The sequence below is a fragment of the Halichoeres trimaculatus genome, unplaced genomic scaffold, assembly GCF_033239565.1.
Source record: "Halichoeres trimaculatus isolate MK-OKI-2021-1 unplaced genomic scaffold, fHalTri1.1 fHalTri1_scaffold_20, whole genome shotgun sequence".
Taxonomy (NCBI): Eukaryota; Metazoa; Chordata; class Actinopteri; order Labriformes; family Labridae; genus Halichoeres; species Halichoeres trimaculatus.
The window spans coordinates 22,251,381-22,309,263 of NW_027437198.1; the positions used below are offsets into that span (position 1 = coordinate 22,251,381).

The window sequence follows — 57,883 nt, forward strand, 5'->3', positions numbered from 1 at the left end:
TGTTTGTTTGTTTGTTTATTTATTTATTTATTTATGTATTTATTCATTTCCTTATTTATTTTGTTCAATTATTAATTTATTTATTTTTCTGTCTATTTTTTGTTTTTTCTAGTAATTAATTAATTTATTTATTTTCTTGGCACACACCTTTTTTTTATTAGAGAAAAATCCAGCTTCAAAAGGTTTTTCCAGAAAAAAAAATCTGGGAATATCTCCATCCCCCTATCGACCAATGAATAACAGTTATAATTCTGGATACATTCACAGCCATTGAAAAAGGTGAATATAAGCTATGATATGACAGAAAGTCTTGTTATAGAAACTGAATACTTAATCAAATAGTCAAACTTTTTAAATGTAGATTTTATGGTTTATAAAGTTTACATATCAGAGAAGAAAATGTTGAAAACTGAGTTTCTTAAAGTGAAAGAGTTTCAGCTCTGCCTCGGATTTTCCGACTGAAGTCAGTCTTTACTGACTTCAGTCTTTTCCTGCTACGTCACTGTGCGCGTAGAAACGTCCTCCCTCCCTCTCTCTCTCTGCTCGGGGGTTATAAGGAGAGGTGTGTGACTGTGTGAGCCAGTAACTGCGCTCTGAATGAGACTCCAGTATGACTGAAGAGCAGCCGGGTCTCGTCTATCTAATCACCGGGGGATGCGGGTTCCTCGGCAGGCACCTTGTGCGGATTTTACTGGAGAAGGAGGACAAGGTGGTGGAGATCCGGGTATTTGATAAACACGTGGACTCGAGTTTAAATGAGCTCAGCACAGGTAAGGTGATCTAACGGATCGTGGCGTTGTTTTCTTTTGAACCGAAGTTTGTGTTTGTGCGTAAAACCAAAAGTCGTTTCGGCGCAAACTCTGTACAAGATCATCTGCTTCTTTTAGATGCAAGACTTTGTTAGTGGGTTTTAGCAGAAACTCTTCTGCATGTTTGTGGTTTCTTGTCAGTGTTTCATTTGCATAAATTCTTCATATCTCTCTGCTGTGGTGCAGTTATTTGTCTAACCTCTGTGTTGAGAGACAGATCCTGTTTTACAGCAAACTAAAGCACTAAAAGGGAGAAGAGTCACTACATGTAAAACAGAAAAAAGTGCATTTGGCTCAGCTGTGTGTGTGTACATACAGCACACTGGCACAGCCTCACTCATCTATCCCTGACATGCCATAAGGTCAGCCTGCAGAGAGACAGCTGGGCTGTGGATCCGGAAAGGTTCCCCCCTTACATATCCTGTGTCAGGATAAAGATGTCACCTGTCGTTGTGTCATTTGCCTGTGAGGGAAAGATTTTCATTCAACAAATGAAGAACCGCAAGCGTTGGTTCCTCACTGGTGTCAGGAAAACACCCAGGCATGATCCCACCTTGATCCCACAGTGGAAAAAAAAAAGCTTTGTTCAGCTTTCATTATTTATTGTTGGACAGGGCGGCTATTGATGCAGTGCTCTCTGGGAGATCAGTAACTGTAACACAAGGGCCCCATGTCAGCAAAACACACAAAGGGCCTCACAGCTCCGGGGAAATGAGATGGTGTGTGGGTTTTTTTTAATGTGGTGTTAATTAGTGCTGAATGAATGAGTGGTAACTGAACTGTGTGATTAAAAATCTGCCAGCTTGGTGAAATAACAGAGAGGGGGGATGTTGACCCCAGGAGGAGGGCGTAGATTGCATCAGGATCTGAGCTCAATGTTCAAAAGTCCAGTTCAATCCCACGCCAGTCGACAAATTCTTCCCTCGTTATCAGCCAGTCAAGGACAGAGCGTTAAATCAAAGATAACCCACAGGTGCACGGCCTTCGAAAAACATCATTAAAACAGAGAAAATCAGAGCATCAGGGTTAGAGGTGTAGAAAAATATCAAAACGGAAAAAAAAATCGCAATACATTGACCTCTGATACAGTATTTTTGTATAAATAAGAATTTATATTTTAGCAAAGTTGGAAGTGTAATACAACTTAACTTTTTATGCTGTATCAGATTTTTTACACAGCAAAAACTAAGATCTCATCAAGTTATTTTGTCTCATTTTAAGTAAAAAAAAATGACTTTTAGTGCTCAATATGAGCCACATTTTTTCTTCAATTCACATATAAGAAATAATATATGAAATGAACCATATGTAATGATTTGGTTATAGAAAAAAGAAGAAAACAAAACTGGACAAAGAAACAAACAATCGCATAAGGTGATGTGCAGGAGGGCCAAAAAAAAAAAAAAAAAAAAACGCCCTAGAGACAAGAATGAATATGCAAATTTATTTCAGCAATTCAAACAAATAAAATACAGTTAAACAGGGGAAAAATCAAAAGTGGGACAGATGAAAATAGGAAAATAAGAAAAAGTTTGCGATGGTGAACTGAGTAATTGATCTAATGAAAACTGTGTGGTTTGTTTCTTGAAAGACTTTAAACTGGTGGTGCGAGAAAGTAGCCCTGAAGAATACTGGATGCAGATTATTGACTGACATTCAACTTGTCAATCCAGAAAAAATGTCTTGTTTTAAGTTGTTTAAAGACAAAAATGAGATCTGAATTCCTCTAACAAATAAAAAATCTGCCAATGAAACAAGAGACATTTGCCTAAAAATTTGCTTCAAAATTATACAAAAATGTCTTAAAACAAGTAACTTTTCTCTTGTTTCATTGGCAGAGTATTTGAGATTGCATTTTTGTCTTTAAATAACTTGAAATAAGACATTTTTCTGGACTGGTCAGGTGAATGTGGCTCATATTAAGTCTAAAACGACATTTTGTACTGAAAATAAGACAAAAACACTTGATAAGATTTCAGTTTTTTCCACGGTAGTTTAAGAGACAAACTTAATGCACTCAAAAAAAAAGTTTTGCCTTAAGTTGTTCTTCAGTTTTGAGTAATATTGTGTGATTTACATAAATATCATCCCTAGTTTTTCTTATTTAACTGTGTAGAATTAGGGATGGGTACCTTTCACATCTGAAACGATGTGGTACCGATACCCGGTACCTGGCAATTGGTACCGGAACTCAACAGTACCCAATTTTTGGTACTTTTTTGAGTTTATGTGATAAAAATATTAGTTTCTTTAATAATAAAGTTGGATTTTTTTTCCAATTAAACATCTTTTTTCTCATTATATAAACTTGAAATGCTGTGTTCATGTCCAGCATGGAAAATTGCGTACTCTTCCACTCCCTCAGTCATAAGGATGCATTTAGGCACCTAAGCATGGTACCTTTTGGTTTTACGTGAATTTATACTTGATACTTTTGACAGGTACCTTATCCGGTATGTAGAATATTGCAATATATCACCATAGTGTGACGTCATGATATCGTGATATTATCGTATTGTGATGTGTATCGTACTGTGAAGTTCTTGCCAATACTAACCCCTGATCAGGGTAAAGAGACCAACACCCAAACCCTGAGGGAACAGGTTTTCTGGAAAGATTGTTCACACTATGACGCACATCAAACAAGGTTTCAGTGTTTTGTAATCTTGTGATACTCGTGTTGGTGTTACCTGTTTATCCACTCGCCTGGGTTCCAGAGATATCCTGACCCTCATCACACTCGCCTCCTCTGCTCCTCCCTCAGAGTCAGCGAAGGTGGTGGTCATCCAGGGGGACATCACGGACTACAGCAGCGTGTTGGAGGCCTGCCGGGGGGTGGATGTCGTCATCCACTCGGCGAGCTTGGTGGATGTTTGGCACAGGGTTCCAGAGGCTGTCATCTACTCCGTGAACGTCACCGGTAAGAGTGATAACACACAGAAAACAGAGACCATACTACTCCCTTCCTGAAAATGACAACTGAGGTAACAAACTGCAGGGAGTCGTTCGGTGGAGGCGTGTTGCCGAAATGTCAGGGGATGATTTAGTTTAGTGACTCAATTAATTTAGAGAAACCACAAAAACTGGAAACCCACGCCTCCTGCAGCTTCACAGGAATTTTGAGGACCTCAGAGACTCACAAGGGCGGTCATTGTCCCACATCCCGTGAGAGCGTCGTCTACGTGACTGGATCCTAAAACCTCCATTCAAGGAGAGAATAGGTTTCTGATGTGATTGTAGTTTGCTTTATCAGAGCCTGAAAAGGATTGTGGGAACAATCAGCTGCCTTCATCCGAAGCTGAAACAAAACAGGTCGTCATGGTCTGACTTAAAACCGTCTGCTATTATGTCACAAGCAATGGGTGAGAGTGGTTTGGGTTGAGTCAGAGAGCAAGAATGAAACACGCTGTGTTTGTTTTTGAGTGCATTATATAACGAAAGGTGTTCATGCTTTCGTGAACGTGCATCCCATGATGCATTTGGTGCTAGATGTGCTCAATCTGCTTCTTAAAGTCAGCCGTGCGCGGATCATTTCGCGCTCAGCTGATATCGTTCTGTGAAGCTTCAGCAGAAGGTCTGAGGAGTTTCTTCCAGCAGGCGTGTGGTGAATCACTCAGCTGGAATCAGATACGGTCACAGGAACAAAAGTAACTCTATCGCGTCTGAAAGTCTCCTGACGTCTACTGATGTTGATGCTTTTGAGTGAGTAACGTTAAACAGTCCACAAATGAGCCGTCTGTGTGTGTTTATGAGATCTCCTGACGCCTGGTTTGTCTGGATGAAACAGTCTGCAGTGATCCAGTGAAAAACAAACCTGACTCCTCTGTGAGCTGTTTTCAGGCGCCTAGTGTCACCAAACGTCACCTCAGTTCGCATTCATCCCCCTGCATGAGGCCGAGGACCAGAGGGAGTGATTTACTCTGACCTCGGTTTCTCTGGAGGCTGGGCGGTTTGGTTTCGATTTTCCAAGTATTTAAAATATTCAAGAACATCATGAACTGATTGTTCTTGAAGGGTTTACATCCCCTTGTGAGTTTGTGTTTCAGATTAGTGCTAACCCCTTCTTCCTCACTCTGAGACACAACACTGAGTCATTAAGAAGCGCACGTGCAGGATATCTGCAGTAAAGCTGGACTGTATCTCTCTCCTGTCCTCACTGATTCTGGATTTCTTCCCTGAGGCCTGAGCGCATACCTGAGATTTTACCCCCCTCCTCTCTCTAATAAGCAGCCTGAGATACTCAGGCATGTCAAGGAAGAGAGACTGGGACCTTCAGCACTGTTATTATCTGTGTTAGATGGTGAATTCTTCTACGTGGTGAAAGATTTTTAGCTATGCTTCTGGAGATTTCCAGCCAGTTGGCTCGTCACCCTCACATTGAAATTTGGTGCTCCCATTCCCAGATCCTTCCACAAAAACAAAGATTAATTCCAAGATGCTTTATTTTTTGACATTTAAAATGCTTTTATTTTCACATCATGGTTGTGCTTAAGTTTATCTATCTCAAACATTTGCAGATTGCAAGTAGAAAACAGCCACATACTTTGTTGCCCAAGAGCAGCCACACCAATCCAAATACACATATATACCCAAATGCAAATTTCTAATCAGCCAATCACATGGAAGCAACTCACTGCATTTAGGCATGTAGACATGGTCAAGATGAGAAAGGTGATTTAAGTGACTTTGAACGTGCCATGGTTGTTGGTCTGAGTATTTCACAAACTGCTGATCTACTGGGATTTTAACCCACAACCATCTCTAGGGTTTACAGAGAATGGTCCCAAAAAGAGAAAATATCCAGTGAGCAGCAGTTCTGTGGGACAAAATGCCTTGTTGATGCCAGAGGTCAGAGGAGAATGGACAGACTGGTTGGAGCTGATAGAAAGGCAACAGTAACTCAAATAACCACTGGTTACAACCAAGGTCTGCAGAAGAGCATCTCTGAACACACAACACGTCCAACCTTGAGGCAGATGGGCTACAGCAGCAGAATACCACACCGGGTGACCCTCCTGTCAGCGAAGAACAGGAAACTGAGGCTACAATTCACACAGCAACACCAAAACTGGACAATAGAGGATTGGAAAAACGTTGCCTGGTCTGATGAGTCTGGATTTCTGCTCCACATTCAGATGGTAGGGTCAGAATTTGGCCTCAACAACATGAAAGCATGGATCCATCCTGCCTTGTATCAACGGTTCAGGCTGCTGCTGCTGGTGTAATGATGTGGGGGATATTTTCTTGGCTCACTTTGGGCCCCTTAGTACCAACTGAGCATGGTTTAAAGTCCACAGCCTACCTGAGTATTGTTGCTGACCATGTCCATCCCTTTATGAGCACAGTGTACTCATCTTCTGATGGCTACTTCCAGCAGGATAACGGTCCATGTCATAAAGCTGGAATCATCTCAGACTGGTTTCTTCAACATGACAATGAGTTCCCTGTACTCAAATGTCCTCCACAGTCCCCAGATCTCAATCCAATAGAGCACCTTTGGGATGTGGTGGAACGGGAGATTCTCATCATGGATGTTCAGACGACAAATCTGCAGCAACTGTGTGATGCTATCATGTCAATATGGACCAAACTCTCTGAGGAATGTTTCCAGGACCTTGTTGAATCTATGCCATGAAGGATTAAGGCAGTTCTGAAGGCAAAAGGGGGTCTACCCATTACTAGTAGGATGTACCTAATAAAGTGGCCAATGAGTGTATGTAAACATACATTCAATGTTTGAGAAGGGACAGGAGAAAGCTAAAGCTTATATGAACCAGCCCCTACTTACTGCAGCACATCAATGTATTTTAACAGAAAATAACTCTTACACAGAGTAAATACAACTTACAAGCAAAACAAAACAGAAGCAAAAGAAATTAACCCCCACAAATTCCTAAGAATCAGTTGACACCTCTTGATGTGTTTGACACATCAACTTTACTATTTAACCTTTTGCCTTTGTTGAGCAAAAATATAAATGCAGGAAATGCAGCAAAGGGTCAGAGACCTGAAAAACCCACTTCCACATTTTCTGTCTGCACGCCTTCACCAGGAAGTCAAACACATGTCAGGAAGCAGAGGCTGCATGCAGAATGTCATTAAATACAGCTGTGGTTTGTGGTGTTTACAGACTAACAGAGGCCTGAATAAGAAGTGCTCCTTCCTTCAAACTCCAAACTAACTTCTTTTTCCGTGTTTAGCTAAAGCCTCACTCAGCCTTCACTTCTGTGGTCCAGCGAGCGAGTTAACATGCAAAGAAGAAACAATCCAGGAAGCACTTTCATGTGCCTCTTTTTATCTTCGGCCAAACACGGCCAGATGTAGATTTACAGCTCGTGTACCTCGTACTTACCTCCTTCACTCCCTAAGAGACCGAATCTAAACTTTGAGCCGCTTCAGATCTTAAACAACACTAAAAAGTCTTAAAGCTCTACTTTGGAATGATAATGTTTAAATCTGATGCACTTCCAGTTTCATGGGTGAAGTTTTCTTTATTCTCAGCTCAATACAACACACAATGGACTCATGCGTCTCTTCTTGAGGAATTTCCTGTTGTCTTCTTTGGGTATTTAGTGTCCTCATGCATCTGATTGTTATTTGGGGATGACGTTTTTATGGCATGTGGTGCTTGACTCTCTGTAAACAAGCTTAAGGAACATAAATTTGTTTGGAGAAGGATGAGATTGAATCAGACTTTTCTTCTGTTTTTCAGGAACGGAGAACGTGATCAACGCCTGCGTGGAGTGTGGCATCAAGTCGCTGCTCTACACCAGCAGCATGGAGGTGATCGGTCCCAACATCAAAGGAGATCACTTCGTCAGGTAAACTCACGGTGTTCAGTTTTATTCTGCTGTGAAAACCTCAGTGTCTCTCCTCCCATTCCAAGGATGAATGTTGACTCATTTATTACATTTCCGTGGTCTCAATCCTCGGGGCACGCTTTGTTTCTCTTGAATGCACATTCGTTGTAAAGCCAGAGCCTGCACAGAGGAGATAGGAGTGGGTGGAGACGCAGCATCCAGAGTTAAGGGGCTGATCTAATCTAAGGTGGTTTTCACTTTCTTTAGAGGGAAAAGTCTGGAATGGAAAATACACGTCGCAGGCGTTTAAAACTGTCACACTGACGTGATGTTTTCCCTCTTTGTGTCTGCCCCTGGCCTCTTAACTCCACACACGTCACATGTCATATTATGTTAGTCTGCAGGGGTGAAGAATAAAACCTTTAACTTCATTTTTCTTGTTGCAAATACTGAATGTTTCCAGACGCCTGCTTTGTGAAGCACTCAAACACTTTGGAGCGAGGATGCACGGAAACAACAACAAAACAATTGTGCAAAAAGGAAAACAGATTATAAAGGAGGGCCGGGGCTGTGAGTCAGAGAGCGTGATTCAGTACACACTTGTTTTGTATTTGTCTCATCGGGTTTATGTTGCAAAGGTTCAGGGCGTGTGGCTGTAAACACTTCAGAGCGGTTTAAAGGTATGAGGAGGAAGGAGGTACAGCTTTTCCAGTTTGGATGACAGTCTCAGAGTGTTTACATGTGGAAATACCTAACCCTTGGAGACCTGTCTGAATATTTGTACATTTTTACACATTAATGTGCCATTTTTTTTGGAGTATTTTCATTTGCTTTACATCAATATAACACTTAGCTTACATCCCAAGTTTTATTCATATATTTTTTTTTTATTTTATCTTTATTTGGAAAGGGGGATTAATACAAAAGTATTACACCATCATTGCAGGTAAAATCAATGGAGAGTTTATAGTCCTAAATAGAATGTTTTCGAATGTCCACTCATCCGGGATATATTAAATATTACATTTCAACCGAAAGTTGAGACGTAACAAAAACAAAAAAGAATAGATATAAATATTAAGCCCCGTTTCCACCAAGCGGTTCGGCTCGGTTCTGCTAGGCACGCATTATATAGCGTACAATCCCGGGACAGAAAGACGCCTAAATAACCGAGACAAGCCGCCCCAGACTCAACCGATCCGATGTCGGAAGGTGGAGCTACAACACTGCAGACCGTTGATTGGTCGAAAGAATCGTCACTTACCGCGTGACAGCCGCTGCATTTCTCCTGACGGCACACTGACTTCTCTGAAACAAAGCTTAATTACACTTTGTATGTTAGAGCCACATGATAATCACATAGAAGATGAAATGCTGAATGTTTTCCATCGTTGCTCTCTGTTTACTGTGTCGCGTTTTTCTTCTTCGTTGGATTTATTAGCGGTGTGTCGCGCTGCTATGGCGTCACAGTGATACGTTACCAACGCGGCTGTCGGCATCCAGTTTACACACCGCCTACCACGAGAGAGCTTTAGCTTGATCTGGATGATATCTACCAGATAAAGCTCGAAAGCTCAAATAAAGAGGACTCTATTACGTCTTTAGTAAAGATAAAACAGTTTGCATAGAGCTATAGACAAAGGACTAGTATGGTTGCCTGCCACTGTTGTCGTAGAAAAAAAAAACAAAAATGAATCAACAAAAATCAAGTAAGATTTGATGCTTATTTAACAAAATAAGATTACCGGTGAGGTCAAATGAAGTCTGCCCTCTTAGGGGAAATAAATATAAAATAGTTGTTCCAAATTTGGTAAAATTTGTCCATTTGTAGTTTTATTTATTCACTGACATATGCCCTACCACACTAAATTGCTGAAAAGTGGAATAAACCTTAAAAAAAGTTGTTGTTTTTTTTCACATATTTCAAAATACAGAGTTTGCACAGCTTTATCCCTCAAACTTGTAAATGTAAAAAAGTTGCACAACATCCTTTGAGATCATAGGAAATTTAATTGGAGTCTGCACATGAATTGATATTTTGAGATATAGTCAATTTTGTAAACTGTAAAAAAAAAAAATAGTGCAAAATTTTCCGAGACAACATTGATTTTTAAATTTGCCAGATACTAACCAACACAAAAAAATGCTCATCCACAAAAAGTTCATTTGTAAATAAAAGAAAACTGTATTTGAGTTTAAACTTCGGAGTTGAGGAACGTTAATTACTTCAAATTTCACAACATGACAACATCATATCAATGTTGGCATTGCTTTAAATTGTTTTTTGCACTTCATTGTGTGTTTTTACAATCCCAGCACTGCGTTCTGAGACGTGAAGAATGAGAAAAATGTTTTTGTAACTGCCTGGATTTTTGATCTGTCTTATCTGGTTTCAAATCTTCCGCCAATTAAACTGAACATGCGCCGGCACCACCCTAAAAGTGTTTTATTTTACCAACAGCATCCTTTGCAGCCAAATAAAGGGCAGAAGGTGACGGCTTGATTAAATGGACATGATCCAGACAGAGTTTGAACCAGACTCAAAAGTCTGTCTATGGCAGACATTCAACATCCACCCTGAGAAAGAATCCTCTCATCGTCAGTGTTTGTTCAGTCTGTAGGTACATAGATACAGACGTTCCCTAGAATAATATCTCTGTGTGTTTATAACACAACACCTGTCAGGTTGAAAGAATGGATCTCTGTCTGCGCTTGTTGAGCGTCCTTGCTCTGCTGGTAAAGTTCAACTGTAACTAAGTGGAGATGAAAGCAGCATCACAGAGCAGCCCCACCTGCCGTCTTCCCTCTGTGACCTTCTTTATTTCTCTGTTAACATCTCCCTCCCTTTGTCTGAGAGTCTCCCCTCTGAGCTCCAGTTTTCCATTTGGCGTCATCCAAATGCATTCCTCTCATTCATGTGGCAGGGTCAAGACTACACTTTTTTCTTTCCTCTGACTTCTCCTCTGACTTCTCCTCTGACGGTTTGTCTCTCTTTCTGCAGGGGGAATGAAGACACACCTTACGATGTGTACCACACCATGCCCTATCCCAAGAGCAAGGCCAAGGCAGAGAAAATTGTGCTTGAAGCTAACGGCACCAAGGTACAAAGCTTTGTTTTTGTTTTCCTGAGAGAAGAAACATTTTAATGCCAAACAGAGGCTGATTTATGGAAAGAACAGTTAAATGTTGGGCACACTTTACTGAGGCTCTGGGGAAACAAAACCCTAAACAATGATGTCGAAATAAGAATCATAAAACAATAATGGCTCAACAGAATGGAAAATCCAATGTTTATTACTGCATATTAGTGCGTACTTTGACGGTATTGTCCAAAATTAAGTTAAACTTCATCCTGAGTTTCACAGTCTTCAAGTTGTTTGTTTGTGTTTTTTAACCGCTGTGTGTCTCGTTGGACTGAAAATGGCATAACAAGGATTTTTCTTGTGCAACGTTGCCACAGAATGCAGGATCATCCCTTTTGGGGTTTTGCTGTTTTGTCCCTCGTCACGTTCCCAAGTCTTAAAGAATCTCCTCTTTGCCCTATTTCTCTGAAATCCTGCTTCTGTGTCCTCTCCAGGTGAAAGGTGGAGAGTGTTTGTACACGTGCTCCCTGAGGCCCACAGGCATCTACGGCGAGGGGCACGAGTTGATCAAGGATTTCTACAAGCAGGGCGCCCAAAGGGGAGGTTTGATCATCGGGGGCGTTCCAGATGAAACCGAGCACGGGCGAGTCTATGCAGGTAACTCCTTGAAATGAACTCTGTGGAGTGAAGCCTTTGACAAAGCTTTGTTCTATTTTTATCTCTTAAAGCAAAAGTGGGTGAAAAGAAACAGTAGATGAAGCCTACAGTGATGGGTGGAAGCAGAAGTGGTTTTCACAGACATGTCTTTTAAAGTGCAGCTCGTCCACGTAATATACTAAAAATACTTCCTGAAGCTTGCAGCTCGTGAGGAGACGCACATGCTCAGTAACCTCCAAAACTAACAGACTGCAAAACATAATAAACATGAGGAGCACTTCATTATAGATACTCTTGGTTGTAATCCCATCCAGCTCTATGAACTCACCATAAAATACATGAACCCCCACTTATAATAACTCCTAAATCAACCTCCTCAAGCTATTTTTATCTTTTACGACCTGTTATCTTGTTATAATATTAGCTGCGTTTTGCAGAATAATGACTCACAGACCCTCCATGTGAGAATGAGTAACATGATATAATTAGTTCACCTCACAGATCCTGATCTTACACCACAGAGGAAGCAGTTCTCGTTTTAGCGAACGAGACAGTTTTGCAAGTTGTCTCACGTTCTCAGGTGACGTGTTGGGTGATGTCAGTGAAACGCGGTTAGAGGTGAAGCAACTGAGCGTGCTTACTCAAGTACAGTGCTTTTTGCACAATATCAATATTAAAGGAAGTATAATTACCCAGGGAGTAGGTTATTATCAACTATTACAGCCACCATATAATATTGACTGACTGATTTAATTTTAAGCCTTATAAGGTAATATAATTATCATTAATTACCTCAAATAAAATCAGAGAAAGAAACGAAGCACTGCAGAACAACAGGCCTGGTATGAACAATAATATGAAAAATAAATATGAATCCTCTCTTAAATGAATCTCACACTAAAAAAAGAGCAGAAATATAAATACGATCAAATCTCTGGCTCAACCACTGAAATATGTCAACATGTTGAATGCAGTTTTTTACAAAATGAAACAAAAACACTGTGTAAATATAAAAATCCATATTAGATTTATGAAAATCTCACTGATCTCTCATCAAGAACAAAACACAAACTAAAGTGCTGGAATATAAATAAAAACAAAGTTTTGCCTCAACTACCAAAATTTGTCAAAAAGTGTGGATTTCACTTTTTAAATTTATTTTAAAACTTTTTTTTAATTGCAGCCTTTGCAATTTGAAAATTGCATTTTATTACATTGTGATGTTAGTTTAATTTCAATTAATTGTTTAGCCCCAATTTGTACAGCCCTTTACAACACACAAGGTGACCAAAGAGCTTTCCATTAAAATCATCAACATCAGGACACAACATTTCAAATTCAACACAGACCCGTTCAAAATCTTAAGACCAGTTGAAAAATTGCTGGAATTTAGCTTTTGTACATTTGGATCTCAATGAGGTTTAAGTAGAGCTATTGGATGCAAAAGCAAGAAGAGGGAGTGTGACAAAAAGCGCTTTAAACTACTAGGCTGTTAATCAGGTGATCAAAAGTTTAAGATGACTTGGAGACACCAACATACAACACATTGCAGTAGTCAACTGTTGAGCCAATAAAAGCATAAAGTAGCAGACAACCATCAAAGCTGAACAGATGAACTGATAAATCAGATAAAGCTTCCATGAGGAACTTTTGTCTTTTGTTGATTTTGGCGCCCCCTGTGGACAAAGCTGTAGAGAAACAGTTGTCTGTTCTAAAGTCACTCTAAAACTCATCACGTGAGCTTCAAGTGTTTGTGCACAGATGCTGATAAGAAGCCACTGCTTTCCGTCTTAGAAATAAAAATATCTGGGTTTCATCTTGATATGGTTCTGTGTATGAGTCAGGAGTTCAGAGTTTGCAAAGCAGAGTTGTTTCATCGTGATGTTTTTTTTTTACACGTGAAGAAAATGTGTGGAATAGAAGTAGTGACATTAAGACAGGTTATTTTTATTCTGTTTCTGTTTTGGTGTTTTTACTACGCTCGGTGAGTAATTCTTCCATCACACATTACGTAATCCTCCCTCTTGTTTTTGTTTCTAGGCAATGTGGCTTGGATGCACGTCCTCGCAGCCCGAGCTCTGAGAGAGCGTCCGCAGACCGTCGGAGGTGAAGCTTTCTTTTGCTACGATGACTCACCCTACAAGAGCTACGAGAATTTCAACATGCTCTTCCTTTCTGCGTTTAACTTCCGGAGGGTCCGCATGCCCTTAATGGTGCTCTGGTTCCTGGCCGTGTTTAACGACGTGCTCCGCTGGATACTGAGCCCCTTTACCAACTACACCCCGTTGCTGAATGGTTACACCTTCGCCGTTGCTAGCACCTCCTTCACTGTGTCCACAGATAAAGCCTTGCGTCACTTTCAGTACCGCCCTCTGTTTGACTGGGATCAGTGCCGGGCTCGTACACAGAAATGGGTTGACACATTCCCCTTGGATAGACCCAAGAACTCTTAACGTTACTTCATCTACTGTAACTCCCATCAGAAGCTGCTCTGTAGTCACGCATGACACCACATATATGTGTAACAGTGCATAAAAACGGCATAAAGCTGGCAGTAGTTATGGTGGATTAATGTCAGTCTGTTGTTATATTTGTCTTCATACAAGTGTAACAGCTTCATTATATAGAAACCATAATAAAAGCACTTGTTCCAATGGACTCAACTCAAAACAAACATCATCACAAAGAGGAGCCACTGCGTCTATATGCGCCGCCAGCTACACCTTTATTCAATTAATTCAGATTTCTAGGTAACTTAATTCTGACAAACATTCAGTCCTCTGAAGAGCATTACAAACACAGATAAGGATTAAACATCTGTATTGAAATGAAAAATATTATTTTCATTAAAGTGTCATGTGCTGTATTTTTTGATATATGTTTTATATTAATTATATTAGATTTTGTAATTTGTATTAAAGTTAATTTATTATATTCTACATGGCTTGGCTTGTTCATTTATATGTTATTCCTGTTTTCCTTACTCAACTGAGCTTGATTGATGATTGTTGTATTCATCCCAGTGTGTATATAGTGATGACAGTTTGTGCTGCTGGGAGATTTATCGGTTGTGATTTGATAAACATGTGTCGTTGTGCACGTGGTTGGTTGTAGCTTCCTACCTCTGGATTACCATGGAGACACCAAAATGTGTTTACCCACAGTTCAGGAGGCTCAGTTCCACTTTGTGCTCATGTGGAAACTTGTCTGTAGACTCAATGACAACCAGTTGGATAGCGTATATTTATGTGACTAAGACTAACTACAGGGAGGTTCCCTTTCTGAGGAACTCCGTATTATTCCAATTACACATGGGTGTCCTCCATTTCTGTGGTTTTCCATGGCAATCCTCACAACATAACAACGACTAAATTACCTCAAACCACGAGCAAAGCATCACATAACCTCCCAAAAGATTACATAACAGAACTAGAAATGAGAAATCCTCATCGCTTTCTTTATCAAAATAGTCCTACAGCGTCACACCAATGTATCACAGACATGACAGGTGTCAGGTATGTATGAATACCTCTTTGTGATTCTGTGTGGATCTGAAAGTGTGTGTAACAGATGTGCTGTGGTATGTCACCACAATGTGTGAAATGTTTTTGTATTTCCATTGGATTGCGCCATCTACTGGTGCAACTTAGAAAAAAGATTAGTATCAGGAATTTTGAGAGGAAATATGCAGAGGCACATCTGTTCACTATTGTTTGAATGGAATTTAAGCAGACAGTTGTAACAAGATTCTACAGGACAGTAAAAACAGTTTCCAGATTAATATGAGATACTGAGTTTGCGCCTTGGTATCTAATTGTTATGACTTAGCATTTCTTTATATATTTATTTACTCTCTTTTTTAATTTATTTTTTTACTTTTCTTTTTCCTTTGGCGGAAATGAACTTCCATAAATAAAACTGGGAAAAAAAACATCCTGCGGTGGAAGGGAGGCTCCTTTGCAGGCTGCGTACGTGCTCCCGACAACCTCGACGGGAGCGCGCACGTAGCTGTCAGTAGGAAATGCAGGCTGCGGGTGTTGGATGTAGCTCTATCGCTGCGCTTGGATAAATCAAAATCAAACAAAGAACATCACTGGAGATTGAGAATGAAATTTTTTATAGATGGTTGCAACATTTGGTGAGAATAGTCGCAGCAGGTCTGAGTACGTGACGGATATAACCGGAGCATTCATCTGGCTAGCTCGGCTAATAGAAACAGGATACTATTGGCGCTAATGCTAGTCACATTAGGCTAAAATAAGCTAACTTAGCCAGCAGCCTCTCTGAGTCCAGACTTTTGCTCTTCCAGGTCCTCACCGAGTCCAGCAGTTCCTGCTCCGGTCTCAGTCTTTTGTGTTTTCATTTTACGGGGCAACTGCGGAACCCGGAGCTGTGGCGGGGGGACGTGTGAACAGGAACCCCCTGGCTACCCAGGCGGACGCACCGCAGTGACACGCCGGTTGTGGGTGAGTTGTTTCGCCTAGGAGAAGTTGTATTTCCCCGGGTAGTGGGGTGGACAAGGCCGGGGACGCCGCTTTCGGACAGGGCCTGGCAAACTGTGGGGGTGTTGACTATTAGCTATTAGTAAACAATTGCCTCTGTGTTCTGAATCGGGAAGTTGAGACGGGCCGACAGAGGCCTCCAGAGAGGATATGACAACAAAGTGGCTGATGTTATTAGCTGTTAGCGGTTTGAAGCTACTACAACACACGTCAACCTGCTTCGTCAGCAAGCCGCTGGATTCGCATGGTAGTTGGAATGCTTTGTTGATAATGTAGTAATGATAGTATTTACTTTAGTAACCATACAAATAACAACATGTTTCACCTTCACTTTAAAAAGTCAACAGTCATAGACTAAGTGTTGTTTAAACAGGCACAAACAAAAGCGAAACGCTTATTTAAACCTAGCCTACTTTTTAACAACAATAAAAATCAAATTAAACAATTTTCAAAAGTTTTAAGGGGAAAAACATCAGATAAAACATTAAAACTCACAATTTGAAAATAAAAGCATACCATATTTTTTTAAATGTATACTAGCACTATTACAAAAAACTGACACCCTTCGTGAATTTTGGTAGAGTAAATTTACAAACACACCCCCAATCAAATCGACTCTTCCAAACTGAAAATAACTTTTTTTTGAGTGTGGAAGTGACTTTGATTTTGCTCTATTTTCATTATTTTGTAAAAGAAGAAAGAGTTTTTGCAGGAACAATGTACAACAAAAGCATTCAAGACTGGGATTGTTTTGAGGTTACCCCATTCAATTCTTTGTTTATTTAATTAGAAGAGGAGAAATTGTTCTTATGTTTCATCAATAATGACCTCTGACATTGGCAGGTTATTCAAAGTTATACTTCTTTTTGTTCCAGGATTATTATAAGAAAATGATCCTGTTTTGCTTTTTACAAATAAAAACTCACTTTTGTGATTTTCTTTTTAATTGTAAAGGAGAGAACAGAGTGGAACCATGGCAGAACTCTCCACCTTATCCCCATCACCGCCTGCATTGGGTGATCCACATGCAGCTCCTTCCATCCCACCCACTTCAGCAGTCCCTGGTCCCAACAGCGCTGCTCCGGAGCCTGCCAGGGAAATCCCACTACCCAAGTCCTCACTCTACAATGACAAAGCTTTGACTGGAAACACTCCTGCAGCACAGCCAGGCGGGTCACCTTTGACCTTTCAACCACCTTCGAGTCCTCCAAAACTGACTGACACTCCCCTCACACTATCGGTACATGAAGCCGCTCCTCAGAGAGAGGAATCAGTAGGGGGAGATACAGAGACTAGCGCCCAGGTGATTAAGCAGGGACCCATGACTCATGACCCTGCAGCTCCAGAGCTCACGAATACTGAAGCAGGCACCAGCATAGAGCAAAGTGAGACATCAGCAGAGAGTGAATTGCAGATGGCGTCCCCCTCTCCTGATCTCAATCCTGGTCCTAATCTTTACCCCAATGTGCATGTCACCCACAATCCAAATCCTGTTATGGATGCTGGTCAACTTAAAGCAGGTGAACCCCAAATCCCTGCAGCCTCCAACATCACACCTCCAGCTCCATCAGACACATCCTGTCCGCCTGGAGAGGAGAAATCTCAACCACCTCAACAAGCACAAAATCCTCAAAGTCAGCCTCCTCCACTCTCCCCTAAGCCTGAGACTCCCAGTGAAGTAAAGACAGCAGAGCTGCCCACCACCCCCACGAGAGCAGAACACCCCAGCCCTACTGTTCCACTAATCAACGAGCCAGCCTGTGCACTCCCGCTGCCCAACCCCAACCCCCGGCCGGCCCCTGACACCCTCAGCTACCTTGAGTCAGCCAGCTTGATGTCTGGGACTTTGGATTCTCTATCTGGGCTGGGAGAAGATGGCAGCTCTGTGGGCTCAGACTCTGAGATCAATGGCATGGCTGTCAGACGCACTGATAAGTACGGCTTCCTTGGTGGGAATCAGTACAGTGAATCTGGGTGAGTATCAGGACATGATTCATTCACCAGAAAATGAAATCATCCAGTAGTTTCATTATTCCTATCAGAGAGGTCTATGAGCTTCTTTAACTTCATATTTTAGATGTGAAAAAGAGTCACTTCTCTTTTCATATGCTGAAGTTCCTTGCTGATACTTCACTATTTGAAAAATGATAAGACTGTAGTCATGACGTCGGTTTCCACAGATGAATGTAAATCCTGTTTGTCTATCTTCTTTTAATCGGTCACTTTGCCCTTCTTAAACCTCTTATTCATTCCGTCATCCATCTGCCCTAAAGAGATCTTCCTCTTTTCATTCCACTCCTCTCCTCTTTTCTTCTCAAACACTTAACATATCTCTCCATCCTTTTTCTTCCTTTGGTCTGACTCAGATAATGCTGAGAGCGTTTTTGTGACTCAATGTGTACTGACTGTGTGTGTGTCAGCGGTATCAACCCTCACGCCCATCTGCTCTCTTCCTCCCCTTTTTTTTTTAGACTTCTTCTTCTTTCTGGCGAGCTAATTGCTCTTCAACTGTTGAATAATTAAAACGTTATTGATTTACCATCAGTAGTGGCCGTGACGTCTGGTCAATGTTAGCGATGTCCTTTGTTAAGCAAGTCAGCGCAATGTTGTGCAAATGAATGCCAGTGGGAAAAGTGGGTCATTAGATTTATTTTCTTGTCTACAAACATTACTGAGGGTTGTATCTTGGACTGTAAATAAAAAACACCTCTTTTCTTATATTAAATGATGAACACATTTTTTATTCCTCACCAACGCAGGGAAAAGGACGTTCGAGTTGAAGTTGCCCGGCAGAGGGAGATCAAGTGGTTAGATATGTTCCACAATTGGGATAAGTGGACCAAACATCGTTTCCAGAAGGTAAACACGGCAACCTTACTGAAGCTCTTAGATTCATTAAACCGTGTGCTTCAGTTAATATCATGTGTGATGTTTTTGTGTGTCGCAGGTTAAGATGCGCTGCAGGAAGGGGATCCCGTCTTCTTTAAGAGCAAAAGCCTGGCAGCTGCTCTCCAACAGTAAAGAACTCCTGGATGCCAACCCTGGAAAATTTGAGGTATCACTGTTGCTGTATTTCCTGTGGAGTTTTACAACTTATAAAAGACAAACACATGGATGCAGCCGTTAAATCCCAGAGCAACTTAAAATAGAGACATTTTCATCCTTTTATACTTCTGGAAAGGCTTCCTCAGACTGCAAATGACAATGAAGAAGCTGCAGTGTCTGTGTTTTATAATTGGCTGAAATGGGAACCAAAGCCACAGGAAGTTGTGGAGGAGTAGGGCAGTTTTAACTCCAGGGGTGCCAAAGAGGCAGGCTCAGGCCAACAGATCTCTAAACCTCTTATCAGGACCAGTAATCCCGCCTGTCAGGGCCCTGACTGCATCCACATAGCAGGGGGTCTAGCTCCAGCTGAGACCGGGTACCAGCAGTGTGCTGAAGTTTCTGAAGACGCTCTAATGTTTCATACAGAGCTTCGATGGCTCATTTGGAAACTGACACCCTGAATTAAAACAGGCTTTTAAAACCTTTCATCGTTTTTTTTTTTCACCGTAGGAGCTGGAGAGAGAGCCTGGGGAAGCTAAATGGCTCGACATTATCGAGAAAGATCTTCACAGACAGTTCCCCTTCCACGAGATGTTTGCTGCAAGAGGTGGACACGGGTAATTAAGACAAGCACACACCAACAATCTGCTGAACTTTGGCAGAAACACTCAGAGTTAATTAGAGTAATTTGACCATACTTATCAGGGATGGGAATCAGAGAGATTTTAATACCAAATCCATCACCAGCTCTGCTTACTGATCCAATTCTTCGATGATTCCTTGTGGATTTTCCACGGCTTGCATGCCCTGTGCTTCCATCTTAACATGGAATACGACATGCATACCTATACTGCTCTGCTGAGACGAGGAAAGCACACACTTACTGGTGTTGAGGTTTTAAAAGTGATGGCCATTTAATACTCTTGCAAATGCCTTTGGGTTTTTAATTTAAAGTGATACTCCGGGATGGAACAAGTTGGGTCCTATCACAAGGTTTAGGGCAGAAATTACCCCTACAGCAGTGTTTTTGTGCAGCAGAAGCCCAAGTGCTCGCACCAAACACCCCCTCCCTGCTCCTCTGCCGGTTTCCTCTGCACTCAGACGGGGCCATTTTTTACTTGACCAAAAACACAAATAATCGGACTCCCACCGAAAAATCTGATGTCGGTCTGCATTCACGCTTTATTCAGAGAATTTTCAGCGCGTTACTTTCACACAAAAACACCGCTAAATAAGGCTCTAGTTTTTTATATCTGGCACGATATAAAAAAGCCAGCTGTGGCTCTGCAGCGGAGGTAGCGTCATTGTACGGCACGATGAGAACTAGAGCCTTATTTAGCGGTGTTTTTATGTGAAAGTAACGCACTGAAAATTCTCTGAATAAAGCGTGAATGCAGACCGATATCGGATTTTTTTGGTGGGCGTCCATTTATTTGTGTTTTTGGTCAAGTAAAAAATGGCCCCGTCTGAGTGCAGAGGAAACCGGCAGACGAGCAGGGAGGGGGTGTTTGGTGCGTGCGCCCTGGGCTTCTGCTGCACAAAATCACTGCTGTAGGGGTAATTTCTGCCCTAAACCTTGTGATAGGACCCAACTTGTTCCATCCTGGAGTGTCACTTTAAGAGGTATTTAATGAGTGCATTTGTCTTTATATCGGAAAAACAAAGTAAGATGTGTCCCCAGTTTTTGGAGAGAAATGACCATTCCTATTCTTAGTAATGATGATTTTGTAGAAGAAAAGTGATCCGAATGAAGTGATTCAAGACTCCCATTATTTAGATTTTAATTGTTCCCTGTATGAGCAGTAATTACATCTGCTGATTTGGCCTCTTCTTCATTTCATTGTTTCTTCCTGCAGGCAACAGGATCTGTATCGGATCCTGAAGGCCTACACCGTCTACAGGCCTGATGAGGGCTACTGCCAGGCCCAGGCTCCAGTGGCTGCAGTGCTGCTCATGCACATGCCGGCTGAGGTGAGGATGAGAGGATGGAGAGTTCAGGTTTCACCTGTGCTGGAAACAAAGAGGATAAAATGTGGAAGATTGTGTTGAAGGTCAAATGCTCTGCTGTAGGAAATAGAAATGGAAAAAGAAATTGTCTTTTGTTTTTATTCTGAGTGGGCGCTTACTGTGCAGCCCGCCTTAGCCAATTGCACGTTTAAACAACAGATTGATGAGAGAAAGCGGGGGTGAGCATGCAGACAAAACAAGCTGACACTATTTAGCCCTCTTGGGTGCAGACTGTGTTATAAATAGACCGTTGGTGACGTGATGACTCGCTGAAACTACGTTGACCACACTGTAACATCTGACAAGGTGTCCTACAAAAATGAAGCGTGTGTGATACAGTGAGGTCTCAGGTTTCAGCAGAATCACTCTGAAGCAGTGTGGGCTGACTTTGCTGTCGAGCCTGTCTCACTGACAAATAAATAACAAATATCTGTTGAAGAGTCAACAAAGAGTCATTAACAGAGAGATTTTGTTCTTTATTGTAGTTTTTTTGTTTTTTTTTGATGGTGTTTGAATCTCTGTTTCTTCCACTTTATCATCATTTCTCTCTTTTCCTCCAGCAAGCGTTCTGGTGCCTCGTCCAGATTTGTGAGAAGTACCTTCCTGGCTACTACAGCGCTGGTCTGGTGAGTGAATAATCAATCAATCAAACTTTATTTATAAAGCACTTTTCAGGCACAGCAGTGGCAACACAAATAACACTCCTTCATGTTTTTCTTGAGTTGGTTTTTGCAGCTTTTTTTAACTCAACATTTCCAACTTTCAGGAAGCGATCCAGCTGGATGGTGAGATCTTCTTCTCTCTGCTACGGCGTACATGTCCCATGGCGTACCGTCACCTTAAGAAGTTCAAGATTGACCCAATCCTCTACATGACTGAATGGTTTATGTGCATCTTCTCACGCACCTTACCGTGGTCCTGTGTCCTGCGTGTGTGGGACATGTTCTTCTGTGAAGGTATCTTAAATCTGTTCATGCTCTGTTCTGCTCAGTGTGATTATTTGCAAGTTGTTTGACTTTGGTTTTCGCTCTTGTAGGAGTGAAGATAGTGTTTCGTGTCGGCTTGGTGCTGCTGAAGCAGATGCTCGGCTCTGTAGACAAACTCCGGGAACTACAGGGCATGTATGAAACCATGGAGCGTCTGAGGAACATCTCTCCTGATACGATCAGAGAGGACATGTTGGTACAGGAGGTCGGTCTCTTGTCTCTGCTCCAAATACACAAATCTGTTCTGTTTTTACTCAGCCACACCAGATATGAGTCACTTTGTCGTGTAGCGTCCAGTCTAGTAATCTTCACTTCCTCTGTCTGTCTCGTTTCGTCTCATCTGACATTCAGATCATCACGCTCCCGGTGACGGAGGCGCTCATAGAGAGGGAATGTAGCATCCAGGTAAGGAAGTGGAGGGAGTCCAGGGGGGAACTGACTCACCAACCGGGCCGTCGCCTCCACGGTACGAGGGCCATCTTTGAATACAAACGCCGTGCTGCCTCCATCAGCTCCGGCGGCAGCCTCTCCTTCCTTGGAAGCCCGATCCCGCCTCCAGGGCCCCTCAGAGCCTCTTCCAGTCTCCTCTCACTACCTGGCTTCCGCAAGTCCAAGGCACCTTTCCAAACCAAAAAGGGCTCCTTCTCAGGGATGTCAGGAGTAGAGGGTCTGTCTCATCAGCCTCCACCTGCAGCGGCATCGAGCCCAGGACGAGGCCCCGCCCATAAACCACCCATTCCCCCAGGAGCGGGTCAGAAAGCAGCCGCGCCCCATGTTCAGAGCCCGTTAGTAGGTGGTGCAGCTGCGTCATCGCGTGGGCCCACTCAAGCCTCAGAGGGCGCCTCAGTACAAAGCCAGCCCGAGTCTTTACCGCCCCCACAAAGCACAGCGCCACCGCCTAGCACTCTGTCCCCCTCTCCTGTGATCGTCTCTGAGCACATCACGCCAACCATCCCCTCTCCCACCGCAAACAACGCCCCACTACCCCCATGTGTAGACGTGAAAAAAGAGGTGGCACCGCCGGCTGAAGCCCCGTCTGGAGAGGAAGACGGAAACAAGAGGAAGAAGAAGACCAAGGAGGACAAGAAGAAGGAGAAGGAAGATGAGAAGAAAAAACTGAAGGAAAAGAAGGAGAAGGAAAAGGTGGAGAAGGAGAGGCTCAAGAAGGAGAAAGAGAGGCTAGAAAAAGAGAAGAAGAAAGGGGGTAAGAAAAAGGACAAGGGGGGAGGAGAGGCCGAGGACAAAAATGGAGCTACAGCGGCGAAAGATTCGGCCTAGTTTCCACCCGGTCATCCAAGGATCATAAAAAAGGGACTCGAACAAAAGAAGAGGTCAGAGGAACAAAAACCCCAGAAGACAAAGAGCGATCAATAAAAAAGAAAAGAAGAAATGGAAAGGCTTCCTGTATAACGTCATCATTTTAAAGACTCGGTGTAGCCCAGGAACTTTGGTGGAGAAAACTGGATCATGGTTTTAAAAGCACCTCAGGGGGCTGTGTGCCTCTTGCTCAATGCTTTTCTTTTTCAGTTTTATTTCTTTTTCCTTTTTCAACTGGAGCACAGACTGTGAGTCTGGATATCTTCTCAGAGTATTACAGTCATTACATTTTAGTTTTTTTAAATTCCTTTTTTTCAATTTATTATTTTAACCCGATTGATGGCAGTGAGTAGAGACGCAATGAAGAAGCGGATCGTCAAAGTGAAGTATTGCTGAAACAGCCGCGGTGCCATAGAGGGTGTAAATAAATACATACAGTACATAGGATCCCGTTAGTGCTCCGTACGCCCCGTCAGTTCTCATCTGTGGACAGTGTTTCAAGATGCCGGGAACAAAAAAGAAGACAACCCCTCGCATCCGACGCAGGCACTGTGGACAGAAATCTTAGTAACGTTGTTGAGGATGTATTTATTGTCATGTTCAATGTTGTGAGTGAGTGTGTGCCTTAGTAGTTGTAGTGAAGTGTGTCACTGTTCTGTGTGTGACCTCCCTGGTTATAGCCCCCCTCTGCCTGCTTAATTTCAATCAGATCAAATCATCTCTGAATCCTGTGTCCCCAGATTATTCTGTTTGATTTGTGGAAATCGAAGGATGCGAACAAAGGGAGGGAAATGTAAATTAAAAAAAACAACCTGACGTGTGCAGCGGGTGTTTTCATGGTTAGCTCATGTAGGGAGTATTACATTTGTTTTTATTCAGGCGTCTCTTTGATCTCATGTGTCTGAGGTTTTGTATAAAGCAGGCAGAAGAGTCTAGACAGCCCAACAGACTGAAAGTCCAACTCTAAACTTAGTATTATTTAGCTTTTAATGAACAAAAACCCCACATCGTATCAAAGTTAGCCACCTTTAGCTGAGGACTCCAGCCCTTTAGAGAATGTGATTTCTAATCTTAGTGAATGAAGGATGATTTTTGCACTTGTGAGTTTGTCACAAACACCACTGAAGTGAACCACTCCGATAGTGTAGTTACACAGAGAGCGAAAGTCTCCACAGGCCGGATTCACCGCGTGTGAAATCCGTGCCACGAGGACCTATGGGGAGCCACTTGACTGGAGGTGCCAGGTGTGCCAATGTAGCATGAACCTCTGACCTTTGACCTTTGGTCTCTGGTGTATTTATGTACAAAGTGGTTAATTTAATCAAATATAGTATATTATGAATTATTATTATTATTATTTTGGATTTGACTATTTTTCTATGTGAGTAAGAGACACCTGGTTGACTGGAATGAGAGGTGACTACACTCAGTGTAGCTGCAGAGGGATCATTTAAGCGTTCTGTTTTTCTTTTCTGCACACGCCGAATCCTCTGCTTTCACAAACTTCACGCATGTTTTTGATTTTTTTTTTTTCTTCTTATGTTGGTTTGGTCAACTTTGGGGTTCACGAGTCTCCGGTTTACTGAAGTGCAGTATTAAACTAGAGTTGAAAAACGACCCTCTGACAGAACAAAGAGCGAGCTGAGTGATTCAGACTGAAGAGTCTAAAGCTGAAGGTCTTAATTGTACTGTATCATAAACTAAAAGGAGCTTTGAGTAGTTCTTTAATTGAAGATCTTAAGTTTGTCTGTCTCACAGAGTTGTGTTGTAACATTCAGAATAACTTATGGACTAACTCCCTAACCTATTTACACTCAGTGTCCTGTACTGTAAGATATTTATGCATACATTAAACGCACTGAAGCCCATCAGTATATGATGAATAGTGCCAGGTAGTTTGTATAAAACCATTTGATGGCAAAATAAAAACAGTGATGCTCTTAAACTGTACTGTTTTTGTAGTCAAGGATTTAGAGGGACTTTCGTGTAGCTTTGTAGCCAACATGTCCTCCATTTTCATCCATGTCACTTCTTTTAGGTCAGTCATTATTGCGGTCATCTAAACAAAAAAACAAACATCACACACCCCCTCCCCTTTCTCTTTAGACGCCATTTTAGTGTAGTGATCGTGAGGATAAACTGAACACATCTATGCAAACAATCCTCCATAAAGACTGTTCATAGTGTGTGGTGACGGCAGAGAGTTGTCTGTGCTCTGCTGAGTTTGTTTTTTCTCTGAGCACATTTCAGGCCCGTGGATGACAGTATTTAATGAGCAATACTCATTTGCAATATTTAACACCAATTGGGAATAACATTTCTGCAGGTCCTTCGTACATTTCTGCGTTGATCCTAAAATTCATGATTTGATCAGGATCTACCCCACTGATGCAAAAACTCAAAGAAGCGTTTCAGCTCTTTTCCTCCCCACAACGCTCTGTTTTGGTTTTTTTTATTTGTGTTTTTAAGTTTACAAGTCACTCTCTCTGGCGAAAGTGAAATATAAAATCATAGCTAATTGAATTCATTCCTTCAGATCTACAACTGATGTATTTAATTGATGATGATAATGACATTTGTGATGAGTAATAAACCATAATATATTAAATCATCAGGGTGTCTGTCGTTCTTGGAGGATGAGGAGGAGGAGGAGGATGTGGGAGTGATGAGTTCAACCAAGAGGTCATGTTGTATGCCTACTTTACGTAACTCTCCATGTTCCTGGAAATATGAGTTTGGCAGGATTTAAATAACCAGAGTTTATATTTAGTGATGGAAACTCAGCTGGTCTCACCTCAGGATGGAGTTGTATTTTTATCCCGAGGTTAAAGTGGCTAAAAAACTGAAAACGTCTCCAAAATAGAATCGTGGCACAACGCACCAAACCCTGAGATGCATTAGTCACTGGTATAGGAAGATTTTTTTAATGCATTTAAATTCTTTTTCTTTATTTATTCTAAGGCAATAATTCTGCATTTATTCCCATCTCATATGAGTCATTGTTAAAAAAATCTCATCATTTTTTTCAAACTTATTTGATTTATTTTGACTTTTTTTTTAATGAGTTTATTTTTTTCCTCTTTTTTTCTATTGAATTTTTTTTATTATTATTTGACTGTTTTTTACAGAAGCGTATTGAATTCACTTGAAGAAAAGATAAAACTCAGGTTTTTCAGAGTAATTTATTCTTCAGTTTGTTTTTTGTGGTAATTAATTTTGTTTTTCTGATTAATATTTTTTTATTTGTTTGTTTTTTTGTTATAATTATTTCTGTTTTTATGAGTAATTTTTTGTGGTAATTAATTTTATTTTTCTGATTAATATTTTTTTATTGTTTTTTTTTTGTAATAATTTTTTATGCTTTTATGAGTAATTTTTTGTGGTAATTAATTTTGTTTTTCTGATATTTTTTATTGGTTTGTTTTTTGTTATAATTTTTAATGTTTTTCGTGGTAATTTAACAAAATAAACCATTAAAAAATATTAATCAGAAAAACAAAATGAATTACCACAAAAAACAAACCGAAGAATAAATTACTCTGAAAAACCTGAGTTGTTTTTTTTTTCTTCAAGTGACTGCAATACGCTTCCGTAGTTTTTGTGTGTCTTTAATATTTAAAGATGTTGGTAAAAGTGGTCTGGTTATTAGTTTTAATGCAGTGAAGGCTTCACTGTGTTGATGAAATGTACCTTCCTGGCCACCAGAGGGCGCTAGCCGCGCATTAATGAGGGAGTTCGCGACTTCTTTCAGCACAACCGTTACCCAGCTTGCTTCCCTTAACCCTGACCCCCAGAGCCACTGAGCAGAGACACTATGGTACAAAAGGAAAGAGATTTTATTCACAGTTCGTCCCTTTTATTCAGTACAGAGGAAAGGTGAGACAGCTTATGGAAAAGAAGAGGATTTTACAGAAAAGGGAAGGAGCGGAGGGAAAGACATCGAAGATTTGAATGTTTTCTTTCGATCCTTTCCCTCCTCCCCTTCGTTCATTTCTTTAACTTCTCGAGAACAAAAGTTGTCCGCACTTTTAGGAGACAACTTTCATCCTCTCTTCACCTGCAAAAGCTCTCCCTCCTCTTCCTCCCACCTCTTCCACCCAAAGAGGACATCTTCAGAATTTGGAATGAAGTCCTCAGACTTTGTAAACCTCCCTCCTCTGACTCCTCAGAGGGGAGCAGAGAGGTACATCTCATCCTCACAGACACCTCAGGGTGAAGTGACAGGGCAGGCAGACATGAAGAGGTGAGAAGACAGAAGGATGGTTGCAAGGAAAGAAGAGGTTTGTGAGAAAAGCGTGTGGATGGAAATGATGTCACAGGATAATTTTATTGAAAATCACCCCATTCCCCATAAGCAAACATAGACACATCATGGACACCAGCCTCCTCACGTGTCTTTAAGTCTTTGGTGTGAGGGGCCGGGCACATGAGTTCACACAGGAGGTGGGCGGGGAGGAAGAGGAGGACAGAAAGGGGCAGGGAAAGCAGAATAGCAAAGGGATTGCTGTCATTTTTTGTTTTCTAGCTCCCTCTTTACTCCTCCTTCTCCTCTCCGTGTGTGATGACGTAGCAGATGTTCTTGTAGTCTACGTTGCCAGCAACATCTGGGGGGAAGGCGGCCCACATGTTCTTAATCTGAGGAGGAGAGGAGGGTCAAAGGTCAGACGGGACAGGTGAGCACTGTATTTATTAAGGGTGGGAGAAAAAAATCGATATATTGGGATTTTTTGTTTGACAATATCAAAATCGGGGTTTCTTTATCAAAAAAAAAAAAAAAAAAATTCAAATTCTTTATTTCAGTCTTTGTTTATAAACTGGATTGTAAAAATGTTATTACTTTTCCCCAGCAGAGGGCGAAATGATTTTCTCTGACTCATGTAATGTGCATTTTATGGGAAAATATGGCTCCTGATGTAGTCTGTAGACATTATCATCATACTTTTTTTTTTTCACATGTTCTGGGGTCAAAAAAGCAAACCAAAAAAATCAGAAAAATCGTAAATATTGAAAGTATTTAGAGTATTTAGTACTTATGATACACTGACCAAAATAAAACCTTCACTGGTACAAATACTGACCTCAGATTTAACTCAGAGCTCTTTCTAACTTATAAAAAATTGCATAAATATCAATGTTTTTGTCTGGAAATGGATCAAAATAGTAAGCGACCAGCATGAACCATCAACTCTAAGGGTTTGGATCTCTCAGAAAATGTAAAAAAAGGATCTCCGGTGTTTTAAAAGTTATTAAGACATATTCTTACACCTTTCTGAGGTGACTGACTTATGTGTAAGTAAACTACCTGAAAACTGGAGGGACAGTCTAAACTAATGGTTAATTTATCTAGTCATCTCTTAGTTTTGCCTTTTCTTTTATAAACTTTGTTAATTTACTTTTTCATCCAAGGAGTCTGAAGGATACACTTATATTGTTTCATTTATTCCTTTTATTTTGAAGTATTTCCTAACCTGTGATTAAAAGTGGTACTCTTATAAATTCGCACAAAAATCAATTATTTTGTTGTCTAATGGATAAAAAAAAGTAATAGACCAACATGAATCATTAATGGTTAAAATCTCTCTCAGAAAACTAGAAAAAAAAGATCACCTGTGTTTTAGAAGTTATTGAAGTGAACTGATGGATGGGCTAATGTGTACGGAAACTACCAGAAAACTGGAGAAAAAGTCTAAACTAATACATAACGAATATAACTGGTCGTCACTTTTTTTGTCCTTTCTTCTATAAACTTTGTTTATTTACTTTATCATCCAAGGAGTCTGTTGATAAACATATTTTATTGCATTTATTATTATTGTAATGTTTTCTCTATCCACTTTGCAGTTGTAATTGTAATCAAAAATTTACCAGTTGTGGGACGAAAAAAGCGTAATCTAAAATCAATGACTAATAAACCGGTCTGAAACACGCTGTATTCTTCCACCAGCTGTGTGATTTTTTTACCTCATCCTTGTTGAACCTGTCGCACTGAGTGGTCAAGAGCTCCTCAAGGCTGAGGAGAGAAAACAGACTCATGTTACAGATCATCCTTAAAGAAAATAATAAATCATAAACATTCAAATTCCCTTTTTCTTCTTACAATTGCTTCTTGATAGATCCGGTACCCTCGGGGTCCAGGACCTTGAAGGCGCTAAGAATAACGTCCTCGGGGTCAGCACCTGGTCAAGGACAGGAGGTGAGTAAATGATCCAAACTAAACTTCAGAAACTACTCAAGCGTGTGTGTGACAGTCGGTGAATTTACCCTTCAGCTTCTCGCCGAACATGGTGAGGAAGACGGTGAAGTTGATGGGGCCGCTGGCCTCCTTGATCATGGCCTCCAGCTCCTCATTCTTCACGTTCAGCTGGCCTAAAGAGACGATTGAAAAATGAGTTAACTCCCTGAAAACACAGAGTCTCACGTGATTCTCTTGTTGAAATAAATCTCACACACCCATTGAAGCCAGCACGTCTCTCAGGTCATCTTTGCTGATGATACCATCTCTGTTCTGGTCAATGATTGTGAAAGCCTGAGGAGAGGAGAAGGAGAGGGTTACACTCCAGACACAAGAGGAGGGAGGAGGGGGGACAAGTTGGATGGACTTAGGGGAGGGAAGGGGTGCATAAGGTCGCCCTGAGTCTTTCCTTACATGTTAATCTGGGAAAGTATCAGCTGTCCGAGCCGCTCACCCCATGCAACTTGTCTCTATGAAATTCAAGATAACGCCTCCGGACTTGAACTTGGACTCGGTCACCGACCTCTCACATCAACCCTCCCGTCGTGCCGTCTCTCCCTCTCACACACGCTCTTCTGACAGCTAGAGAAGCCATCACCCAGTGGCGGGTATCTTTCCATCCGTGTGATGCGCTAAGATCATCCTTATCATCAAGCCAAACATTCCCCAAGTGGCACTCAAGACAGCCGGATCACTTATCACAGGAGGAATGTTCCTTCTATTCGCAGAACGGATCGCCGCTCTGACAACCACATCATTATCCCTGTGACAGCCCATCCTCCAATAAATCTCCTGACCTCACAGAGCTCAAAAACACCCTTAACTCCCCTCTACTCCAGGTCTTTCTATCTCTACTTCCAGAAATCTCATCCTGAAATCTTAAAACATCACATGCTTATGTTTCGTCATGTCCAGCTGTTCTGTGAGCGCTTTAAGAGATGTCTAAATGACAGCTGGAAGCGAGGTCAAAGGTCAACTAGAGCTCAGATGGTGTCAGAAACTTCAGAGTGTCCTAATGACATTCTCATGCTTATTAAACCGTCAGGGGAGAGGAGGAGGGCGCCTGTGAAATAGCAACTGCAGTGAAAATGGATCTGAAGGCTGTTAAACCGAACGCTAATTTTGGTCAGCGTGTAAAAAAAATAAATTAGCTGTAATTCTTAAACTGAAATTGTTTGTGATGACGCAGATGTCTGCAGCATCCTGACATCTGTGTGAACGCTCACCTCTTTGTACTCCTGAATCTGGCTCTGCTCAAACATGGAGAACACGTTGGAGGAGCCGCTGTCTCCTGCTGCTGCCCTCCTCTTGGCCTTCTTTGGTGCCTGGAGGATGAACACACGGATAAGTGAGTGATTTTTACACTCAAACTTGCTGTATTTTTCCCATTTTACACATTTTTAAGATATCTTCCAGGACAAAACTTCAGAAAACAAAATGTGGAAATATTTGGGATGAATTTTAAGGAGCAGAAAAATCATTTTCCTCTTTTTTTGGTCGAGTAAGTCGTTCTCAAGCTAGCAAGAATGTCAACATCTTTCAAGAGACCATCACATGCATTTTGTTTTTAGGTTTTAAATCTCTCTGCAAGTGATGGATGGAGTTGACATGCATCTTTAACAGCAAAAAAAATGAAATCAAACTAGTAAGATCTCCAGAATTACACAACCTACTGCACATGATGAAGACTGCTCCCAGTTTTGGAATTAACGTTATCAAAAAAAAGCTTCAAAAAGAGATTTTTTATTCCATCAGGGTTGCTTTAGTCCCCCGTGTAGGTATCTCCAGCAGCAGCAGAAAGAGCAGGGATGAGGGAGCCCTGGTACTCACCATCTTGAGACGGTAAGAGCTGAGGTTAGGATGATCAAGAAGGAGAAGACCGTGTGAAGCCGCGTTATACGTCCATCCCCGGGGGCTTTTATACTTCTGCACAGGCCGGTCTAACTTTAGCCACAGCCTCAAGTTTGGATGGGGATAAAAAAGAGAAGGGGATGGTCGACGATGATCTGATGGCAGAAGAGAAGGAGACAGAGCGGCGGGGCGGCGTATCCTCTTACAGGAGATCAGAAATAGACGCAGGAGTCTTGGAATTAAGTAAACCTGATATCAGAGGGACCATGCTTTAGGTTTGCAGTCCCACGTGGACTAATAAGGACATTCAGGACATCGATGCTTGTTGGACCAGAGGACACTGTCTCTCCACCCTCCTTCTGATCTCCTCCATCTGCCTGCAGGGACGCAGCAGCCGCTCACCCACTTTATTTTTGGTTTGTGATGTCCATTGCTATATTACAGATTGGGATTCTACCGTCCTATACGCTCAGCGACTGATGCGGCTCTTACCCTGTATGTGCACGGGTCAGCTGGCTTTTTTTAAGCGGGACAAAGTCCTGATGCTGGTTTCCAATCTGGATTTTCCCGTGGAGGTTAACAGTCATTCAGAAAACGTAGCTACGATTGCAGGACAGCATGTGGGTCATTCCTGAAAGTAATTAAACTATCTTTTTACACAACAAGCAATATGGAAGAGCAAGTATGTCTACTGTACGGGCCAGGGTTAGAGTATTACCTCAGGTATAAATATATGTGATCAAACAGAAGATGTATTCTTAGATTATTATGAAGACTTTTAAATGTTCGATTATACTTGTTTTACACTCATACTCATGTAAAAAAAGACCTATACTATTTGGAGATTTTTTTTGGAAGAGAAAAAATGAAGAATTTAATTTTTAATGTTGATAAAAAGGGAGATTTTTCATCCTTTTTAATTATCTACTGCATAATTTCTCTCCTGTTTTTGCTTTTTCCATTTAAGGGCCTGGAAACACTTTTAAATAAAGCTTGATGGGAAGTTTCAGTTATAGAAAATCTCACCTAACATCATTTTTTGTCTAAATTCTGACTCTGAGTCCAACTTTTTTTTTTTTTTTTTTTGTCACAGAAAAATATTTGTTAAATTTTCTAAAAACCCATTTTAAATTTTAGTTATTTTTGTGTCAAGCAAATTTGGACAATAATACAATAAAGTGTATTATTTTCCACTGTATCAATGATGTAATAATGAATTAATAAAATTCCCTGTGGCTTTCCCCCTAAAAACCAGGATAGCCGTTTGAACGACATCTTTCCAGTCAAGTGAACACACCATCAGTGTGTTTGTGCATTTGTGGGAATTTGCTAGAGTTATGAACACTTTTCCACCTGTTTGCCCCCCCCTCTCATGGAGACCACCCCCCAGAAATAAAGGGGATTACTTTGCAATGGCAGCAGACATTCCCCCAGAACAGAAAAGGAACAGCTGAGCGCGACAGAAATAGCTAAATAAACTTGGCGGTCTGCTGCTCTGCCGGAGTGAAATCCTCCTTCTAATTAGTGTTTTCATGTTTTCATATCCAGATGGACCTCACAGATAATTCGATTCATTTTCATTAAGACGTGCGTTGATCCCGTCTGTTGGGGGACTTTAATCCTGCCTCCCGTCCGTTCTCAGCTCTGTTTGTGTTTCCATTCGCTCTGATGCTCGGGCTGCGGCCACATGGTCACACCTCTGCTCTTTACAGCTCTCCAGCCTCACACTGGATGAGACAGACACTTCTTCGTCTAAAGGCTGTTCATGACATTTAGTCCTGACCCTGGCTGTCAGTCCCTGGTTTGACCTTTGACTCACAGACACTTGTTTTTCACCACCTTGTTGTAGAGATGAAATACCACACAGCACATGTTCTGACTGTAAATACTCCAGACTGTAAATGCTGATTCCTCTTCACACTCTCTACATATGTTCTCCCAGTGCTTTAAAATTAAATATTAAATACTCAAACATTTTTTCTCTTTAATTGTGTAGAGTCACCCACGGTCTGTTTAGTCTCTGTGTTTCTTCAGTTTTGGGTCAGTTTGTCTCGTCTTTTCAGTGTTGTGTACTTCTGTTTCCCCTGTCTGAAGCGGTTTAAGACTTTTAGATTTTGGTTGTTTTTTTGGGCTTTTGAGTTTTGTTCAGTAAATATCTTTAGTAGGGATGGGTACCGCTCCACATTTGAAATGATACGGTACCAATGCCTAGTACCTGGCAATCAGTATCGGTACTCAGTGTAACCAATTTTCAGTACTTTTGTGTGTGTTAACATATTTATCCCTTAACATACAAACCTGTAATGGTGTGTTCATGTCCTGTAGGACAATCACTTACTCTTCCACTTCCTTAGGGATGGGCACCGAATTAGGTACTTTTATAGGTACTGACCAAATTCTGTCAAAAGTACCAGGTACCAATTCATGTAAAATCGAAAGGTACCAGGTTTAGGTACCTAAATCCATCCTTGTGACTGTGAGGAAGTGGAAGAGTAGGTGTTTTTCCATGCCAGACATGAACACAGCATTACAAGGTTATATATTGAAGATTAAAAATGTTAAATTGAAAAGAACTCAAATCTTATTATTGAACAAAATAATATTTTCTACCACATAAACACACAAAAGTACCAAAGATTGGTACCATGGAGTACCAATACCAATTGCCAGGTACCGGGAATTGGTACCTTATCGTTTCAAATGTGAACGGTACACATCCTTCACAGTCACAAGGATGCATTTAGGTGAATTGGACTGTTGGTACCTATTAAAGTTCCTAATATTGAGCTCATCTGCTCCTAGCTCCTCCCCTTTTTTGTGTGTTTCTCATAACCTGAGAAAGTGAGGTGTTTTATATGCCTCAAGAGATGATTATAAAACCTTAAAGCAACTTGTATCGTATATTATTGGTATTATTTTTATGTCATTTTTTCATTTCTTCTGTTATTGGCAAGAGATAATTTGTGTGGTTAATCATACTTAAAACAGTTGTGTTTGGTTTATGATATAAATTTTGCATTATATCTTTTATCAAATCTGCTGCCTAATGATATTTTGTTAGTTTCCATGGGAACTCAGGATGACAGCATTTATTTTATTTTGTCTGATTCAAAAATAATTTGGAGTATTATCACAGGAACCACTCATCCTGCTTGGAAATCTGCATAAAAGTCTTGTTGAAACAAAGGAGTAATGCTTTGACACCCTTTAGATTGCTGAATATTTCAAATTATTTACTGTACTTAACTTATTTTCTGTCACTTTTATTTAACTGAGATTTTCCTAAATTACAAACATATTTTTCAAGGGAGACCCAGCCAAGACAGTCAGCAGCAACAACACAAAGTCACAGGCACATAGAACAGTGAAAACACAACATTATGGATTAAAATAAAACCATCTGTATAATGATAAAAGAGTTTGGATAATTTTGACTTATAACGCCTCAGGCCTTCTTAATTAGGACAATGAGCTGTGACATATCAGACTTGTGGCAGGTCTTTCAGCTGCTCCCATTCAGCGCCCTCTCAGCACGCCTGTAAAATAACAAAACAGACTCACCACAATGTGTTTACACGCTGTTATCCTGACTGGAGATCCAGGTCCAGATGTGTGTGCATTTCTCGGGGCCTTTGCTGTAACGTGAGATGTTTTGGCACGCTCCCCTGAAGCCGTCCATCACTCTTTAGGTGACTGGTATGTCTGTCTGTGAGCTCTGGAATTTGAGGAAGCCACCGAGTCGTCCTTTGGAGGAAGACCACCATAAAGAAACGCTGTGACAGGCGAGGTGTCAGAGTCTGTAACACACCACTCCTGGGTGTGTGATTACTTCCCAACCTCAGGTGACCCTCTCTTGTTATTTGACCTCATTGAAGGAGGTGTTACATTAACTCTGATTCAACATGTTTGAATTTATGGGTCTGTGACGACCTCTGACACTTCATTTCCTGTCTCTAGAGCCATTCTCTAATTAGCACAGTGGATTCAAAGGTGACGTGTTGTAATGAGACGTGTAATTAACCAAATAACTCAATTAACGGCCCAGACTTTCTCCAGACAGTGACATTTTTAACACCAGCTGCATTTTTCAGATTCTTGCATTCTTCATGAATTAGTGAGCTATTTATACCAGACTCACTGATCAGAGCTTCAGCAGCGCCCCCTGCTGCTCACACCATGGAGGTACAAGCACAGTGTGACCTGCAGAGAGAAGCTCTGTCTCATGTTCTCGTTTGTCAACCTTTAATTTTAGTTCTGCCTTCTTATCTCTATTAAAGATTTTTAAAACAACATTGTGACAAGCAATCCCAAATTATGACAAACAACTCTGTGTCAGGTTGTCACACTGTGTCAGAGTGACTCATTACCTCTTTCTCACAACAAGTTGGAAAATGAAAGAGATTCACATTTTAAGCTAACGCCTCCATCTTTAGTTTAATTTCAAAGTGATGATTAAAAGATTTTTTGATGATGAGAAATTCACACTTGAGTAAAATGTGTGACAACTAACCCCATCCTCCCCCTCAGATTTCCTCCTAGTCTAACAAAATATTTTCTAATTTGAATCGATGACTTCATTTTATTTCACATGCATCAAAAATATAATACTTTATGCTTCCACTTGTAAACCATTGTTGAGATTGAGAACTGCACAACCTGTGAATAAAAAAAGCTCAGGGAGAAGTTGGTATATATTTAAAGCAAGTGTACAGCTGTGAGGAAAGAGTAATAATACTTCTTCCTGAAGCTCTCTCAGGCCAGCAGGAGAGTTTTTCATTACACTACATATGAATATCAGACTGCAGGACACTGTTACGACCCGGGCAGCGAGGGGAGCTTTAAGAGGAGCTGTTCAGCCGTGCTAAAGGAAAAGAAGCGTGTGTATCATGACATTCATTATGGCTTAGTTCCATTTTAGCTGCTTCAGTGCATGCTGGCTCAGTGTAACACCATCACAGCTTACTGGGAAAGAACATGGTTCATGTTGAGGGTTACATTCATCAAATGTTGTGAAAAAAGGCTCAGAACGCTGTTTACTGTCCAAAGGTAGAAATCTCAGTCCCAGCTCATCCTGTGGACTCGTTAAGGCTGCCATAGCTCAGGAAGTGTACTTCTTTCTGAATAATGTAACACAGAAATGATTCAAGAGATCATTTGAAGCATTTAGCACATTTACAGGCATCGGTAAAATTAGAAACACGTCAGTTCCTTTTCAACTCAAAGAACAACTTCTCACTTCCTCTTCTTGTGTCTCTGAACTGTCTCTCACTCCAGGTTGATGAGATCTCCTCCGCTCTGCTCCTCCTCTGCTTGTCGACTCCTGAGCCATTCCTCTCTGGCTTTCTTCACCTCCTGTCCGTAATAGTCGTGAAGTTTGCTGAACTCCTCCAGCGGGTCGAAGCCCACTAGGGGCCACTCTCCGTACAGAGGTGCAGGTCCATTGAGAGGTGTGACGTGAGCGTTTCTCCTGTGCCAAAGCTTCGGGGACTTTTTTGTGACCACCTTAGAGGGTCCTGAAGTTGTGGTTAAAACTGTGCTGGCGCTGAAGCTCCTCCCCTCTCTGACGGCAGCTGATGAGCTCTGCACAGGAAGGAAGAACTGGGACTGTTTGAGGGCGCTGAAGGAGGCGCTGTGATGGGGTTCACCTGAGCCTTGATGCTGTTTAGCTTCTGCAAACACAACAAGAAGAGATTAAAAACCGAGAGTGATCACCAATTAGCTTCTTGTGATGATGAAAACACCTGAGGTAAAAGCACCTTCATACTGCCTCTGCAGGTCTCTGAGCAGTAAGGAAAAGTAGCAATGACTGGCTGAGAGCAGAGCTTTAAGCCAGCTCTCCAGAGCCTGATGATCCCCTGCAGAAAACCTGTAGGTTCTCAGACCGGGTCCTTCAAACACCAGCGAGAAGGCAAACTGTCCTTCAGCCTCTGAGCGCCTCACTGAACAACCCTCCAGAACAATCACACCCAGCAGGTGTCTGTCAGCTGGCCGCTCCTGGTAGAAAAGCAGGTTAGCTTTCAGGACAAACCAGCGCCGATGGTACGTTGCAGTTCTCTCTTTCTGTGGAGAAATGTGCCAAACATAAAGCAGGGTCATTGAACAGAAAAAGATCATGTGCTGCGTATGTTTTCAGACTTTTGTTTCTCTAACCTTTTTGTAGAGATAACCCTCTTTATCAACTGGAGAAGTGCAGGAGAGGTAATGCATCAAAATCTTCTCATGGAGCTTCATCCCAACACCTGAAGAAGAGAAACTAAAACTTTATGACATGTTGACATTTTTAAAAGAGATGTTTTGATTTGGGAAAGAAAAGTGGTTTCTGTGGTTAGTTCAATCTATCCTGACACCCCGAGGTTAGAAAACAGCAGTCACTCTCTCCTTCCTCGTCTTACAACTGGTGCATTTCACACAGCCACTCAATAATGCAGAAACGCATATGTAACTGTATGTTATGTATATGTGATGTATATAGACTCAGACAGCACAGACAGTAGTGACAGGATAGAAAACAGTGACTCAGACTTACCTCTGCCAGAGCCGAATGCCCCTCAGGGTCACTTCACTCTCCCACACAGTCTTTGCATCATTCACATTGACAGATATTTTTCTTCCTTCTTAGCGATCTTAAACATGAAGCCAATTGTTTCCTCTCAGTTCGAAGCATCCACAAGCAGACAATGTTTAAAGGTATAGTTTCAGGTTACTCACACCAGTTCTCCCACGGGTACAAGAGGACGAGCGTTGAAATATAAATAACTCGACCCACTTCCTGGTAACAAAATCCTGACACATTATATTCTCTCTCCTCTACGCTGCTGGATCGGCCAGAACCAGCCGGTGAAACCAACCTTTCTGACAAGAGCTGCTACCTGGAAGTGAGATGCTGGATGTTGAAATGGAGTTTGAGGTCTTATGTTCTTGCCTGAGCGCTCAGAGCTCTCACTTCTGCTTTTTTTGTTACCTTTTTGAGTTTGAGGTGTTATCTTAATCTGTAGAGTTTAATGTCTACTAGTGCGTAGAAAAATCTTCTTTATAGAAAAGGTTTTAGATAATCACCCCCTGCTCTCTAACTTTATATTTGATCCAGCAGTCAATCATAAGAGTGAAAACAAACATGACCTCCTGAAAATTAATTTCGTCTCATGTTGAGTCTATTTTTTGACACAGACTTATCTTTTGAATCCCTTTGGACCTTGAGGAATTTGAAGTCTAAAAGAGATCAAGTTGGATAGATTAACAGGGCTTTAAATAATGTTTTCCATGTCTTGGATCAAGCACTAACAACACCGTAAGACTTTTTTTTTTTTTTTTTTTAAGATTTGGGTGACAATAATTTAACATAGTGCATTATAAGAAAATAATCAAGAAAAAATATGAATTTACCTACACTGACATACTAATGAAATAAATAAGGTGTGTATATTGTGCCATAACAAGCAAGTTTTATTGTGTGTTTTTATACTAATTACTGTATATGCAAAATCTGGTTAATCCTCCTCTCCAGAGGGTGGCAGTATTGAGTCGTTCCGTTTTGATAGCCGTTGCTCATAATGAAGAAGAGAATCAGCGAAGAAGAGACGTACGCGAACGTCGCTTAAGTTGCTTTCATCAGGTTTGCCATGTTTTCTGCATATTTATCAATCTGTTGCAATGATCACGTTGTTTAACACACAGTTAACATACATCTTATATTGCTTTAGTTAACTAACCCTCTCCCCTGTCTCTGTGATTAACGCTTCATCCACACGAACACTGAATCCACCGCTGCGGGCTAACATTTTTAGCATCACAGCTAACCTCTGTATGCCTGTAACCGCGCGTATTTACAACGATTCAAGGAGTTAGTACTTAAACGTGTAATAAAACAACTCACCACAGCACTTTCTGTGTAATAGAGGAGATCTTGTTTTGCTTCCTGTAGCACCATGCCGAAGAGGAAAGTGACATTTGAGGAGGGGAACGGAGAGTTCGACCTGGATGACGATCTCCCAAACAAAAAGGTAGCACCGTCCTGTTCACGTCATTCCTTAATAACATCTAAAGAATACAAAAATATAATCACTGTAGGTAACATTATTCTAAACTAGACTTTGCACAGCTATAAATCCGTTTGAAGTACAACAAATATAGTCAAGTTAAAACACCCTCCATTGATCGCTTTGAGTTTCTGGTTTACCTGCACATGGTTAAACCCAATAATGTTGCACTGCAGCTTTTTCTGTCAGACTGAGCGTCCCTGAATAATTTCAGTATAGCACAAAAAGGGGAAAGAGATGCAACTTTGACTTCTAGATAATGTATAACAAATATTTTTCTTTTTTCCCTGGTTGCTAAAAAAAGAGCTGCGAGGCTGTGAGTGGACCAGGCTCCAGGTTTAAGGGCAAACACTCCCTTGACAGTGATGAGGAGGATGAAGGAGATGACTCAAAGAGCAAAAAATATGATATTCTGGCCAGTGATGATGTGGAAGGTATGTTCCATAACAAGTTTTGTATCAAGGTGCTGTTGGATATGTGCATGTAAATACTAACTCATTGTGTTCACAGGTCAAGAGGGAGCAACCATTGACTTTGACGAAGGAGTTTCTATCACACCATTCAACCTGGAGGAGGAGATGCAGGAAGGATACTTTGACTCAGAAGGAAACTATTTCATCAAAAAAGAAGAACAGATCAGAGATAACTGGCTTGACAACATCGACTGGGTAATTGCATTTCTGGCAACTTTAATTCTATGTTTGAGTATTTTAAGCAGTTTGCAATAATATTCCTTCCTTCTTCCAGGTAAGAATAAAAGAGCAGCCTTTTAAACAAAAGAAGAAAGGCCTTGGAGCCAAACGGACACGCAGAGCTGGTGATGAAGATGAAGCTGAGGAGGAGAAACAGAGAGAAGAGCAGCAGGCAGACAAGGAAAACGAAGAGGAAGAAGAGGAGGAGACAGTGCCCGCAGAGGACCCGCTGGCATCCTACACACAGCACCAGCTCACTGAAGCTGTGGTGGAACTGATGCTTCCTGGGGAGACGGTTGCTGCTGCCCTTCGTCGGCTGGGAGGTCTTAAGGGACGGAAGAAGGGGAGGCTGAGAGAAGAGAGTGAGCCCACAGAAGAGAACAAAAGAGATGCAGAAAAGCTTGACAGGCTCACAGCCCTCGCTGACAGATTGGTTGGATCTGGCATGTTTGAGATCTATCAGCAGACTTTTGAAAAACTGAGCTTTTTGATGAAAAGCATGAGCAGCAAGAAACCAGCTGTGGGGCAGGAAGGCAGTGGAGATGATGATGATGAAGAGGGGGAGGAACTTGACATGTTTGGTGATAAATTTGATGAGAAGCATGGTGGACGATCAGAGGATAAACAAGAGAAAGGCAAAACAGGTTTGTACGTCTTGTGTGTTTACCTTTACCTTTGCTAAAACAAAAGGTATCTCTTTTGCCTAACCTTGTTTTTCTCGTCTTTACAGTGAGTGATGAAGTGATGTGGGAGTACAAATGGGACACTGAGGAAAATTCAGAAATTTATGGCCCTTTCACCAGTCAGCAGATGCAGGTAATGTCACCAATTTTGACAGAAAGTAGATTCTAAGTTTTTAAATGTTACAGAATAGTTAATGTCTACAGATCATCTCTGATAACATTTGTTTTTTATTTGATAAATACTCTGCAAATATTGCAAAAATTAGATTGTTGTATAAGCTAGCTTTAAATCTTTGACTTTTTGGTTTCATGGGACTTTAAGCTGAAAAATCTTGATGTTTCCACGCAGTGTCAGGGTGACACCTGCTGGTGGCTAATATGGCTATGCTTTGCAATTGAATGCTAATATTAATTTCCTAGAAATTGCTGTAATACTTAACAAATTAGCCTGAGTAATTTTCAAGCAAAATATTTTTTTTCTCCAAGTGATAAATTAGAAACATTTTCTGGAGTCTTTACACCACTTGACATGATTTTTTTTTGTATTGTGGACAAAAAAGAGATTTGAGGAAATCATCTTGGATGTAGGGCAGGACACAGAAAGGCTGCCTTAAAATTGCTCACAATCAGAGAGAAAAAGTATTGTCCTGAGAACAGCTGCTATCAATGGAATAACAGAGAGGCATACTTTTTTTGATGCCCATAAACACCAACAAGGTATCTTAAGAAAAGATCTCCATTCTTTAACTTTAAAGGAAGATAAAGTGGGGCATTAATAACTGACTAAATATGTATGTAGGTGTTCATGCTTGTAAATCCCATTATGATGTTTACTAGATTATTTGACTGCAAGCTGGTTTTACCTTTAACCTGAATCTGTCCAGGTGGGCTCTAATCTTCTTGTTGTCTGTTTTGCAGGATTGGGTGGATGAAGGCTATTTTAGCAGTGGTGTTTACTGCAGGAGGAAGGACCAGGAGGGAGCTCAGTTCTACAACTCCAAGAGACTGGACTTTGACCTCTATACATGATTTGTATCCAGGATGTTATAAATCACAACCTCCTCTCTTATGGCCCATCAATGTCTTCATTCAGGGCTTTAAATGGTGTCTAATCTATCATTTCAATGGGGGCGCTGTTTTCTGTACATTGCTTTTTAAATAAATAACTCATGTATGTGATGTGGCTGTTGTCATTTTGGCTTACCTGAGAATCAAAGCACGTGTTCCTTATCACAAACTGAAAACAGTTTTTTTTTATACCAATGGATGAACAATTTCTTGCAATTTCTCTTGCAATACAAAACGTGTAAAGTAATATGTGAAGAGAGATGTATTTTTTTTAGAAAGACCAGAATTTAAAATAGAAATAGAAATAAATAAACTCATGTTATTTTCTTCTTTTTTTAAAAAAAAAAATCATGATTTCAGAATTTTCAAGAAAGAAAACGTATCTTTTCTACTTTTGTTCATTTCATTTCTATTATCCGGTCGATGAGGATGACTTGGTACCCAAACGTGAACACCGACTGGTGTAAAAATACTATAACTGTTAGAAATACTGGTTATGTGTATTTGAATTAAATTAATTTCGTTAAAATAGTCACTAAATTCGAAAATTTGCTCAAATTTCACATTAGATGGAACGGTCATTCCACGCAGTCAGATGTAGGTCTTAATGAAGATAGTAGGTCACTCGAGGACATAAAAGAAGACCCATTTTTTGCAGACCATTACGCTTCTCCCATTGGCTGCCCCCATATACGAAACCAATAACTCTACTCTGATTGGTTAGAATTCGACATGGCAAATGAACCGCGTGCTCTGATTGGTTGACCCATCTGTCTGGTTGCTGGATTTGTAAAAACGGATCCTTCCACTCGTCGCTGTAGGGCGCCGTCCGTCCGGCATGTCTTGTTTACAGTGAGGCTGGATTGCTACGCTGTGGTGCAGTTAAACGTGTGAGGTAGGTTTATTTAGCATTACGAAGCCTAAACAATCAAATGTGACCACATTTTACAACAAGACTCTGTCAGGTTACGCGTTTGAAACATATGAACGCTGGTGGAGGTGACAGCTCCCGGGCTACGGCTACTCTCTGGTTCAGAAACTGTATGTTACTCACTCTGAATATCGGCGTCAGCCAAACCATGCAGCGTTCACGGTGTGATGAAAAAACTCAGATAAAACATGTCAAAACGTTTCCCTTGCGTAGTTTGAGCAGTTGGAAACCTTAAACATGAAAACAACGGATAGAAATTTGATCCAGTATGACAATACTAAAAGTTTTAAAATGAAACAGTCTTCGTTTCAGCAAATAGACGTGTTCCGTTTTGGTCTAACTGCCGCTTTGATTTAAATGTAAACGTTTCTTAATGTGCTTTGAGTCTTGGTGTATCTGTACCGCATTTGAAAGCTCAAGGAGACTTATTCACAATGTTTCCTGATGAAAACACATTTTATTTGTTGGTGAAGTGCCAACGTCAGTGACTGGCAGAGGGTGTGAGCTGTATTCAAAACACTAGTGTTACTATTTGTCTCCAAGCCTCAGTGGTGTTGGAGCATTTACTGTTGTCTAAATTGGAAAGATTAAATGTCATCACCAGAGTTGAAGGAATAGCTTTTATTAATTTATGTCCTTTTTCAAGCTATTGTTTATTAATTTATGTTTTTCTATTTCAGAATCCCCCCCACCCACCCCATCCCAAAGACAAGATAAGTAAGTGCAGCCTTATTTTTTGGACCTATGTTGATGTGCTTTTATTTTGATATGACACCCTGCATGTTTGTCTTTACATTTATGTTATTTACAGAGAGTCAAGAAGAGACAGACAGAGCGAGGGGATGTTGACTTACCCCTCTGACCCGCTCCCTCAGATAGTTTGCCCAATGGATGAAGATGCTATTCCCCCAAACACTTTCTGTAGTGCACCTCCCCAAAGTGAACCTCCACCACCTCTCCTTTCCCTTTCCTCCATCACTCCCAGGTATTGTTGTCCTTGCACCTTTTTTTGCTTTCTTCTTAGCTGTATCCTTCCCTCCTTGCATTTGACACCTTTTTGGCATGATTTAGGAAGAATACTGCGTCAATCTTTTTCTAATTGATCTTTGGAAAAGAAAAAGTAGGTATTTATCTTGCCTGGGATCTACTTTACTACTTTAGTGGACATGAGCAATACACACTCCCTGAATTTGGAGAAAGCATCTTGTATTTATTTATAGGGATGCACGATATATCGGTATCAATATCAGTATCGGACGATTTTGGTCAATTTTTTAACATAATGGTATCAGCCGATATTTACTCATTAGCTGCCGGCAATTTTAGAGCATCTTGAACAATCTTTCAAATATTCTTGTTTTCTATGCCTATGTAAACATTTTAACTAGCTAAGAAGAGTGGACCCTCTTCTTTAATGTCTCTCTTCCTGTTTTTGATCCAAAAAACAGACAAAATGTACTTTTATGATCACGTATATGTCCATGGTCGTCTTTTCTCACGATTGCACATTGACACGTCATCTCAGATTGTTTTTCTTTTTTTTTATTTTCCAAAATTGATATCTGTAAATATCGGTTATCAGCCATAACATCAATACCGACATCAGATATTGCTTTCGGCCAAAATTTTCACATCGGTGCATCCCTATTTATTTATACAGTTAAAGTTTCTTAAAGTAGAGTTCATACTACAAATAAAATTCAACATACCTTAGCTTTCTTTGGGTAATCCAGCTACAAACACAACAATCACTATGCATGCTTTTGTCATAGAGATGTAATGAAAGATGATGATGAAAAATATAAAAGTTATTGCAGTAAAAACAGAGACTACCAATTGTTTTGTCTAATTCTAAGACTGTTACCATAATTATAATCTGTTAGATAATGGTTTAATCTTTTTTAAACTTGCAGCTGTTCAAATAATGGATCATCTGGCCACAGAAGAAGTGGCCGTATTAAAGCACAAACTCCCAAGAAGCAGAGCATCACGGACAGTGAAGCCGCTCAGAGGCCAGCAAGACAAAACCGGACACCCTCAAAGAAACAGAGGGACGCAGGCAGCATGGTGAGAGTGTTTCCTTAATCCTGTTTAGATAGTCTGCAGAAAAAACAAGCTTTTACTTGTTAAAAACACACGTCAAATTCACAGGTACAGATGTCGTACTCTGAGCAGCCGAGAGTTGAAAGCATGCAAGGAGACGGGGAACAAAACAAGGTTGGTTTTATCTTTCCCGCCTTTCACACTCCATCTTCTCTGGTGGTCTCTGTCAGTCTCTGTCTTACAGTCAGTCTGCACGCTCTTAATTGTGATGTCCTTGTCATGCAGCTTTCAGTGTCTAATCTGTAGCAGCAGCTTTACTGTAGCTCTGTGTATGACAATATTGGAGACCCGTACAGTGAACAGGGTGTGAGGGTTAATTGAGTAACTTAATCCTCCTTCACGGTCTGCTGCATCCAGCACAGACAGGCAGCCGTGTGTCTAATGTGACCCACTAATGTGAAGATCAGAGACATTACAGTGCACACTTCATTGCCACTGATTACCCTTGTTTTGTTAGTCTCAAACTATCAATGCTCAGTTTCATATTGTTTTCCTAACTGTGAATGTTTTTTTTCTGTTTCCCAGGAGGTTTGTGGGTTCAACTTTTCGGCAGAGCAGCAGAATACGTAAGTGTAACGGCTGATTTGTCTCACTCATGGATGCACTTGAGTCATTTAACAGCCGTGGAAGTTTTCACTGAAAACAGACTTTTTTTTTCCTGCTGTTGCAAATTTAATTTCACGTCTGTAATGAAGGTCGTATGATAGTCTGTTTTTCACAGTCTGAATCCTCTCCTGTGTCTTGGTCACAGGCGAAGCGACCAGAGGAGTTCACACAGTGAACCAGCTGTATCATCTTCAGAAAATGTAGAAAAGCATTTTGCTGATAACGGACAGAATTTTAATACCACTAGATTCGCCATGGAGGCATGTGAGGGACTTGCTGTTGGACGTAACGTTGAGAACCCATCCGACCCTAAAGGATGGATGATTGGCCCCTTGTTTCAGTCATTTAAATCAAAGATGGCCAGTTTGACGGAGATCGTCATGAGTCCTGTGAAACTCTTTCGAGCTAGCAGCACGGACCACCCTGAGGATTTTGACGAGCGTGAGCCTGAAGCTGCCGGGACGTCAGACATGGAGCTATCAAAGCCGTTCGATGCATTTCACCCAGTTGCACGAGGAGAAACCTGGAGTCAGGACACTGTCGTAACAGAAGGTGCACAAAGCGTGAACCCTGTCAGATACTCCAAAAAGTTGTCGTATGATGTGGAGATGTCAGCAGTTTCTGGATGTGTTGATGAATGTTCAGTGACTCAGACTGAAAGAAACCCTTCCCGTTCTGTGCCTTTCCAACACGTCCCATCACCCCTCTCTGTTTCTGGGAGCTCCTCTGATCTTTTACGACCCCCTGTGTGTGTAAGTGCCTCTTCACATGAGTCGAAGATAATTGCATCTGCAGAGGAGCAGAAAAGCAAACTAACAGTGCGACTGAAACCACCGCCGAGGAAATATACGGGAAGTAGAAGAAGAATCGTCTCGAAAACTTTAGTTAGTGAAGTCGAAAAGGAGTCTGAATTAGATGTTATTGATGAAGAGGTTAGTCAGATTAATTCAGGACAGTTAAATAAAGCAGAGTCACACAATGGCCAATCCTTGTCACCTTCTTCAGACTGTTTATCTCACTCCAAGGACTCTCCTCACCTTGACGGTGATGACGGCAGCAATATAGGAAGTTGTGAGCTGGTTCGTCCAAACATTAGGAATAACTTAAACGACAGTGCTGAAGTAGGGGCAGGAAAGACTCAGCTAAACTCAGCAGCGTCCTCAGCTGCAGGGCTTGGAAAAGCAAAACGAGAGCTCAGAGAGGACTCTCACTCCCAGGACTCTGTGAAGAGGAAACGATTTACTGCAGATCAGCGTATAAAGGAAGAGTTCTCAAATTCAGATGGAGGTGCTTTGGCAAGAAGGAAAGTTATGTGGAAAAACCCTGGGGTGGAACGAGAGGTGGCGCTAAAGCCTGCAAGAAAAGGGCCGGCTGTGTTAACGAGAGCAAATAAGAAAGAAAAAGACACAAAAGAAGTGTCTGCAGGTGGAGACGTGTTTAACGCACCGACTGAAAGTTCCTCTGATTTTACGTCAGTGTGCTCTCTGAATGAAGATAATGGTGTAGCAGAAACCACCCAAACCAGCAGCAGCATGGAGGCGAAGTCTTCCTCGTCACGCAGAAGGCAGAAGACCAAAACAGAACAGGGAACATCTGATGAAGCTGTCGATAACAGCATGGATTTGGAACCCACCGTGAGTATCAGCGAAGCACCACCAGACGTCCTCGTCCGCCCTGATATAAAGCAGCTCCAGAGCCTGAGCAGGTGCAGGGATGTAAACAAGAAACCACTGAAGAGAAAATCCCCAAAACAAGCAGGTTCAAGCACAAAATCAGACATTTCAGTTTCTACCTCATCAGCAGTGCAGCTATCTGTGGAGCTCTCACCAACAGATTCAGACGCCTCTCAGCGGGATGAGAGCAGGAAGGGTGAACCCAACCAGCCATCCAAGAGACCCAGAAAGGCCGTCAGAGGTGCTAATAAATCATCTACGCCTGCTGGGAATGATGAAACGAAGACATGTTTCTCCGTCCCTCATATGCCAACCAAAGAAAAGATGTGTGAAGAAGGCAAACAGAAAATGTCAGTGGATCCTGTGTATTTTGAAATGACTCCCTCTGAAAGTGCTTCTCAACCTGAGCCTCCATTTTCCCAGCCTCACCTGGACTGTTACGTAAAATTATCAAACGTGGAAGAGGGTTTGAAAGAGAGTGAGACCATGAGTGTTTCAGTGGCAGATGAAGTGTTTTCCTCGAATGCTGAAGCCAGTGTGAACAGTAACACCGAGAACATCAGGTCTGCTGCACGAGGAGTGACCTGTCGGCCCAGGAGAGTGGACAAACAGAGGAGGAGGTGCAGGGTTCTGCACAGCAGGACGCGTAAAGGTGCAGAGGTGACGAACTCCATCACAATGGATGATGCAGATCTAACTGCACGCTCCTCACAGGGCGGCTCTGCAAAGAGTTTACTGCGCAGCTACTCATGCCCTGAGATCCATTCACTCAGTCACCACGACGCGCCCTGGACGACCTCGCTGCACTCGCCACATCTCATCAGGCCTCACACGTCACACCAGCATTCAGCCTCTCACTCTCCTTTCCATCACGTCCACAAATCCCCACGGCGGGCTCGTCGTCACACAGTCTGCAGTCTGGAAGTGGAGAGAGAAATCGCCCCCCTGTGCCTTCGAAAGGAGGTGTACCCGTCCAGAAGATCCGTCCCATACGACAGCTCCGCCCACCACCTGTCTCCCATCATCGCACTTTCTCCCACGACTTCCCTCAAAGCTCTCGCCACCTGTTTCCTCTCCAGCCCTCTGGCTTTCCTCTCCAAGAAGGTTGACAGCAGAGGAGCTGCATCCAGCCCTAGCACTTCCAGTCCCGTGTTCTCTCCCTCCTCCTCCTCCTCCTCCTCTTCGATTCACCCACTGAGCCCCTCCACATGGCGCCTTCCAGGATTCCTCCAAAGATCTGACTCCTCCAGTGTTCCTTTGGACGCCAGCAGCAGGTAAGATCTCTAATGAAACGTGTAATAATCACACCAATGATGCATTAAATATTTGGATCTAACTGTTTTGTCTGGTGCAGTGGGAATCCCTTGGCGTGTGAAATTGAGAGAAGAGGGCAGAGCGAAGAGGAGGATGACGGCGGAGACACGAGCTCGTCCAGTCAGGAGTTTGAAGACGTAGCGCTGAGAGAAGAAAAGTCGTTGTCCGACTCTGAGATCAAGGTACACATTATTTCACCAAAGTGCAGAGAGTTAGGATTTTAAACACGCCACACGTCCATTTTCATTGATAACAAAATACTGCAGTCTGTGTGTTATATTCTGCAGGAATTCAATCAAAGCAATTTTTAGAAACCTTTATTTTTTATTTTTTCCCAGGTGGTGAAAAAGCTTGAAGAACGAGGGAAGGTGTCATCCATTAGAATCCGGAAAACTCTCCCCAAACCTCAGAATAACCTGACGCCCATGGGTCTGCCCAAACCCATCAGGTAAACACTCTGAACAGACATCCAGGCTAACTGTGTGCTCCAGGGATCTGAAGAATTACACCTCAAAGATGTAAACACAAACGTGTTTGGCATTTAAACTGCAGGTTTACACCCAAACTGGGTGAAAGCTGATAGCAACAAAAGTTCCTACCTCTCATTTGCTTGTCACATGTCTAATACCTTAAGGAAAAACAAACCAAAAAGAATAGTGATAGGTGAGTACTGGTATCGGTATCCAGTTTCATGCCGATACCAGCCTTATTTCTAGGTATCTGTACTTGTGATGGCTGCTGATACCAGAAACTGATACTCGAGGCAAAAAATTAAATAAATCTTAGGTTGAGTAAGTCCTCCCCTCCAGTAGTTGGCGCTACACTGCTGCTGTTTGATATCACTGCAAATGTACAGACAACATGAAGAAACCAGTAAGAGTTAACAGTCAAACTGTTTTATTTTGCACTTCAGTTTAGTTAAAAAAAATACTAAAACTTGGACAGTCATTAGTTTTATTTTGCACTTTTAAAAATTTGTTTGGAATAAATCGAACCTCAGAGAGAGCTGTTCATGTTTTATTTTGGACTTAAAGCTACGATCTGAAACCCAGTTTGGCTGATGAGACACATTTGAGAAATGCAGCCTTTTCCACCGGTCATACATTTCTCCAATATTCAGTCTCCGTTGGCACCTGTATCGCTCACAATTCTTCCTTGCTTCAACCTTTTCCTTGAAACTTTTTCATTTCCTTCCCTTCGCTGTGGAGGGTAACAGTAACAGCTTCCTGGTTTCAGTTTTCTCCGGCTCCATGACGCTTAGTAGCTGAGCAGCTAGCTGACGTGAGAGGGGTTGTGGGGAAAGGCGAGGCGGGACCATGGGTGGGATGGGAACAGCGGAGACAGGGGATTGAATGGACTCAGACACAAACCTGAAATGAGGGGAACGGTGGTTCTGATTGGTCATTTATTGTGTCTTTTTGCAGCTGATGTACTGAATGGATTTTTTTTGTTCTTTTTGCTTTTTATATTGCGTAGCTCGGATCATCGGACCATAACGACCTCATAAACTGTGTTATTACCAAGCTTCCAAATCGTAGACCGCAGCTTTAATGGCAGAGTGACTGAGCTGTCTTTGTTCAGAATGATCTGTTACTGTTAAATGAAATTTTATGCATCAAATGGATCAAGTGAAATCATTACTCAGTATTGGTGATTACTCTAGGAAATACTCATACTGGTATCGGTCTGAAAAAAAGTGGTATCTAAGTTTTAACGTATAAAACCTTATTCTTTATGTTTCTATTTTTATATAATTAGCCCCCCACCCACCCACCCCCAAATATAAGTCATACCATTTTGAAAGTGATTTGGCGACCCACTTGCAATACCTTCATGGCCTACTGTTTGGGAACCACTGCTCGAGTAGATTACCTGATGAATCTCTGCTGACTGCAGGCTCTATCGTCTAAGCATGCAGCATAAATACCATCGCACTCATCATGTTAACTCCTGTGTAAATATATCAAGGGAACTAGCACCTCTGTTATCACCCACAGGTGTGTTGGCACTAAAATGAGGTGTTGTCAGGAGCAAAGGTGGCGCATCACTGACACGATGATGACGACAGCATTTACACCTTGGTTCAACAAACACCTGGTGTAAGACAGAAGCGCTGCCCTGATGTTTAAAAGAACATTCATGAGATGGATCAGAGGGTTTTCACACAGAACTTTAAGTGTTGCTGCAGTTTTGACCTTTGTGCACAGATGAACTTGCAGAAGACAGTCAGACCTCTCCGATATACTTTGCATGGTGCACCTCAGACTGTCAAAAATTAAAAACAGACTCTTTTAGATCTGTAAGTTCTGCTTTGAGCATCAATCTGTAAGTGTGAAAGCACTGTACTGTCTGGTTGAATGTGGGACACATAACACCAGGTCACAGTCTGTCCTTCCACTGAAAGCCTCCACATGTATGTCAGTGTTAATGTGTGTTAGTTATTGAACACTCTCTGATCAATATTCAGTCTGACCTGCTGTATGTTTTTCCCTTTACATTTTAACACAGGCTGAAGAAGAAGGAGTTCAGTTTGGAAGAAATTTACACCAATAAGAATTTCAGCAAACCACCTGAAAGGTAAGATCAGCATTAGAGCAGCTTGTTGTTTAAAGTTTAAAGTAGGGCTGCAGCTATCAAATATTTTAGTATTCAAGTATTCTACTGAAAATTCCATCGATTAATCGAGTAATCGGACAGAACACATTTTTGTTAAGTTAAAGAGCACTTATTTTTCAAATGAAGATTTGTTTCAAGCAAGTGTAAAGTCAAATGACTCTGGGTGATAAATTCCAAGTTCCATGCGATCTGATGAGATATGTGATACAAGCAGCAGATCAAAACATGCTTTCATATCAGTCTCCAAACTCCAGAAAAGAAGCTAGATTTGTTGCTAGTCGCTATTTTGAAAAAGAGGTGGCTTGAGGGGTCTGAAAACTCTCTAAATATGGCGTCAACTCTATTTGAAATGCTACTCTTTGATCTTTTTTTAAAATTAAACGATTCCTCGAAGTGGAGAAAATTCCTCGAATCATTTTTTGTAATCAAGTACCTCGAATAATTCGAGGAATCGTTTTAGCTCTAGTTTAAAGTGTTCGGGAATGAAACCCACGCTGACTTTGCTAATTGATTGATTTTCATTATTTCTGTTTCAGCCGTCTGGAGACAATTTTCGAGGTTCCTCTCAATCGCAAGAACGGCTCTGAGTCCTGGTTCGGCCAGAGGCGTCTCAAACGCGTGCTGGAGTTCCTGGAAGTTGGCGAGGCCAGAAAACCAAAGAAGCCTCTCGTCGGTGCTGGAAAAGCAGGTAACTCATCCTCCAGGACCAGGCGAGGCGGCTTCCCCAAAGACGAACCGTCCCTCAGCCCGCAGGACGTGGACTCTCTCCTCTGTGCCAAGCTGGATCAGCTGAATTTGTGGTTGATGCACGATCAGAGAGACAGCTGACAGAATCCTGAGGCAGCCATTAAAAAACGGTGAAAAGATGATGCTGTTAATGTGACTGACTCTAACATGTCAACATGAAGACTCCCATTAGTCTTCCAGCTCTCCGTCTGACAGATTATTGAAGAATTTCATTTTCATTCTGCTGCAAACTGCAGAAACCATCACAGCTCCACGGAAACATGTGTGTCTCAGTGGTGAAAGCATTACACAGTGAGACACATTTACTGAAATCACTCCTCAAACTACCGTCCATTGTTCCCTAAACCACTCGTTATCTGCTGCCAGTGAATCAGGCCCACTTTGTTTAACACCTCTACTGTAAATCTGTGTTTCCCTCTTTCCTTTTGAATGTCAGACTTTCCCAGAGTGTAACACATTTGCACAATCTCCCTGGGGAAGTGAGAGGAAGTTTTGACTTTCTAAGAATACTGAATTTTCCTTTTCTTTAGCACTTTCTCGTTTGAAAGAAAAGGCAGCTATTTTTATATGAAACGCGGACTAAAACATTTGTTTAAACGCCAGCCAGAGATTTATGATCCCTGCAACTAATTTCACACCCAAGTCTCTGTCCAAGGATTCAATCAGCCGGGTTTCTGTTTTGCTTGTGGCTGAATATGTTGTGTATTACTTATATCTTTGAAACGATGCAGCACTTCAGAGAGCGCTTTTAAAGAAGAGTAGAGGTGTTGCTCCCTCTGCTGGTTTGATCTGAACCGTTTTCTCTGTGTTGGTTTTTGGTGTCTATATACTCTAATTTAACTCCTTGACAAGCTGCCTAAGTCAAATGTTTTGGCCAAATTGAATTCTTATCTTGTTGCCTTAACTGTAAACTCCTCCTTATTTTATAGGCGTGTTTGTGAATGTTGCTGTTCTTTTTATGAGGCCGTGTCAAGATGCTTTAAGTAACTCAGAGCACAAACTTGTCATTTTGTTATAAAAGTGCTTGTTTATATGTTTGTATAAAAGTACAGCACATTAATACAGTCGAGGAGAATAAAACTATCATGGTAACAATGCAATAACGCCAAAAACATTGGCACTTAAAGGAGGACGCACTGCCACGATCACTGCTGTGCTTTTTCTAATCCAGTACGGACCCAATCCTCAACCTTTGCGTTAACATCGATTCTCTCTAGATGGACAGTTTTACTAATTTATTAACATTTGAATTGAAGGTGCAGATACTTAGAGGATTGGGTCGTTACTGGGATCACAGTTCTTATGTTGAATATAATGTAAATGTGTAGCGTCTCAAAGTGTAGTCATGCTGGATTTTATATACTCATTACATTTGGATTTGTCCATATGTTCATACATTGTTAAATAAATATTACAGCGTATAAAAAACACATCAAAGTTTACGACTATTTTATAAGTTTCTTTAAAAATGCTCAAAGAGATGCAGAAAAATGTAACCCATCCAGTCTTTATGTGCTCTGAGTAAGTGCCGGTTTCTTCATGCCTTTGTTGCTTTCATCTTCGTGCGGTTCGCCGTCAGTGTCTCGAAGCAGCTTCTTATCAGTCGTAAAGAGTGAGAAGATACGAGATCAGTCCGAGTAAAGCTGGAATGGCTGCCAGAATCGAGATGAATGTCACGACAGAGATGATGCCAAACTTTTTCGCCTTCCGCAAATATTTTTCAGCCTTCACAGGATTTTCTGTTTCCTCAGCCTGTAGTGAAAAGGAAATAAAAAAATACAGAGAAAACAAACATTATGATAAGTAAGGAATCATGAAAGGACAGACATGAGCAGTGATTTGTTTGGGGATTTAAACCCCATTGGTCACTTTAATTTACAACCCTTTGGGGACAAAAATGTCCTCTATCAAAAACTGCTGTTAAACCTGAGAGATTGTTTTTTTCTACTTCCTTTTGCTCAAATTGTTCAGTTAACTTCAGTCCTAACCATAAATACCAAATTAAATTTTTTTTATTATTTTAAACCTTGTGCTAAAATTAATATTGATGCATTATTTTTCTTTTTTTTTTGCAGTGTCAGATTCTTAATGCATTACCTTTTGAAGACATTAGGACAAAAAAAACACAATAGATAAATATTTTGGCCTCTTATTCCTCAGATCTTTCAATCATCTTCAATCCAATTAAAAACACTAAATATTGAATATAATTTTTTCTCATTTAAACTCTTTAAATGCCCACTTGAATTGCCAAAGTTGTTTTTACCATTAGAACATTTGAGTGTTTTTGTGTATAAATGTAAAATGGGGAAATTGTCCAATCTCAGTAAAAAAGGAAAATTTTGCTATTTTTATTCAAAATAAAATCCAGAATTTAGGGAATGCAGGATTTGCTTTGTAAAAATTAAATTGCAGATGTAATGGGACTAGATGGGACATTTTTTCCTCTGTTTACCTGAAAGGGTGGAAGATTTGACACTGCAAAAAATTACAGTGCATTGAAAAAAATTAACTTTGTTTTTATTGTTTATTTTTTTTCATTTAATTGTGCACTTAGAGATTTTTTTAAGAACGTAAAGTGTGTTCTAAATAAAATTCATTATTATTATTATTATTATTATTATTATTATTATTATTATTATTATTATTATAACTTTATTCCTAATCTTATGTATGTTTAAGCTTAATAGTTGAAAGAAAAATCCCCAGCCCTCCAACAATTATACTACAAAAAATAGCTCATTAAATGATTTTGTTTTCATAAAAATGGCTACATCATGTAATGAAATGGGCAGTTAAAGGGCTAAAATGATTTAAAAAATATTGATAATTGAATGTTTATTATAATCAATTAGGACTGAGGTTGATTGAAAAATGTGAGGAAAAAAAATAGAAAAAAAAATAATGTTTTTTTTGTAGAGGGCATTTTTTGTCTTCTGTTTACCTCAAAGGGTCGTAAATTTGCCACCGGTGAATCATTGACCTTTTTAAAAAACTTGAATTTTGAATTTTAGGAGTTTTCATGAAAAAAAAAACTTCTTATAAAACATCATTCCATGTGGAGTAACACAACCAAAATTACCTGAAAGGACAAAAATGTCCCCTGAGGGTTAAAGACACAATGCAAATCCTTGTCTTTAACTTTTGCTCTTGTATTGTAAGGGTGGGGTCAAAAAGTGGCCAACAGGTGAACAAAGTAACCACAAAATCAGTTTTGGTCTAACATCTTTCATGTGGCAAATCTCTCTAGTAACAGATCCTCCCTGACACCATAACCTCATTCTTGTAGCTTCCATTTGTCAAACTGACACGGAGCTGCAGTTTAGAGCCTGATAAGAATGTGGAATGTGCAGCTTTAGGCTCTGACATTTTCACAGATGAGGTAGAAAGCTGGATACCTTCGCTGAGTTGATCAGAGCCACGCATCCGATGCAGCAACATCCACAGACGGTGCTGCAGATGGCGAGTTTCCTGTGGTGTTTGTCCTCACAGCAGGAGAAGGCTTTGCTCCATCCAGGACTGCTGGGTTTTTGACGGTTACTGTCATCGTTAAGAGCGTCGCCTGACCCTGCGACCACGTTCAGTGGGAGCTCTTCTTCCACTTTTACACAGGTCTGAGATGAATCAGACATTTCTGCAACACAAAGAAGCATGTTTAAGAAACCAATGTATCTCTGGAGCGCTGAAAAACAAATTAAGATATGAGTGGTTGCTTTAGGGGGTCACATGTTACAGCTACAGTCGACTGGTTTATCTCTTAATGAGCCTAAAATCTGTCTGTGCAAATGTTTATCTATGAAAACTGACTCACATCTCAGGTTTTTCTCACACTCTGGACTGACGTGTGGCTTCATTTATCACTGACTAAAAAGAATGAGATCATTTTCTTCTGCTCTATTTTTGCTCCTGCTTTCGTTATGAGAACAATGACGTGACGTCATCTCTGTAATGTCAAGACGTCAGAGTCTCCCTCCTCTTTTAGACTTGAATAATAGAGGAATAACACTGTGTAAGTTCTGCTGAAACAGCTGTAAGCTTCGTTTTTCAAAGCTTAACAAAAAGAAAGTCACAATCTAATGACTGTCATAGATCTGAAATCTTGTTTTTGAGAAATATTCTGCTACTTTCAGTTTTCCTTGAGGGTGCTGCTTCCTTAATTTATTAAAAATAGAAGAGAAGTATGACTTCCTTACGTGCCCTTTCAACCTGTGGTTACCTTTTAGAAATAGTTTGTAATGTTTCATTACCAGTTTGGCCTGCACTCACCTTGGCAACCCTGTTACAAGCCTCAACATGTTCTTTAAAATATTCTGAAGGTATGTTCTCCTTTGGGAGCATGGGAGTTTGTCTTGATGGGTTTTTCCAGCAAGAAACAAACACAACTTCCCTGTGAACGGCGTGACTCTGGGGACTCTCCGAGTGTCACCACTGAACTTTACATTCAGAGAAAAGCTTGAAAAACTTGAAGGATCAGACTTTAAAAGATGTCAAAACACCCACTTGGCTGGAAGCTCGTCATGATGGATGAAAACAAAAACATATCTAATCTGAGGTTGGATCAAACAGCGTCACAGCAGCATACTCTGCGTGTTTGGCTCTTGGGAAATTAATGCATCAGCAGGGTTAATAGCTTCAAAGGTTGCGCAGGCGTGTGAATTATTTTTAGGAGAGAGGTAATGAATCTGGAAACTACCCTCGAAGATGGAAGTTACAAAGATGGGTTAAGTTTCTGTTTAGGAATTTGAGTCGTCTGCTTAAATATTAATCAAGAAACAAACTTGGTGTTTCATTTATGACACCTGTCTTGTCAGCATTAACCCCAGCAGTTACAGAAAGTACAAACCTGTTCTGTGTTTAAAGGCACCTCCTCAGTCCCAGTGTACTCCTCAAGCAGCTCCTTATCTTATCAAGAGTGGAGTGATACTGAAATCAGGTGTAGTGTCTCCCAGATTAAAGAGACAGATGTAACACAAAGTTAGTCCACAGAAGGTTCCCGCACGTGGTCATCCAAACACCACTCCTGTCATTGTCGTCAGAGCTCAGAGACACCAGCTCAGAGGCCGACCTGTCGCTGGTAAAGCTCAGAGCTGTATAAGTTGTTGAATGACAGACAGGACTGTGAGCTGCTGGGAGTGAAACCGAGTATGAAACTCCACGCCCATTGATTGTACCGGCTCTTTCCTTCTCCTCCCACGTCTGCCCTCCCACACGTACGCCCGTCAGACCCTTTCCTCCTTTCTTTCTTCATCCTGCTGTGCACCGTGTCCTCACAGGCTACTCTTCCTCTCTCCTCCAGGAGTTATATTTCTACATGCAGTGAAGATTTTAGAGCCGTTCCCTCTCTTCTTTCCCATACTGCATTCCTGTGGAGTTGGGAAAGGTGTGTCTGCGCTTGTCTCGCCTTGGGGGTGAAACAGCCATGGATTCTAGTCTGCCTTGTTCCTCTTTAAATGATCCTGGAAGAGTAAACAGACTAAAATAACTCTTTACTCTCAAAGCCACTCACTACTTCTCTCATAAGCTGCCCTTTTCGCTTTTACAGGCCTCATCTTGCTAGTTTTTCAAGTCATCTGCCGTCCTTCTCTAATCTATGACCCAGAGATAAGAAATATTTCCTCCCCCTTCGCTCAGCGATGGATGACTACCTGACTGCATTTTTCAGCTTTGACGTCACCCACTGTGAACTCTGCCTGCATCTTAGACGGTTGGGTCTTTCCTCATCAAGGAAATATAGAGCATGGGAAGATTTTGATCTGAGTTTTTCCTTCACTTGAGGTGCACTTGTCCCTGTGCAGAGAGAATTTCCAGCTTAAAATCAAACACAGGAGCTTTAAAGTTGGAAACTATGCACATGAGTTTAAAACCTTATGAGTGGTGTCAATAAGTGAGTAACTCCTCTGGTTGAAGCCCATAAATGTTGCACAAATCACCATAGACCACCTCTATTGTATACACACCTGTGTTAGATATTTTCTTATAACAAAACTAGTTTCGTTTTACATCAATAAAAAGCACTTGCCCTATCTCAATACAGTCATAAAGCAGGTGAGTCACAGGGTGAGAGGGGTTTACCAGGACTAATCAGACAACAGATGTATTGGCTGAACAGGACGTTGCAAAGTGAC

At 41.2% G+C, this 57,883-nt stretch overlaps 7 protein-coding genes across 8 annotated transcripts; 4 read left to right on the forward strand and 3 right to left on the reverse strand.

Annotated features, from left to right (window-relative positions):
- The first annotated feature begins 562 nt into the window (after nucleotides 1-562).
- On the forward strand, nucleotides 563-14,288 carry hsd3b7 (hydroxy-delta-5-steroid dehydrogenase, 3 beta- and steroid delta-isomerase). The gene is made up of 6 exons (XM_074696668.1): nucleotides 563-770; nucleotides 3,574-3,729; nucleotides 7,522-7,630; nucleotides 10,611-10,710; nucleotides 11,187-11,349; nucleotides 13,390-14,288. Exons 1-6 carry the CDS (start codon nucleotides 611-613, stop codon nucleotides 13,800-13,802), a joined length of 1,101 nt encoding a protein of 366 aa, XP_074552769.1. The 5' UTR covers nucleotides 563-610; the 3' UTR covers nucleotides 13,803-14,288.
- A 1,043-nt stretch (nucleotides 14,289-15,331) lies between these two features.
- On the forward strand, nucleotides 15,332-25,817 carry tbc1d10b (TBC1 domain family, member 10b). Its single transcript, XM_074696473.1, has 10 exons — nucleotides 15,332-15,815; nucleotides 16,806-17,825; nucleotides 18,611-18,710; nucleotides 18,799-18,906; nucleotides 19,407-19,513; nucleotides 20,753-20,867; nucleotides 21,464-21,529; nucleotides 21,670-21,859; nucleotides 21,940-22,094; nucleotides 22,241-25,817. Exons 2-10 carry the CDS (start codon nucleotides 16,825-16,827, stop codon nucleotides 23,165-23,167), a joined length of 2,769 nt encoding a protein of 922 aa, XP_074552574.1. The 5' UTR covers nucleotides 15,332-15,815; nucleotides 16,806-16,824; the 3' UTR covers nucleotides 23,168-25,817.
- Nucleotides 25,818-27,058: 1,241 nt separating this feature from the next.
- mylpfa (myosin light chain, phosphorylatable, fast skeletal muscle a) lies at nucleotides 27,059-31,355 on the reverse strand. The gene is made up of 7 exons (XM_074696266.1): nucleotides 31,269-31,355; nucleotides 30,665-30,763; nucleotides 29,657-29,732; nucleotides 29,468-29,572; nucleotides 29,304-29,382; nucleotides 29,168-29,216; nucleotides 27,059-27,841 (listed from the first exon to the last, which is right to left on the reverse strand). The coding sequence occupies exons 1-7, from the start codon at nucleotides 31,269-31,271 to the stop codon at nucleotides 27,740-27,742; spliced, it is 513 nt and encodes a 170-aa protein (XP_074552367.1). The 5' UTR covers nucleotides 31,272-31,355; the 3' UTR covers nucleotides 27,059-27,739.
- Nucleotides 31,356-35,666: 4,311 nt separating this feature from the next.
- Nucleotides 35,667-39,349, reverse strand: pheta2 (PH domain containing endocytic trafficking adaptor 2). Of its 2 annotated transcripts, none has more exons than XM_074697277.1 (4): nucleotides 37,816-38,528; nucleotides 37,440-37,528; nucleotides 37,046-37,349; nucleotides 35,667-36,958 (listed from the first exon to the last, which is right to left on the reverse strand). In XM_074697277.1, exons 2-4 carry the CDS (start codon nucleotides 37,518-37,520, stop codon nucleotides 36,555-36,557), a joined length of 789 nt encoding a protein of 262 aa, XP_074553378.1. In that variant the 5' UTR covers nucleotides 37,521-37,528; nucleotides 37,816-38,528; the 3' UTR covers nucleotides 35,667-36,554. The 2 variants fall into 2 exon arrangements, with proteins under 2 accessions (XP_074553378.1, XP_074553377.1); XM_074697276.1 differs by lacking the exon at nucleotides 37,816-38,528 and adding an exon at nucleotides 39,163-39,349 and having other exon boundaries at nucleotides 35,668-36,958.
- cd2bp2 (CD2 (cytoplasmic tail) binding protein 2) lies at nucleotides 38,792-41,860 on the forward strand. Its single transcript, XM_074697275.1, has 7 exons — nucleotides 38,792-38,901; nucleotides 39,211-39,289; nucleotides 39,630-39,759; nucleotides 39,836-39,993; nucleotides 40,073-40,661; nucleotides 40,748-40,833; nucleotides 41,619-41,860. Exons 2-7 carry the CDS (start codon nucleotides 39,215-39,217, stop codon nucleotides 41,727-41,729), a joined length of 1,149 nt encoding a protein of 382 aa, XP_074553376.1. The 5' UTR covers nucleotides 38,792-38,901; nucleotides 39,211-39,214; the 3' UTR covers nucleotides 41,730-41,860.
- Nucleotides 41,861-42,505: 645 nt separating this feature from the next.
- prr14 (proline rich 14) lies at nucleotides 42,506-53,177 on the forward strand. The gene is made up of 11 exons (XM_074696931.1): nucleotides 42,506-42,663; nucleotides 43,380-43,416; nucleotides 43,511-43,684; nucleotides 44,613-44,766; nucleotides 44,851-44,916; nucleotides 45,328-45,368; nucleotides 45,554-48,355; nucleotides 48,436-48,577; nucleotides 48,734-48,843; nucleotides 50,904-50,972; nucleotides 51,548-53,177. The coding sequence occupies exons 3-11, from the start codon at nucleotides 43,542-43,544 to the stop codon at nucleotides 51,837-51,839; spliced, it is 3,819 nt and encodes a 1,272-aa protein (XP_074553032.1). The 5' UTR covers nucleotides 42,506-42,663; nucleotides 43,380-43,416; nucleotides 43,511-43,541; the 3' UTR covers nucleotides 51,840-53,177.
- Nucleotides 53,178-53,241: 64 nt separating this feature from the next.
- On the reverse strand, nucleotides 53,242-56,854 carry LOC141809754 (transmembrane protein 265-like). The gene is made up of 3 exons (XM_074696932.1): nucleotides 56,602-56,854; nucleotides 55,157-55,392; nucleotides 53,242-53,510 (listed from the first exon to the last, which is right to left on the reverse strand). The coding sequence occupies exons 2-3, from the start codon at nucleotides 55,388-55,390 to the stop codon at nucleotides 53,358-53,360; spliced, it is 387 nt and encodes a 128-aa protein (XP_074553033.1). The 5' UTR covers nucleotides 55,391-55,392; nucleotides 56,602-56,854; the 3' UTR covers nucleotides 53,242-53,357.
- Between the last annotated feature and the right edge of the window lie 1,029 nt (nucleotides 56,855-57,883).

What these genes read in the sequence shown, in the direction of transcription:
- mylpfa (XM_074696266.1), bottom strand. An exon ending in AGATTCAGGAGTACAAAGAG is followed by an intron (nt 29,733 to 30,664) that starts GTGAGCGTTCAC and finishes TCCTCTCCTCAG; the next exon opens with GCTTTCACAATCATTGACCA. An exon ending in GGATCTATCAAGAAGCAATT is followed by an intron (nt 29,217 to 29,303) that starts GTAAGAAGAAAA and finishes TTCTCTCCTCAG; the next exon opens with CCTTGAGGAGCTCTTGACCA.
- cd2bp2 (XM_074697275.1), top strand. Translation starts at nt 39,215, where the DNA reads ATGCCGAAGAGGAAAGTGACATTTGAGGAGGGGAACGGAGAGTTCGAC. An exon ending in ACGATCTCCCAAACAAAAAG is followed by an intron (nt 39,290 to 39,629) that starts GTAGCACCGTCC and finishes TGCTAAAAAAAG; the next exon opens with AGCTGCGAGGCTGTGAGTGG. An exon ending in GGCCAGTGATGATGTGGAAG is followed by an intron (nt 39,760 to 39,835) that starts GTATGTTCCATA and finishes TTGTGTTCACAG; the next exon opens with GTCAAGAGGGAGCAACCATT.
- tbc1d10b (XM_074696473.1), top strand. Translation starts at nt 16,825, where the DNA reads ATGGCAGAACTCTCCACCTTATCCCCATCACCGCCTGCATTGGGTGAT. An exon ending in AATCAGTACAGTGAATCTGG is followed by an intron (nt 17,826 to 18,610) that starts GTGAGTATCAGG and finishes TCACCAACGCAG; the next exon opens with GGAAAAGGACGTTCGAGTTG. An exon ending in GCTGCAAGAGGTGGACACGG is followed by an intron (nt 19,514 to 20,752) that starts GTAATTAAGACA and finishes TTCTTCCTGCAG; the next exon opens with GCAACAGGATCTGTATCGGA.
- prr14 (XM_074696931.1), top strand. Translation starts at nt 43,542, where the DNA reads ATGTTGACTTACCCCTCTGACCCGCTCCCTCAGATAGTTTGCCCAATG. An exon ending in TCGGCAGAGCAGCAGAATAC is followed by an intron (nt 45,369 to 45,553) that starts GTAAGTGTAACG and finishes TCTTGGTCACAG; the next exon opens with GCGAAGCGACCAGAGGAGTT. An exon ending in GGTCTGCCCAAACCCATCAG is followed by an intron (nt 48,844 to 50,903) that starts GTAAACACTCTG and finishes ATTTTAACACAG; the next exon opens with GCTGAAGAAGAAGGAGTTCA.
- LOC141809754 (XM_074696932.1), bottom strand. Translation starts at nt 55,390, where the DNA reads ATGTCTGATTCATCTCAGACCTGTGTAAAAGTGGAAGAAGAGCTCCCA. An exon ending in CTCTGATCAACTCAGCGAAG is followed by an intron (nt 53,511 to 55,156) that starts GTATCCAGCTTT and finishes TTTTCACTACAG; the next exon opens with GCTGAGGAAACAGAAAATCC.
- pheta2 (XM_074697277.1), bottom strand. Translation starts at nt 37,520, where the DNA reads ATGAAGCTCCATGAGAAGATTTTGATGCATTACCTCTCCTGCACTTCT. An exon ending in AGGGTTATCTCTACAAAAAG is followed by an intron (nt 37,350 to 37,439) that starts GTTAGAGAAACA and finishes ATTTCTCCACAG; the next exon opens with AAAGAGAGAACTGCAACGTA. An exon ending in CCTGCAGAGGCAGTATGAAG is followed by an intron (nt 36,959 to 37,045) that starts GTGCTTTTACCT and finishes TTGTGTTTGCAG; the next exon opens with AAGCTAAACAGCATCAAGGC.
- hsd3b7 (XM_074696668.1), top strand. Translation starts at nt 611, where the DNA reads ATGACTGAAGAGCAGCCGGGTCTCGTCTATCTAATCACCGGGGGATGC. An exon ending in TTTAAATGAGCTCAGCACAG is followed by an intron (nt 771 to 3,573) that starts GTAAGGTGATCT and finishes CTCCTCCCTCAG; the next exon opens with AGTCAGCGAAGGTGGTGGTC. An exon ending in CTACTCCGTGAACGTCACCG is followed by an intron (nt 3,730 to 7,521) that starts GTAAGAGTGATA and finishes TCTGTTTTTCAG; the next exon opens with GAACGGAGAACGTGATCAAC.